The sequence below is a fragment of the Protopterus annectens genome, chromosome 10.part0 (genome assembly GCF_019279795.1).
Source record: "Protopterus annectens isolate FY-2018-M chromosome 10.part0, PAN1.0, whole genome shotgun sequence".
Lineage (NCBI taxonomy): Eukaryota > Metazoa > Chordata > Ceratodontiformes > Protopteridae > Protopterus > Protopterus annectens.
Genome location: NC_056744.1, coordinates 685399568 through 685471656, shown reverse-complemented (window position 1 = coordinate 685471656; position 72089 = coordinate 685399568).

Below are 72089 nucleotides of genomic sequence, written 5' to 3'. Positions count from 1 at the left end.
AGTTCGCAGTACTTATCATTTGCACCACTGAGTTTACATGACAACAGACTGTCAGCGAGTGCTCTTAAGGTGGATGACATCAGCAGGCCTTGTAGAGGAAGGCAATTTAAAGGTCAGCAGCTAGTCACAGGGCCATAAAATGCATACCATTGCACATGGATAGGGGGATATAGTTACACACACAGAGATGGAGAGTTGGCTGATGTAAGATTATTACCTCTATTTATTTACTATTACACATTATAGCTTATAGCACTTGTCGCATGCACCACAGAGTTTATCTGATATTAGACAGTCAGCCAGCACCATTAAGGTGGATGATAGCAGAAGACCTTGTAAAGGAGGCCAACGTAGAGGCCAGCAGCTAGTCACAGGGCCTTAAAATGCATGACCATTGCACAGAGATAGGATAGATGGGCATGCCCGCTAGGGGATATATTTACATACACATGCACACACACACACACACACACACACACACACACACACACACACACACACACACACACACACAGTTGGTTGATGTGAGATTAGAAACCCTACCTATCTGTTACACACTACAGTTCACAGTAACTATTGCACACACAAGAGGTTATGTCTGTTGTATATGTGGATGGAAGCACAGTATTTGTGGAGTACACAAAGTGGCCTTGTGTTAGACAGCATGTGTGGCCTGCAGAGTGATACTGCTTGGTACCATTATTGTATCTAGTGTCCTACAAGTGAAATACCTGGTAATATCCCTTCTATGTGTGTACACTTACCAGTCTGGCCATGTGTAGCTGTTTGCAGTTTAATAGGCAGACATGTGACCATGGACAATACGGCCTGCCCAAGGAATGCATTACAACCACTGTATATTATACCACCTGCTCACCTGTGTCTGTCTACAGGGTGACATTCCACAGGTACAGGTGTCTGTGGGAAAGTGAATTATGTACTGCTGTGGCCTTGGTCTGGCTCCATCGGACAACTGTTGTGATGTGTAAGTGCAGATAACCCCAGCATTCTGAGGTATGTGGGGACATTCATACATCCCACACATAGCTGTATAAATTTGTACAATAGGGATGTCTCCTTAACTGTTGTGTGTATTATGTAGATATATGTGGAGAGTCTATGTATCATTGTACTTTATATAGCTATATATATATATATATATATATATATATATATATATATATATATATACATATACATATGCCACATACTACTTGAGGAGCATAAGGAGAGACAGATATGTATACGTAGATGTATATTTATTTTTATTTATTATTATTTATTTTACATTTGTTTACCGGGCTAGTCTAACTGGATACATGTCCATTTTCAGTAGAGGCCCTCCTAGGTAAATACAGCTAAATTAACAAATTTCTGTGAGTCAAGCATATAAACAAAATCAATACAAAAAATAAAAGCAAAAACAGACTGATTTACAGGATAAATTTTAACAATTCAAAGTAAATTGTCAGTATAGAATTCAATCTTAACAGTAGATGCAGTTCATATGGCAGAACTAAGAAAACAAAAAACATTTTTATTTATTTATTTATTTATTTATTTTTTTTCCTGAAGGAAAAGAAGAGGAAGATCAGAGTTTAGGGTGACTATAGAGCTAGTCAGGTTTGGAACAGTAACATAGCCAGTGAGATTTGAGATATACTTTCAGATTGTTTTTGAAAATGGATAGTGAGGGAAGTGTAGAAATTTCATTTGGTAGAAGATTCCAGGCTTTCCCTACTGTATTAGAAAACCTTGTTGTTTGTTTTGGTAGAACTAGCTAAGAGTTTATGTGAAGACCTAAGGGAATCTAGGTTCTTGTAGGGAGTGATTAGTGTGGATAGAGCTGGTGTTTTGGATGGTGTGTAAAGGGTTTTTGAGCTATAGTTAGTTGATGGAATTTGATTAGGTTCTGTAGTTCAAGCCAGTCTAGCTGTTTTAAATTGAGGCAATGATGGGTTGAAATGGGTTTCCTGTGGCAAATCTGGCGATGTTATTATAGGACCTTTCCAGTTTGCTGAGGTTGTGTTTAGATAGTTTAGTAAAGATGGTTGAGGCATATAGAAGAGGAGCTATTAGATGTGTGTGTGCTATTATTATGCGAGCAGAGGGTAGGAGAAAAGATTTAATCTGATACAGGGAGCCCAATTTTTATTAACTGATTTTATAGTATTGTTTATATGTATATCAAAGTTTAGTTTATTGTCGATGGTGACTCCTAGTAGTTTAGTATATAATAGTTTTGTTGATAGAAGTGACTGTGAAATCCAATGGGGAAGGAGAATTTGCTGGTGGGAGAGAATAGAAGGAGTTTAGTCTTTTTGGGGTTTAAGAGAAGGCATCTGTGGGTAAACCATTTCTCTACTGTGTTGAACACTTGTTGGGTAAGGTATAGGAGGTCTGAAGAGGATGAGGCTGAGCATATAAGTGTAGAATCATCTGCATATTGTATACATGAGGCTTGAGGGATGGCTAGGTGGAGGTCATTGATGAAAATGGAAAAAAGAGGTCGGGGACACCGATGTTGACTGGTAAGTGGGTAGAGAGGACTTGTGCCATAGTACTGCCTGCTGTCTATTGTCAAGGTAGGACTGAAACCACTGTATGGAGGATGACTCAAGAGATAGGGATTTTATTATGGTAATGAGAATTTGGTGGTTCACCATGTCAAAAGCTTTAGATAAGTCAATGAATAGGGCAGAAGAGAGTTTGTTTAGACTACGGTGTTTGTTGATAGTATCTGTAAAGGAGAGAAGGGCAGTGGAGGTACTATGTGAAGGTCTAAAGCCATGCTGACAGTTAGCTAGAAGGTTATTTTGTGTTAGGTGTTGAAGCAGTTGTTTGTGGATGCATTTTTCCATAATCTTAGCTAGAGGTGAGAGGAGGGCAAAATGTCGATAAATGGAAAGCTCGGTAGATTGGCCACCTTTGTGGAGGGGGATAATATGGGAGATCTTCCATATAGAAGGGATATAGCTTTCAGTAATGGTTCTGTTGATCAGGATTGATATTGGGAGGGCAATGGCTTTAGCAGCTAGTTGCAGAAATTCTGCAGGTAGTTGGTCTGCTGAGGAGAGCATGGTTTCAATTCTGAAAGGAGGTAAGCACATATGATGTAGGGACGGGGTGAAGTTGAAAGGAGGGAGAAGAGTTTGTTTTTTTAGTAGGTAAAGTGAAGTTCTGAGGTGAGAGCTGGCTCGCTAGTGTTTGTATAGTGTTTGTGAAGAATGTATTAAAATCATTAGCTATATTTATTGAAGTTTTGTGTTCAGTATTTTGGGGGCTAGGAGTGGTTGATTGTCCTGGGTGGAGTAGTTGATTGATGCTGGACCAGAACTTTTGTGGTTTGGATTGATTCAGTTGTTGGGATAGTAGGTAGTAGTTTTTATCTAATATTACAGCTTTTTTGGTTTGGTTTCTTAGTTGTCTGAAGGTTTGTTGGTGGATGGGACTTTGAGTCTTTTTCCATATTATCCATTGTTTGTTTCTATCTTTGATTTTTTTGTTTGGTTTCTTTAGAGAGCCATGGTGCATGTTTGGTTTTGTTCTAATTTGTCCATGGTGGTTCAGGATGGTAAGGAAGTTGGTGTTAAAGTAATTGGTAACGGCTTCATCTAAGGATAAAGTTTGTAGTGGTGACCAGTTACATGCTTTTAGTTCCATCTGGAATAGTTCAGAGTTAAAGTTCTTTTTGGATCTGATGCTTATTGTGGATGTGGGAGAGGGACAGCTAGTTTTATGTCTGATTATATAGGTAAGGGAGTGGTCACTTAAATCATCTGGGAGAGTTCCTGATTCATAAGTATGGGGAATCCAGTCTAAGGCTAGATTTCTTATTGGATTTATTTGTCCTGGTAGGGGAGGTGATAGTTTGGGAATACCCATATAGGTTTATGTGGTTAGAAGGGAGGTTACTGCAGAAGGAGGTCCAGTCTATATTTGTATCACCTAGGATTATTATTTCTTGAGGTAGGTTTTGGGATAGCCAGGAGAGAATAGATTCCATAGTTGCTATGTTGTTACCAGGGGGTATGTACATACAGATGATATAGATAGATTTGGACTTGTTAATAAGGAGTTTAGAGATAAGAATCTCTGCACTGGAGTCTAGAGGTAGTTCGAGGTCATAGGTGGTTACATGTAGGTGAGGTTTATATAGGATAGCAACTCCTCCACCTCTTTTGGAAGTTCGGTCAAGTCTTAGGATATTATATCGTAGATTTCAGTCAGGGCTTGTAATTGGGTAATTTTAAGGAGTTAGATTGTTTGGAAAATATATGGGTAGGATACTTTTTGGAGTTGAGGGATGAAGAAGACCTTTTAAAGAGAGTAGTATGTTTAGATAGTAATGGTAGTGGATTCTACTGTAATGAAATAGATATTTCCTGGGAATGAGGTTGTTATACTTTGTGTGTTGTGTTCTATGAAATTTAGGAAGTATGTATTTAGAAGAGAATGTGATATTAGCATGTGTAAGTTGTGGGTGTGAGTTTAGTGCGATCGTTTCTGTTTTGGGATAATTTAGCAGTGGGTCAAGTGGGCTTTCAAAGAAGGTGAGTAGATGAGTGAGCATAAGCTTAGACTGTATTAGGAGGAGAAGGGAGAGGGTAGTATCAATAAAATGTAGGAGTGTGATAGTTTAGTGTGGGGATAGTTGAAGTAGTGTGTGTGTAGGCAGTATATAGAGAGGAGTGTTTGGTAGGACCCTGGGGGTGGGTGGGGGAGGGGGGGGAGGGGAGGGAGGGAGGAGCAGAGCAGAGCAGGCGAGCGAATAAAAAACAGTTAGGAACTAGTAGGTTAGGTAGTCTTAGGAAAGGATCTGTGAAATAAAGCCACGTGGCAGGGAGGTACCAAGAGATAAAGTGTAACTAGAAGGTGACTACTACAATAGGGAGTAGTACTGTGTGGGTTAGAGTTGTGTGGGTAATATATAAGTTAAGAAAAGGTTTACAGAAAATATAGGCAGGATATAGAGACCAACAACATACTTTCTAGTTAATGTGGAGACCGGGCAGGGGGAGAGGGCTTTGAGTTACCACTGCAAAATCAGAATGAGTTCATTCCCAAGGCAGCAGGATTTTCAAAGAAGAGCAGGAGAGAGCACAGGGTGGAGAGAGTATGTGAGAGAGGAGAGAAAAACAACAATGGAGCAATATACTGCAGTACTACACTGTTTTAAGCTCAGTAAGACTTAAACCACAATTCCACCTTCAGCTAAACAATTACTATCACAAACAAAACACAATCTTATTAAAAGAAGGACTAACCCAATTAACCAGTTAAACCAGTCAATATGTTGCAGAACTGGAGAGTAGGAGTATTAGAGTATTGCAGTTAGATGGTACACCAATTCAAGATCACGAGATTCTATGTTAAAACAGCTCAGAGCTGTCCCCAGCTAATGGAAGGTTAGGAGAGGGCTGGCTATTTGGGCTTCAAGTGGTGGTGTGTGTCGTGCATGCTTAGAAATGAATGGGGGGCGGTGGCCTTGAATACGCATTTCACATGTGTAACCCTAGGTGAGAGGCAGACAAGCTAACTCCGTTTGCTATCATAAAGGCATTCAGGTTGCTCAAGCTTCCACACCTCCTACTCTGAGTAAGCTGCGTACCCACATCTCTTGGAATGCTCTGATGCCTCGTCGCTTCTAGTAGTCAGCAGTGTCAGGCGACTGTGTGTCAGACAGACAGATTATAAAAGAAGCCGCTTATATGTGGTCTAAGTGGAAAGTCGTTGTGATAAAGGTGCCTAATTATAGGCCAGCCACGACAAACAGAGAGTCGCGTTTCAGCCTAGAGCTTTTACATCAGCACAATGCAAAGATATTGAGACAGGGGGAGGGAGCAGACAGCAGTCAGGGCTAATATCTGGATATTGAAAAGATGATACTGGCAGGTCCCAGGGTGTTTATGGGATTTCAGAGGCTAAAAAGGAGGGCTAGGGATAGTCCTTACTCTAAATAAAGTAGCCGGTGTAGGGTACCCAGAAGATAAGCTGGGTTGTGGGGTGGCACCTTTGTCGGGTTTGATATTACAGGAGATAAAAGACCGGTTGCAGGAGCAAGAGGCTAGTGCAGGAGATAGCACAGGAGAGTATGTTGTTTCTGGTTAATGCATTCAGAATGAGTCATTCCCCAAGGCAGGTTGATTTCAGAGTTACCACTGCAAACATTCAGAATGAGTTCATTCCCCAAGGCAGGTTGATTTCAAAGGCAGGTTGATTTCAAGAGGCTAGTGCAGGAGATAGCACAGGAGAGTATGTTGCTGTGAATTATCCCAACGATGGAGAAAACACACTTATTGCTAGTCCTTCACAAATGGAAAAGAGGAAGAGGCAACAGGAAAGAAGAGGCAACAGACTTGGGCTCAACTTAGCCAAGTGTAAGAGCATGCTCAGTGTGACTGGCAGTACTTACAGCATGACTCCAGGCCAGAGCTACCTGTACTCCAGTCTGGGATTATGTGTGCTGCAGGCCATTAGCTGCTACACCTGTTTCCACAGTACAGCACTTCCCTGATACTGTCTAAGGTGTTCCCTGGCTGTTTGCTGTAATTAATATGTGACTGATACCTCCCAACTGTACAGATATTCACAGACTGTCCTGATGTTTGCCTCGTATTTTTGGTCCATTTTTCATAACATTGTGGTTTTCAGGCATATTTGTGGCACATCATTAAAGATTTAAGTTAAAATATAACGAGAGACATTTGAGTTTCACACTCCATACACATCAGGAGATTCATGCTAATGCAAGACCTGTTATTCTATTAACTATCTACATTTGTAAGAGCAATATTTAAAATATGCCCCTATTTTTGGGCCTTTGTCCCACTTTTATTCATGGCTTTGCCCAGATATCTTGCTCTTAAGAGGTTGAGAGGTATGATGTGACTGGAAAGACTAGAATTAAAATGGCAGTTATGGACCCGGGCCTTTCAACATCCAGGCATGAATGAAATTTATTCAGTCATGTGTATTTTAAAATTAAAAAGCCTTTTGAGGTAATATTTCATGAGTTTAATCCATAATAGAATAAAATACGGAATACTTAGATAACACATATATATTATGTAAGAGGGGGTGGGTTCTTTGTTTCTTGTTTATTAATAGGTTTTTATGCATGTGGAATTTATATGAAGTGTCATAAGGGGTTGCTATTTTGAATTTGCCTGTCGTTTTTGTAATGATGCATTCAAATTCTTGAATTGATGAATACAGAGAGTATTAAATAACTTGGGCTAATGAATTGCGGTATCAGCAACATCAGCAATATCATAACAATGTTTTTAAACATTTTCAAGTATTTTTAAACATGTTTAATGTATATATATATATATGTTTTTATATATATTTTGTATATATTTACATACATACTTTTTATATATATATTTTTTATATATTTACATACATACTTAAGACTATTGTAGATATGGTGTGGATATATGCACTACTTTACGATGTATAGATCAGAGTTGGTAGATTGCAGCTTTTTGCAGTTGTTGGTGTTCTCCAGCTTATTGGACATATGCACTACTTTATGATGTATAGATCAGAGTTGGTAGATTGCAGCTTTTTGCAGTTGTTGGTGTTCTCCAGCTTATTTGTTTTTAGTCATGATAAGTCAGTGCATGCTAGGTGCTTCAAGTATTTTTATTAATTTTATTAGCTTTTTCCTTTAGTACTGGGAAGATAGATAAATGGTCATGCACTGATGAGTGAATAGTTGTACATATTTTAGTGCATTATAAATTACAAGGGTATTTTTTTAATGTATGTTTAAAACACAATTTATATCTTTATATATTTATACATTCAAAATTTAATGCAGAAGTAGTGTTACAGTATATACCTGTATACTTTGGGAATACAGCATGTGTTTGAAAGGTTATATTTGCTGTAGGCATGCATATAATTTGGTTATAAGAAGTGGGAATTTTGAGATTGTTTTTAAGAAATAGGATTTTACTTAATTGATTTATTGGTAATTAAATTTATTACATATTAAGTGCAGAGTATTTATTGGTTGGTTTGAAAATGTGTGGTTGTTCTGATGAAGTCAAAATTTTTGATGAAAGCGCTTAACACTGATGTACTGTGTACTATTTTATTATTTTATTATTAAAAAAAAGATCCAGCAGTCCTTTGGGTCCATTCTTTTTTTGTTTTAGATGTGTAACATATGCCAGCACAGCTAGCTGGACTTTTGTAAAGAATTATATGTCATTTGTATATCAAGCTGATTTGTACAGATTCTTATGTTGAAAAATGTATTTGTAAAGTTGCTTGTGTTAAAAAAATGTACAAACAGTGGGTTCTGACTGTATTGTAACTGATTAAATGTATATGCTTTTAACAGAGGATACTTGAAGAAAAGAGGTTAATCTCAGTCCAGATAACTTTGAAAACATAGTTTGAAATTAAATTACCTGGTAGGCCATAAAGATTGTATGTTACAGTTCTGATTGTAGACAGAGATGAAATGTCTGTGAGAACAAGTACTAGGAATTCTTGATGTATTGTCCTTAGCAGGGAGCTATTACCCTGGAAGGGTGGAAGTGTTGAAATGGTTTTGTAACTTCCAGAAGCTGCAACAAATCTTAGCAAAGCTTTAGGTGTGTAAGGGGGTCTATTTCATAACACTGAAGTGTCAAAACATTGAACAGTTCGAAGACTGACAATATCGAAGCAGCAGAACATCGGATTCTTTCCCAGGGAAAGAATTCAGTGGGCCATTTCTGCGGCTTCGCTATTTCCTCCACTGTGGTGCGATCGCGGAGTTGGTATATTTAAGTAGGGTGGTCTGGTGGGCAAAGCTCCCCACATTAGAAATAGTTTGTAGTGTTCATGTGTTTCGTGTTTTGTACTGGTACAACAATTTTTTTCCCAGGGAAAAAAAACAATCGCTATTCTCAGTCTTTGGGATTTTCAGCTTTCGTGGCTTTGGGTTCGATGTCATAACATTCAAAGCTTTGACACTTTAATGTTGTGATATAGACCCGTGTAAGGTAACACATCTGTGCTAAATCCTGGCAGTTTTTAGTAAAGGGGTAGTGTGGGAACCAGTAGTCAGATGACCAGATGTATGTGATGTCATTCTGTAATCTATAACTGAAATGATAGTTTAATACTAGATGAGAAAAGTCTCATGGCAGCCTGTTTTTGAAACCTGACATAGAAGGATAACTCACCTACTTCATCTTGCCTTGCCCTAGTAAGTGACCAGAGAATAGTAATTCTTTAGATCAGTCAGAGAAATATAGTCACATTAATTAAGTACTGCTTTTCTGTATCTGTGTGAATCTATACATCTGTCTTATTTTAATTGTAACACCACCAGTTGTCCAAGAAATGGCAGGTAGTTCCAGTATTGAAATTCTTTATTTAATTACAAATGTATAAGCGCTTTCACAGATAACTTCTGCTTCTGAAAGCGCTTATACGTTTGTAATTAAAGAATTTTAATACTGGAACTACCTGCCTTTTCTTGGACCACTGGTGTTGCTACAATTGTTTGCAGTTTCGTTTTTGGTGGACTAAGGCTCTTAGTAAGGATGGTTGTGTGGTTTTCCCTTGTTTTGTTTTAATATTTCCTGTTATTGAAAGTCTGGTGTTTATTGTAAATAGATATTCCATATTTTCATGTTCTGTTATTATTTATTATTAAATATATTTAAAAAAATTCATTGTGGCTGGTCCTTTAGACAATATTTTAACCTTTGACAGTAATTATATAAATTTGGTGACTCTGTGGCCACTTCTTAAAGCCTTACTGCATTGGTCAAACACAACATTATCATTTGTATTAATATTAATTTTACTCAGTATAATTGGGTACCCTTGTAAGAGCCTTAGAGTAGCTGGCTTTGGAGTGTCTGGTGGCAGTGTAACTACCTTACATTCTGAGCAGAAGGAGCTATAACTAGTAAATCCGTACCAGCCTTTCCCAGGTGTGTGTGTGTGTGCATGTGTGTCAGCTGCTTGGAGGAGGGACAGAAAGCACTGGTTTCACAGATAGGGTGCTGGAGGACTTGGCTGGCTTGGACACTTGGCAGAGTATTCAACTCTACAGCTGTACCAATGGGGAGTCTTATTGGGGGCCTGAAAAGAGAGAGAGAGAGAGAGAGAGAGAGAGAGTTGCATCTGGAAATACTGTGTGTATCTAACTTTTGTTCCACGTTAAAATCCCTCTCCAGTGTCAATGGTTAAGATTCTGGCTCCTTGGTTACTGGCCCCAAGTAGGTTCATCACATACTGGTGAGCAGTGGTGTGGATATTAATTGAACTTATGTAGCCTGTAGGCAGTTATCACTGAAGGTGGGGGTACTATCGGCAGCCACAAGGTAAACATACAGAGCTTCATTTTCACAACAGTTTTTTTATTGTTAATTTACTTTAGTTAGGGAAAGCAGGCAAAGATGTTAGCAGAGGATTATGGCAAGCTGACAAAGAACCATTTGGCTAAGGTGTGTGAAGCCAAAGGATTGGTGTATGCCAACCTGATTTCAGCCTTAGTCATAATTCAAACCAGCAACCAGGAGGATAACCAGTCTGTTGATGGGAATTGCAGCCCTCAGTAACCAGACAGTTCACCTTTTCCTCAGTGGATTTAAAAGTCAGTCTGGAGTTAAAGAGACTTGAACTGGAGGCCAAACATTTGGAATTAGAATCAGTAGAGAGATTGGGGTATTTGGGGGCTGAAGTAAATGAGAAGCAGCATCAACATGAGAGAAAGATACTGACTCTTCCAACAAGAACATGCAGGTAATGGGGGAAGGATATAACCAAACCCCAGGAACAATAAATGTCAGTAAATTTCTTCCACAGTTTACAGAGGGTGATAATTTTGATAGTTTTATTCATATATTTGAAAGAGTGTCTAAACAGTATAATGTTGACCAAGGGCTCTGGGTATGGTTCCTGATCCCATTACTCCGCGGCAAAGGTGTAACTGCTGTTTCTAAATTGTCTGATACTGATTGTTTAAACTATGATAAAATAAATAGTTGTTCACTAGAATGTTTTAACACCTGAAGCTTACAGAAAAAAAAGTTTCATGAGCAGAGATGCAAGGCAGATGAAAGTGTGTGTGATTATATTGCTGAGTTAAGCACTTATTTTCATAGGTGGGTGAGTAGGTGTCAGGTCACCATTTTTGAAAGGCTGGCAGATCTTTTGGTGAGGGAACAAGCGCTTAGCACTTTGCCTGAGGACATGAGACTCTGGTTGGCAAACTGGGAGTGTAACTCTGCAAATGAGCTGGGAGATCTCTTGTTAGCAAGCAGGGCATCACTGCACAAGAAGGGGACACCTAGTGATGCACATGGAATTAAGGGAACCCATGGTGGGCAGCCTAAACCATCCCAACAGAGTCCACCAGTAACAGGGAAAGCCAGTAGTTCAGGTACATGGCCATGATCCAGGATCAAGGGTTAGATGTTTTAAATGCAGCCAGCGGGGCCATGTAGGGAAACATGCATCTAACTAACTTGTCATTTTGCATATAATAACATTAATATTAAACTGAAGGGTAGATATTCCTGCAAGTCAAAAATTATAGTATATTTGATAGTATGTGTCTCTTGTAATGAGACTTGCAGAACCCTTTGTTGCAGAATATATGAACATTTGTATGCAATAAGGACCAAGGATGAGAAAAATGCCCTAAGCAAACATTACAATAATGGAAATTGCAGAATGGATTTTAAGGTTGTTTTAGATCAAATTGTAAATCCTGATGCAATTTGTTTCATGCAGAAGATGAATTGGACTGGAGGGAATATGTATGGCAAGTTAAGTTACATGCATGTTACCCTCCAGGCTTGAATGACAAAGAGAATTTTAAAGTCTTTATAAGAAGGAAGAGAATTAAGCATTAATTGATGTTAAGTTCATTGTATAAATGTGGTATTTGTTCCTTAGAGCATTCAGTCTGAAGAAGTCTCACAAAGAGATAAAAGCGCTTACTGAGTGTTGATTCAATAAACTATTTTGGATTATTTTCTAGCTGTTTTATTTTATTTAACCTTTGAGAGTACTTGTATCTATTTGGTGAATCCGTGGCCACTCCTAAAAGCCTTACTGCATTGATCAAATGCTATCATTTGTATAAATATTAATTTCACTAAGTATAATTGGATACCCTTGTAAGAGGCTTAGAGTAGCTGGTTTTGGAGTATCTGGTAGCAGTGTAACTACCTTATAGTCTGGGCAGAAGGAGGCATAACTAGTAAATTTTTGCCAGCCTTTCCCAGGTGGGTGTGTGTGTGCATGTGTGTGTGTGTGTGTGAGTGTATGTGTGTGTGTGTGTGTGTGTGTGTGTGTGTGTGTGTGTGTGTGTGTGTGTGTGTGTGTGTGTGTGTGTGTGTGTGTGTGTGTGTGTGTGTGTGTGTGTGTGTGTGTGTGCATGCATGTGATAATCAAATCTCAAACAGTGCGTGTGTAAGCACTGGTTTCACTGAGAAGGTGCTGGAGAACTTGGCTTGGGCACTTGGCTGAGGACTAAACTCTACAACTGTGCCAGTGGGGAGTTTTATTGGGTGTCTGCAGAGAGAGAGAGGACCCAGCTCCAGACTGTGTGAGCTCTCTGTGTGCTGTTAAGGGAAACTGTGCTTGATGCAGAGAGCTGTATCTGGAAATAGTGTGTGTATCTAACTTTTGTTCCAAGTGAACGTCCCTCTCCAGTGTCAGTAGTGATGATTCAGGCTCCTTGGTTACTGGCCCAGAGTGGGGATGTTACACCCACCACTACCACAAAATATTCGGGCTCCTTGGTTACTGGCCCAGAGTAGGGATGTTACACCCACCACTACCACAAAATATCAGAGGTATAGAGGTTATGAAGCCTAAATCCATGCCACTAGCACATACTATGTATGCAAGGGAGAATAGGCCTTAAGATCTTAAAGCAGATGTGCACTACTGTTTTGTACTGTCATACCAAAATAAGCTTTACATTGGCAACTCCACAGGATTTCATCCACCTTAGTCTGAGCCTTGTGCCTTGTAGTGCAAATTTACCAACAGTAATTGAGACTTAACTACTTTTGCACACACAAACCTACACAGACAGACAGACAGACACACACACACACACACACACACACACACACACACACACACACACACACACACACACATTGTTATTCAGCAGGAGAAGCTGCTACCATCCCAGCAACAGAACTTCTTTCCTGTACTCATGGTATTTGTTGCCACCAATAAGACATTAGCCACAACATTTTACAAATGAACAAATGGAAACATCATTTAAAAAATGATTTTACATACAAAATAGTATTTCAGTTACAGAGGGAACATAAAATAAAATGTTTCAAATGGATAGACTGGTGTCAGTAAAACTCTAACTGTATTTGTTGCTGTTTTTTTCTAATTATAACTGACTCAAGACTCAGGATGGTCGTAAAGTCCATGTCTGTTATCCAGAAACTTGATTTAACCTTGCCCAAAAGTTAGAATTTCTCAACTAAGTCCCAGGCAATTACAAGGAAAAGGATGACATTAGGTATGGTTCAGTTTGCTCCACAGAGTTTGATGGATTTAACATTTCAAATAATTGTTGTTGTTCTTCTTCTTTTGGCTTTTCCCGGTTAAGGGTCGCCACAGCGGAACTCCGGTCTGCTAATGATTGGCAGTAGATTTTTACGGTGCTGAGGTGCCAGCTCGATGCCCAGCCTTCAATGAAGGCATGCCCATTCACGCATGCCTTTTGAATGCCACTCGACCGCAGGGAGGACATGCAGACTCCACACAGAAGGTGCTCCATGCTGAGAATCGAATGGGAGAACCTCTTGCTGTGAGGCGACAACGATACCGCTGCACCACTGCGACTTCCATTTCAAATAACTGTTCAAAACTGTTCAGACTAATTAAAAAAAATGCAGCGGATCTGCAGACTCCAAGGAGGTAAAATACATTTTAAACAGAAATAGATTACGGGATTCAATAAACTCTGTATAGGCTTCGCACAAAGCTTACATGAAGTTTACATGTTTGTGCAACAGTGCTCGGTGCATTGCAGTGCACAATGTATATTAATACCTAAGCACATTTCATGGCTCTCAACAGTGTTGCTGGATGCAAAACCTCATAAGCAAACATGGATAGCAATTCCATGTAAAGGAGGGCATCTACAGTGCACAGATTTGAGCGGAATGCCACAATGGTCACCAGGGCTTTACACATAGTGAAACCTTGTCAGCAAATTCAATAGCAATTCTGTGTAAGAGCCCCTACTGTGAGAGGATATGAGCGCAATGCCACAATGATCACCAGGAGTTTTACAAATAGCTGTCATTGTGTTAGTACAACACATCTGCACAGAGGTCAGCTTAATGAGAGAACAAATAACCAGTAGTAGGGATATATTTAATATAGGTGTCACATAGAAATGTCTTAGAATGTTGCACTCACAGCCCCTTAGAGTGGCAAATGTGGACAAAACCATAATAATAGCAGGTAAATGGCCAAAAATTGAACAGATTTTTAATATTGCACAGACAAATTTAGGATGTTGATAGAATAGGTAGTATATTACCATGAACTTTCTGAAGAGCCTAAAGTTTGAAACTCAAATGTCAGTTATCAGTTTCTGACTGCACTCTGCAATGACATGTCAATGATTTGCCAGGAAAAAATATTATGAGGAAAAGATTACAAATATGAGACAAAAACTGGACATTCTGCACAGATCAGGACATTTGAGAGGAATGCACTCAAATGTATGTATCATGTCAGTCCAGAGATCATCCCAGTGATATGACAGGAATCCACACATTTAAGGATAACATCTGGACATCCTGGGCATATCTGGACAATTGAGAGGTATGAATGTGAAATATATGGTCCAAACACAGTACAGGACAGTGTCCCTACAGTGCACAGTACTGTGATATCCCATTCCTGGCATTCTATACTGAAGCTGTACTAATGATCTGTAATAGGACATGGGACTGGTATGTAAAATGATCACTCAAGAGAAGTGTGTGCATTGAATAAGGACACACAGATGAATAGTAGGAATTAACACAGAGAAAGAGTACAGGTGAAACTCCCACATGTACAACAGAAGAGGGCATGTCAATGGAAGATGGTTGCAGCAGCAACAGGAAGCACATATCTATATGGTACAGTACAGACTTACAGTAAAAATATGTTGTTTGTGACTGTCACACAAGGTGATATAACAATGGTAAGGATGTCTGTGTGAGATAAGGATCCTTACATGAGTAGTGCATAGGACATCTATCAGGGATCTGACAAACAATTGGGGTAGGGTATATGAAGTCTCTTCTCTGGGTCAGTGATCAAGGAGTCTCAACCCTCACCATGGACACCAGTGAGGAACATTCGCTTGGAACAAAAATAGAGACACAGTATTTCCAGATGCAGCTCTTTGCACCAAACACAATTTCCTTTAACAACACACAGGAAACACACTCAGTCCAGTAGCTGGGTTTCCCTCTCTCTTTCCAGGGCCCCCAATAAAACTCCCCACTGGCACACCTGCAGAGTTGAGTCATCAGCCGAGTGTTCCAAGCCAAGGCTTCTACCACCCTCTCTATGAAGCCAGTGCTCTGGGTCCCTGCTCCAAGCAGCTGACACACACACTCTTTGATATTTGATTTTCACACACAAACACACACACACACACACACACACACACACACACACACACACACACACACACACACACACACACACACACACTGGCACATATTTATCAGCTATGCTACCCTTTGCACACACTTTAAGGCAGTTACACTGCCACCAGCCAGCTACTCTAAGGGTATTACAAGGGTATCCAATTTTGCAGAGTAAAATTAATACCAATACAAATGGTAATGTTTGACCAATGCAGCAAGGCTCCCAGGAGTGGCCACAATGTCACCAAATAAATGTAAGTACTCTTAAAGGTTAAAACATTCTCTAAAAGACCAGCACAATGAAAAGTTGAATATATTTAATAATAAATAATACAAAAACATGAAAATACTAAATATCTATTTACAATAAACACCAGAGTTTTAGCCACAGGAAATATTAAAAATAACACAGATAGACTCATACAGATACAGAAAAACAGTACTTAAATAACCTCACTATATTTTACTGACCGATCTAAAAAAAATACTATTCCCTGATTACTTACTAAAGCAAGACTAGATGACATGTGTGAGTGATCCTCATTTGGCAGGTTTCAAAAAACATACTGCACTGAGACTTCTGTCTCATCTAGTATTAAAACATCATTTCAGCACTGGCTTACAGAATGATATCACACACATCTGGTCATCTGACTTATGGTTCCCACATTACCATCTTTACTAGAGACTTAATCAGAATTTAGCACACGCATATTACAATACACACAGATAGAGTTTGCTAAGATGGGTTATAGCATCTGGAAGCTATAAAACCATTTCAAAAGCCGCTATCCATTCAGGGTAGCAATTATAGCTCACCCCTAAGGCCAATACAGTAGGATTCCTATTCCTGGTGTTCGGACATGTTGTCTCTCACTGCAATCAGAACTGTAAAATACAATCATTATGACCTAAACCAAGTAATTTAATTGCAGATTATTTTTCAAAGTTTGCTGGACTGTGATTAACCTCTTTTCTTCCAATAACCTCTGTTACAATATATTAATTTCCACAGTTAATACAGTCTGACATACAAGTGCATTTATTTTCTGTCCAACAGGACCCACTGTTGATACATTTTTAGCACAAGCAGCTTTACAAATACAATTTCAACACAAGCATCTGTATAAATCAGTTTGATATACAAATGACATATATTTTTTTACAAAACTCCAGTTAGCTATGCTGGCATATGTTACACATCTACTGCTCTACTTCTCCTGGCATAGCTGGGCAATACCTCACATCATCACAGGGTGCATATTGGGAAGCTGTGCAAAATGATATACCTGAATATGAGTGTACTCTCAGCAGAGGACTCCACCAAGGTGGTCACAGGTAAAGGATCATGGCAAACATTACAAAAAACAACCACGATCATGGACAATATCAGATTAATATCACCACTAATCCCATGCCTCTGACATAACATATGTAATGTATGGCACAATCCACACTCTCACAAATGATATACATGCCATTAATGTTGTCAACCTATATATGGAGTGTGTGCATAAGCTGAACAGGCAGTGCACATGCATCTGGTGTAACAACTCTCTTAGGGCAAGAACACTGCATCAATGGGCCCAGAAAATATCCAAGGATGCCATCTAAATAGCATGAAGCATGACTTATCATGCTCTCTTGTTATTTAACTGTAGCCTCCAAACAAGTTTCATGTCTCATGAATTGCGAACAGCAACAGTCATCCCTCTGCAGAAACGTGACCCATCTACAGACCCTGGAAATTACAGACCTATAAATTTCCCTCATTTTTCATGTAAAGCCTTGTAAATGATCAATATTGATGTAGTAAACCTCCAGAGACTGGACACAACCCAGTTTTGTCAAAGGCAGGCCATGCCTACTCAACCTGGTGGATGTCTTTAAAAAGGTCACCAAAGCGATGGATGATGATAAAATGGTTCACACTGCCTACCTTCACCTGGCCAAAACATTTTGACACAATACCCCACTTGGGTATTGCTGACAAACTCAAGAGGGTAGGTACAAACCCATATATCACCCAGTAAATAGCCAACTGCCTCACAGACAGGACCCATGAACTTAGAATTGGGGAGTCCACCTCTACAAAGAGGTCACTCTCAAGTGGAGTCCCTCAGGGATTTGTCCTTGGACCACTCCTTTTTGGCACTTACATCTCTGAAGTCAAGACCAATGTCAGTGGTCTCTGAAGTCAAGACCAATGTCAGTGGTCTCTGGCTGATTACATTTGCAGATGATTGCAAATTAGGAGCTGTCATTGAATCCCATATCGACACAAATGTTCTCCAGGAATGGCTGACACAGACAAACAACTGGTGTCAGAGCCATGTACTAAACCTAAATGACAAGAAATGCATAATAGTATCCATCAGGAAATCATCCATCCCTGGTAACTATCATATTGACAAGACACCCTTTAGATTTGACCCAGTAGTTATAGACACACATAAACAGCAATCTAGACTTTGACCATCATGCATCTTCAGTAGTGAGGAAATCATTCTATGTTGTGCAACTTATAAACAAAGGTATGGCATCTAGCTCCAAGGACGTCATTTTTCTGCTGTATTCCACATTCAGACATATCATTGAGTACAATGCCTAATTTGGTAGGTACCTAACCAGGCATATCCAACAATTTGAACGTCCATAGAAGATCCTCACTAAAATAGTACATGACGTAAGTAAAATGTCCTATGCAGACTGACTCAAGGCCTATCCCTGTATTCTGTCTCCTAAAGGCATTTGAGGGGAGATCTATGCCTGGCATACAGGGCATTGTCAGACTCCACTCTGATGGACCTCTTGCATATCCACAAAACAAGCAGCACCAGAATAACCTATTCTAAAGACTTAAACCTTGCCTGTGATATAAATAGGACCTGCTGGAGGGACATGTATGTATCCCAAAGACTACCCTGTCTCTGGAACAGGCTCCCAATCCATGTGAAGAATTCCTCCTTAACCCAATTAAAGTGAAACTTGGACAATTGGATGGGGAACAGGAAATTCATCCCTGGTTTGGCACTTATGTCTCTAATGGACACAGGCAACCTGAAAGTAGTTCGTCTTCCAGGCCCCTGTTTATAAATGTTTAATCTCTCAAGCCCCTACTTACACTTATCAAGGGTATCAGAACTTGTCAGAGATTTAGGAAGCATGGCTAGGCTTAAAAAGTGCCTTGTGGTCATTAGCCTAGTCAACTCCTATCAGCCTATTGTTGTTCCTCACCATGACAGTCATGTACATTCCCCAGAATGAACAGCTAGGTATGGCCAATAAGCTGTGTGACAGTGCACTGTGACAATGGTGGTACATTTCAGTTACACATCACTGGAAGACGTGCAGGGAGGTACATGAAGAAGGGTGCATTGTACGCAGTTATTGGTGTGAGGAAATCTTGTAACCATGAGGTTATTATGGCCTCTGATGTGCATGTCTTCACATTCCCAGTACTTGTGTTACATTCAAGGGAGTAGACAGCACTATAAGCACATGCTGATGGATGTACCACTTACCCTCTACCCAGGACACAGGTCATATACCCATATGTATGGGAGACAGGTCACATACCCATAGGTGTGATTATAGGGTGTGATATCCACATTATACTTGGGTGGTGTGTTTGTTTCCTGATTCAACAAATCCCTCCATGTGTCTCATCAGTGCAGGTGTTGCCATGGCTGTGGCAGCAGTCTCTGGTAAATATTGATACTGTCTGCATTATACTAATATCACAGGTGGAGTCAATGATTGCACACAAGCTGTAGTCCTTCACTCAACTGATTGGACACAGCATGTGTATGCCATTTGTGATGTCCATCATTGAACTAATGGGCAAGAAAGGACCTAGGATATACCCCTGATGTACCAACCTGATCATTGGACCTGAGATATATTTCTCGTCATACATCTCAACATAGTGAGATGCCACACATGTCATACACTGGTCTGCTCATTTGGTGATATAGCTGTTTATGGCCACATATGACAGTGTTGATTGAATACCTCAATGTGGATTTTTGTCAAATGCCTTGACCTGTTCAAGTTCCACACGAATGATACTGTTGTTATCATACATGCCCTCAATGACCTCTTTGAGGACATCACATGTAAAGGACCTGATGTAGCAGTAACAACTCACACAGGTCTGCTATACACACACCTGGAATATTGGTAGTATGCATGTAGATGAGGTCCATGATGACATGTTTGTCTACTTCACAGTTGAGGAGAGTCTGGATGTCTTTATACATCCATGCATCAGGTACTGTTCTCTCAACTCAGGTGGATCCATGTTTATGCACATCCTTGTATGGGAACATAGGCCATGTGGAGGGTGTGTTGAACTGTGTATTCAACTATATCAGGAAGGTGTATGTGTTGGATCATGCCATAGCTGATCTGTGATATTGTCACCGCACACTGATTCCATGTGATAGGCCTGGATGAAGGTAAGACAGTGCATACTGCCTATTGTGATCTGACCTGGGGTTTTGACACAATCACACATGCATGTGCCATTGAGGAAAACCACCAAGCTGGGGATTAAACCTTACATTAGTTGATGGGTAAACAATTGGCTCAGTGACAGACCACATTATGTGAACTAGATGAATCAACCTGTACCAGTAGAGTTGTCACTATTGGTAAACCCCAGGGACCTGTGCTTACCCCTTCACTATCTGAATTGTATTCCCCGACAGTACAGGCTAAAGTATATGGCCTTTGACATACCAAGTTTTCTGATTCTTGCATATTGTGTGCAATTATTTAGTTCACCAATGGTGATAACATAGTACAGGAGCAGCTAACACACATAACTGAATGGTGACCAAAGTACATGATTTACAAATAAATGCAGAAATGTGTTTGTAATGTTGTCTATATGAAAAGTGGCATTCCATGTTAATTACAGCATTGGCAACTGTCCTGCTATGTAGAAACCCAGTGATGTAAGCACTGGGAGCATATTTAGATAGCAATCTGAACTTTGACCATCAACTGCCCACACTGCTATTGAAAGCCTACATTGTGCACATCCTAAGTCATGCCATCATATTGAAATATAAGGATTGTAGGACAGCACTGTAGTCAAACCTCATTACAGCACAAATGGAGTATAATGCTCTTTTTTACATATACCTCACCAGACATGTAGCAGCTGGAGAGACCACAAGGCTTTCTCAGTAAGATAACATAGGGCCTACACACCATGCCATGATGTATGTGGATAGATTGAAATTCACGTCACTGTGAACATTATCGCCTGACCCTGCTCTGATGGGAGTATTGTATATCCAAACATATGATATAGCTGATATCAGCAGTATCTGTTGAGGAGAAGATGACAGAGTCTCTCATGCTGGTGTAAAATAGTCTTTGTAATGTCAAGTAACAGCTCACACACACACACACACACACACACACACACACACACACACACACACACACACACGACTGCAGTGTAAATAGATCCCCCACCTATCTAAATACACAGACAACAGAACACACTATTTTACACAAGTTCCATCGCTCAAGTTGGACATGGAGTGTGTCAGACAACACTTTATAGCTGATGCCATTAGCAATGGCTGTTATGGAGAAGATAACAGTGCCCCATATGCTGGTGTAAAATGCTCTCTGTAATGTAGAGAAGTAACTGTAAGATACACACATCTGCTCTGCTGTCTAGACATGCACATACGCACACACACACACACACACACACACACACACACACACACACACACACACACACACACACAGTCAATTACAATAAAAACAGAACCCCTGTCTATCTAAGTACATAGACTACTGAACACACTGTTTGAAATGGATGTTTAGGCATGAGCAGTTATCAAAATACTAGCAATGCATGTAATTGGAGAAGTAACTGTAGGATACACATGTCTGGTCTGCTGTCAAGGCACACACAAACACACACACACACACACACACACACACACACACACACACACACACACACACACACACACACACACACACACTTGGTTACAATTAAAACAGAACCCTTATCTAAGTACACAAACTATAGAACACATTAATTAATGCAAGCACCACAGCTCAAGTCTAATTTATATAGGAGTGCAGATGAACATATAGTAGATGACATCAGCAGGTCATGTGGGAGAGAAGAGACTGAGAGGCCTGTATGAAATGAATATGTAGGCTTCAGCAAGTATGAAAACACTGGCATTCTATGTAATTGGAGAAGTAACTGTAGGATACACATGTCTGCTCTGCTGTCTAGACACACACACACACACACACACACACACACACACACACACACACACACACACACACACACACACACACACACAACTGCAGTGAAAATAGAACCCCTACCATACTAAGTACAGAAACTACAGAACACATTACTTAATGCAAGTGCCATAGCTCAAGTCTGATTTATACAGGAGTGCAGGTGAACTTATAATAGATGACATCAGCAAGCCATGTGGGAGACAAGAAGTTGGGTGGCCTGTATGAAATAGATGTGTAGCCTTGAAAAAGTATGAAAATACTGGCAATCTATGTAATTGGAGAAGTAACTCTAGGATACACATGTCTGCTCTGCTGTCTAAGCACACAGAGGTTGGGAGGCCTGTATAAAATGGATGTGTAGGCATCAGCAGGTATAAAAATGCTGGCAATCCATGTAATTGGTTGGAGACGTACATGTAGAATACACATGTCTGAGACACACACACACACACACACACACACACACACACACACACACACACACACACACACACACACACACACACACACACACACACACACTCTGCAGTGAGAACAGAACCCCTACCTAAGTACACAGACTACTCAGGCACCATGGTGCAAATCTGTTTTATACAAGAGTACAGATGAATTTATAGTAGATGGCATCAGCAGGCCATGTGGTTAACAACAGGTCATGAAGCCTGCATAGGCACATAGCTTCATAGGTTCCTATGATGTTACTAGCCTAATAGCACAAGGGTCTTAGAAGCCTAGCTGTGTAAAAACACCAGTACCATTACTGAGCATAGTTGGATGGTCATTTTTAGCACAGCATGTTTGCGAGCAGCACCAACTGGCCCTGTCCATGAGGGACATAGGTACCAGCCCAGAGGTAGTTTTACAATCATCTAACCAGAAGTCAAGGTTGTGTTTGATCAGGGTCATTGAGGAACATTGTTTCACATGCAGTTCCAGCCTATTACAAGAAGAGTGTGAATCATTGTGGGTTATACCTGTCTCCCCAGCATGCTCTGTTTATGTCACTGCCTAGGCTGAGAACCCTGGGGCAAATTATATTTGTCCCATTTGAATTGCAGATGTCCATCATTTACAGAAAGGCAGGGTCAGAGACTGCACTGCAGGGCAGTCATAGTATCATACAAGCTGTTGAGAGGTGACTTAAGTACAGTGACAGGTATGTCAGTCTTTCCATGTATATCATGTTTGGAGGACTAGGGGTGTCCGAGGCACAATCCTGTATTCTATCCAATTGCTGCAGGTGTCTGGTGAGGTACAGAGAGATGTGAGAATTGTACTCCATTATTGGTGTGATAAGGGTAGGGTACAGCAGAGGTATGACTACCCTGGTCTTGGATTTGATGTCTATATGTATGATGTGCGCAATGCAGATTGTATATGTCACCACTATGGGTGACGAAAGTGTAGATTTCTATCAAGATGTGTTCCCAAGTCTCACAACACTGTGTTTGTGCTTAGGGGGTGTTATGTATATCAAAATTAGCAGGGGTACTTCACTGACAAATGTGGCAAAGAGTCAACATATACCTAAAGTTCAATCTGCAAGTTTGTCACCAATCAGTCTGTGTTAGCCCATACTGTAATTGGTTACCATCATTGGGGAACTCTATAGGAGTACGTCCATTTAACAATCATCTGCAAACTTGGTAAACCACAGGCCATCTACTGTTACCTGTGCTTTAAGGAAGTATTTCCCAAAGAGTTAAGGGCCCAGCACATATCCTTGTGGTATTCCTCTGATGAGTGGGCTAGTGGTGGAGGTACAGTCCCTAACTTTGAGAGTGTGTGCTCTGTTGTTGAGCCAGTTGGCTCTCCATCTAGTACTGCATGGCCTAATTCCCAGATGGGAGATCTTCACTATGAAACATGAATGGGCAATAGTGTTATATGCCTTGGATTTATCAAGATGCATGGTATGTCATACAATAAAATAGAATAAAAAATCACCCAAAGATCCTTCTAAGCAGAAACAAGCAGCAGGAATATGCAAAAGGAACTTCGAAGGACCACCAAAAAGATATGTTCCATATAAATTTTATTTCCATAAACGGTAAGAACAGGATAAGTGCTTTCACGTACACCACTGGTACGCTTCATCAGATCTAATTCCTTTTCATTACAAGCATTCTTAAATAGTTCTATTAATTAAAATCAAACTAATAATTATTCAATTAACTAAACGAACATCAGGTGCATTAAATAGCATATGTATACGAATTTCCTGACCACAGATAACAAAATAATGCACCTGATCAACTTCAACAATTGGCTTAGCTACTGGTGTTAATCCAGGGGGATACAGTATATGCCAGCCTGGGATGATATGGTCAACAGACCATGCTGCTTTGCTAGGAATGGTCATCATCTGCCACCTCTTGCCTTTTGGTTACTAGCCAAATGACTTGCCTCCCCCATAGTGCCATTTTTAAGCAATGTCATAAGAACAAAATTCCTGATGTAAAAATATCCACAAAAGACAAACTGAAGGTTATGCTGATTAATGCTAGGAATGTAAATAAGAAACTACACTGAACAGAGGTTCTACTTATTTGGAAAGATGTCAATGTTTGTGGAGTCACATGGTTTCCAGCCACGGAGTACTCAGGCCACAAAATGAATGTGAAAGAAACAAAGGAGGAGGTGCATCTATCTTCATGAAAGACAAATACACCACAAGACTGGTTAAGCAGTATGACTCCCTAGAGTCACTCCAAGTCCATTTAACTGTGGGAAAGACCCCCACCACATCATTGTTAGCTACAGGTCCACCAACTTGGAACTTGGAACAACAGTTATTCACATCTAGAACATAAGAGGTTATTGTGCCACTCTACTTATCACTCATTAGACCCAACATAGAATACAACACCCCATACCCCATTTGGGATGTACCTTACAAGACACCTGCACCAGCTGGAAAGACCAAAAAAGTACCTCACCAAGAGGATTACTGGCCTCAAACAGATGCCCTATGCAGCCAGACTCAAGAAACTCCAGCTGCACTCGGTTGCATACCGCTTACTCAGAGGTGATCTCTGCCTGACATAAAAGGCCATGTCCAACCCAGAATTGATGGACATGCTCCATCTAAAAAAAACAAATCCTGGAGAGCCACATGCTCTAGAGATATAAACCTCACCACAACGATAAATAGGACATGCTGGAGGGATAGTTTCCTGTCCCAGAGACTCCCCATGCTTTGGAACAGGATTCTAATCTACATCAGGCAGAGCCCCTCACTAACATTCTTCAAGAGAAACCTTGACGGGTGGATGGGAAACAGAAAATGTACCCCGGGATTTGCAGTGGCTCTGCTGGACAGAGGCACAGGGAACTAATCTAAGGAGGTGGCGAAAGCCAACACATTCTGGCTAGGCTTATAAATGCCCTTGGGCAGATAGTCTAGTACTTACCTATGAACATGAACCATGAAAACCACACAGTACCTTCCTGGACCTACATGAGTCATTAATAATGCAGTCAAACTCCCTAGGCATGGGTGACCTCAACTATCCTTCCATCAACTGGGACACATATGAGCTCAAGCACACTCACTCTAAGTTTACTGCACTTTGTAAACACAAATGCTCTAGAACAGTTAGTCTGCACCTTTACATGGGGATGGAATATCCTTGACCTAGTACTCATCAATATGGGAGATCGCTGCACCACCCTATGTGTGAGACCCTCCCTGGTAAGGTCTAACCATGAATCAGTCACATTCAATGCAACAATCATACCTGGCAACCCCTCAAGGTCTAAAAGGTTGAACATTTTTGCAAAGCAAACTATAGTCTCCTAAGTGATGGCATACATAGTTTGAAACCTCCTGCCACCACTGACAGTAAAGATTCCTTTATAGAAGTGTACACAAAAGCCTTGTATAAACAGCTTTACAAGTGTATAGACTTAGCTGTACCAGAATGGATCAAAACTTGCTCATGAAAAAAAAACAAACCACCCTGGTGGAGATCTAGCATAAATAGATTATACAACATGAGAAAGAAACCAATGTCCAGGAATTAGAGGAAACAGTCTCAGCAGAAGAACACCCTCCATAGCTTGAACAAGCAAATGAGACCAAGTCCTCTAAATCTAATTATGAAACTAAATTTGCATCCATAGCTAAGGATGATCACAATGCATTCTTTAGCTACTCCTGTAATGTAAAAGGGAAGGCCCAGCTTTGCACTGAATTCATAGTGGACAGTACCAGTCATACTGAACTTGAGGACATCAACCTGTTAGGTTTGACAAAAATTCACACCCCTGTCTCCAGCAATCATACCCAAAAGCATACCTGTCACCAGTTCTCTACCTATTATCTCCAAAGAACAGGTCATAACCACACTCGCCAAGTCTAAAAAACACAGCCTCTATGGGACTGGATAACATCCCTGGCTGCTTACTAAATGGTGTAAAGCAAGAGTAAGCAGAGCCACTGGGTACTCTTTTCAACCACAAGCTAAGTACTGGCTTTGTCCTGGCAGAGTAAAAAGCAGCAACCATACTCTCTTTGCCCACAGGGGGTCATCAACTGATTCGGAGAACTATAGACTCATAAGCCTGACGAGCCTTACTGTAAGGCCATGGAGAGAATCATCTTGGACTTTATCAACAAGGTCATTGGTGACCATCAAACTCTTGACCCAACCCAGTTAAACCTAAAGGAATTCTTCAAGAGTATCACCAAAGTCCTTGATGAACTGCCTATCTCAATTTCGTCAAGAGCTTTGATACACTCCTCCACTCAGGCATCTGTGAGAAACTCACCTAGCTGGATATTAATTCATATGTCATTAGAGAGGTAGCCAACTGGCTCACCAACAGAATGCATACAGTCATACTTTGGGATTTCACATCTACCAGCAGACCTGTTACCAGTGGTGTTCCACAAGTGCCTGTGCTGGGCCTCCTACTGTTTGGAGTCTATTTCTCAGAAATTCAGGCAATAACAGATGACCTATGACTCACCAAGTTCGCTGATGACTGCAAACTGTGTGCAATCAATGAATCCCCAAATGATGTCAACATACTACAAAATGGGATTACATACATAAATGATTGTTGCCAAAGACACAGACTTAAGCTTAACCCCTAAACATGCACTATTAGCCCTTTCACTAAAGGAGAGGTACCTACAAATTACACTTTTAATAATACCCCCAAAGTTCCAACACAATGGTGAGAGATTTGCAAATGCAGGTTGATAGCAACATCATCTTTGATCATCATGGGTCCACAGTGGAGTCAAGGCCTTTTACATTGTACACCTCATAAGTAAGGCCATAGCATCCAAGACTAAGAATGTTATCAATCCACTGTACTTGTCCCTCCTCAGACCAATAATAGAGTACAATGGTCCCTTCTGCATGTACCTCACCAGACACCTGCAGCAGCTGGAGAGACCCAAGAGGTTTCTCACCAAGAAAATCTAGGGACTTCAACACATGACCTACGTGGACAGACTGAAGGCCCTGTCCCTGTACTCTGTATCATATAGACTGCTGAGAGGTGATGTGCCTGGCCTACAGAACACTCTCAAATCCTGCCTTAATGGAAATTTTGCACCTCCACAAATGAAATGGGACAAGACTCACTCACTGTAGGGAACCTAACTGTGCCTGCGACACAACAGGACATGTTGGAGAGACAGATTTGTCTCTCAGAGCTTGCCACTGCTATGGTACAAACTCCCAATTCATGTGAATTTAAGTTCTTCAATAACCCTGTTTAAGTAACTTGGACAATTGGATGGGACATTGTAAAATTATCCTGGGGGTTTCACTTATGTCACTCTTAGACAGGGGTAACCAGTGCTGATCATGGATTCGCAAATATGGACTACATATCTTGGTCTATAAGAGAACAATGGTGCAACTTCCCTAGGCTTGAAAAGGCCCTAGGGCCATTAGCCTAGTAACCTCCTATGAACCTAGGGCCATTATGGTAGTAGCCTCTTATCAACCTATAATGCTATGAACCTATGCAGGCCGCCAACATCTTGTTTCACACATGTCCTGCTGATGTCAAGTACTATAAGTTCAGCTGCAGTCTTGCAAAAGTCAGACTTCTGCTGGGCACTTGTGTTAAATATTGTGTTTTGTAGTCTGGGTACTTAGATAGGTAGGGGTTCTATTCTTACTGCAGTCAACTGTTTGTGTGTGTATGTGTGTGTGTGTGTGTGTGTGTGTGTGTCTGTGTGTGTGTGTGTGTGTGTGTGTGTGTGTGTGTGTGTGCTCTTGCTTGACATTACAGAGGCACTTTTATTGCAGCATGTGGGACACTGTTATTACCATATCCTTAACAGACAATGCTGATGTCATCAGCTATATCACATGTTTGGATATGCAGTAATCTCACCAAAGCATGTTCAGGCACTGGCCTGGAGGCCAGGCAAATGTCACCTCATCCCATACAAGAAATATTACAGTGATATGGCTTTTAATCTATTCACATACATTATGGCATGGTTTGTAGGCCCTGTGTTATCTTGCTGAGAAAGCCCTATGGTGTCTCCACCTGCTGCATGTGTCTGGTGAGATATATGCAAAACAGAGCATTATACTGGATTACTGTTCTGATGAGATTTGACTACAGTGCTGTCATACAATCCTAAGCTCTGAATATGATGGTGTAACGTATGATGTACACCATACATTTGTCCTGGAAATCATTAAAGAGAGAAGTCAGAAAGTAATGATACACATTGCAGTTTCTGACTTTCCAACCCTTACAACAGCATTCACTATGCAGTTGTGAAATTTTGATGCTATCAACTGTCTAACCTTCCAATGCCAATATAATTCAAAGGTACAATGAGCAGTTCAGCAGCACTAATGCAGATCTGCTAAGCAGTAAGCTAGCTGCACACCCTGAGCAACAGACACAGTTTTTGTATTCCCGAATCAAAAAAAAAAAAAATAGAAAACAGGGATATGGCACAGTTATCATCACTTGCACAGGGTGTTCTGTGTTGGGGCAGGAAGCCTAGGATGACAGAAAAGGTTGGTGGGTGTGTATGAGTAAGAAGGAGAAGAAGGCAGGCATTGGGATAAAACAACAAATGGCAAGTAATATAAAATGAGTAACTGTTGTGGGTGTGTCTGTAGGGGACTTCCAGGTGAAATTGGTGTGCCTGCATAAACACAGCCAAGCTCTATGCTAGCCATGTATGAGCCATGCTTGGTAAAGGTGACAGTTGACCATTGTCATCCCCAACCATGAAAACTGGCTCAGCCAGGAGTTGCACTGGCACCTCCATGTCCAAGGTCAGATGCAGTGCTGCTACCTGAACATGACCAATGTCTTCTGGATGAGCCCTCTCTTCATGGGGATACCCAGGAATGGAGCAGTGGAAGTACTGCCACTATGGGAGCATGATCAGGCATGGCCATGTTGGTTGACAGCAAATGATATGGCTGACCTATGCCCATGAGGATGCTGTTCCCCACCAAGCAGATTTTCCATCACAGACACTGCTCATTCCATAACAGACACACTTCAGTCTATCACAGCCCCTCGTTCCAATGTGTCATTCATCCAATCCAGTGAATCAGCAATATGGTGGAGGCAGTCACACATGTCAGACTGTGCCACATCCACGACCTTGATTATTTGTCTGGAGCACCTATGGGAATGTGCCTGTGCCTCCATGATGGCCCTAAACATACGTTGAGTGTCACAGGAACCGACACCTGCACCAGGTAGAGGAGGGACAGTGGGCCCCCTCTGAGCATCCCTAGCAATCCTCCTGTGTGTAACCTTGGCCACATTTTGGCTATGGCCAGACTCAATAGGTACTGAAGCCACAGTAGCCACACTTCCCTGATCAATGTCCTCATTCTCCACCTGTCCAATATCTGTGGGCTTAAAGGACTGAGTAGGCATAGGCTCACTGGCTGTGTCCATTGGCAATGCAGAGGATGGCTGTATATCAACCTCCATGTCAGATTCAACCTCTACACCCCCCCCCCGACTGTGCCTTAGTTTGGCCACCATCATCTTCAGAGTCTGGTGATACACTGACATCAGGTGGCATAGGGCCCACACTCCCACTGTCATGAAGAGCTGTGATAAAAAGCAAGAAACACAGGAATATATTAACACCTACATTACTATAGTGCAATATATGCTAACAAACTACCAATGCTGTCACTATTGCAGACAGTACAGCAATACACACAACAGGACTGAGATCAAAATGACACACTACAATATTTCTTTAAATTGCTAAGCAGTACTGAAATAAAAATATTTGGCTTCTCATCTGCAGAATATATACTGCGCTGTACTCCAGACATTCCTGGAAGAAGTTAAGCAAGTGGTAAGGGCAGCATCATCACAATTAACAGTAACACAAGGGGCTAATACATTTACCCCTTTATATGTGCATTAAGTCTAATGTCAACAAGAATGTGGCTGACAACTCCAACCTAAGCTTATAACTGTCACAATCTTCAATCCCCCCTCCTCAACAAAGACACCTAACACAGAATTAATGTATTAATTTAAATTGTTTTACTATACAACAGTATTCAACTGTTCAGATATCAAAGCCTACCTGGAAGCTCCTCCTTGGAGATGCTTGCTGTCTTGGAAGGTGTTGCACCCACATCCAATACATGCTGTCCTGTACTCTCCTGGGAGCTGTCTGGATCTCGGATATTGGACAAGAGCTGTTCATTGGTGGTTAGTGGGAGTTCCCGAGCGGGCTCACTCATGACCCACTGCAGCTGTTCACCTGAAGGCAGTAGTGATCATGTAAGTGGCCATTTGGCACACCTGTTTGTATGTTCTGCCATGGCACTCACAGTATTCTCATTTTGGACAATTTGTTGCCAGTGCTGCGGTAGCGTTGTCGCCTCACAGTAAGACGCTGTCTGGTTTGATTCTCAGCTAGAGCGTCTTCTGCGTGGAGACGTGTGAATGGGCGTACCTTCGTTGAAGATTGTGCATCAGGGATGATAACTCGGCACATAAAAATCAACTACCAATCATTAGCGGACGTAAAAATCAACTACCAATCATTAGCGGACAGGAGTTCCACTGTGGCAACCCCTAACCGGGAAAAGCTGAAAGACACAACAACATTTGCATCTGGCATGCTATATCTCCCCATCTACTTTCCAGGAGAAAAGCACAATTTTGGCAAACCCCATCCACGATGATTTGATTTTCTGCATTGGTGAAGGGGGGAGGGGCTACAAGTGCATTGACATGCCTGAGTGGCATACTTGTAGGTGTCATAATATACAACAGAAGTATAATTCACATAAGTATTGCATAACTACAAAATAACTGTTTCCAGATAAAACAGAAAAGGTAGCCAGTCAGCATTACCCACTGGAGAAACATAAAACAGTCTAGAGATGTGAAATAGTAACAGGCGGGATGCAAAACAAGGAGAGTAAGCAAGAGCAACATACCCTTGTTTCAGCCATAACAGTAACTCACCTTTGTTCCCCTCCAAAAGAACAGTCCATTCTTATTTGTTCCATAACAGAAATTCACTTTTGCTGAGCCCCCCCCCCCAAAAAGAACAGGCAAATGACCCATTTTGCTAACAAACCATCTCTGAAATGCTAAAATTGCTATCAAAGGACCTGTCCCTGAAACATTTGTACATATTTATCACACTATTCCATTTTCATGTGTTGTCAATCATGTGTACCTCTGAAATGACTTGACAAACATGACCATGCCATCAGTGCACTTCTAACTAATGCATACAGATAAAAGTGTAAAGGTTTTTGCTTCACATTATTCTTAAATACATTTCAGCAGATGCAGTATGTAGGTGACAAAATGGAAGCATACCTGCTGAAGTTCAATACTCCTCTGTACAGAAATATCCTGAAGAAAAAGCATTTTTGCAGTCTTTCAAACATATACAACTCTCCTCACCATCAGTTTGGCTAGGTACATGTTTGCCTTTTTATAATGGTGTAGATTATTAATGGATTGCATCTGCCTTTGCCTGTGTTTCATAGATGCTAATTACAGCATAAGCAGCTGAACTGCATACTAATCAATCAATCCAGCATGGTGGAGCTATTCAGTAAGATATAAAGCATCCAAACCTGCTGGTTTTCCTTGCAGATGTCAAAACATTTGGATTACAGACATGGAAAACCTGCATAGACAGAATGTTAGGGGATCCTGCTGCTTTAATCCATTTGTATGTGCTAGAGGCTGAAGCCAGTGCTGCTGCTGCTGCCAATATGCCTACACCAAGAAGGAGAAGAGTTTTCAGGCCAGGTTTAACTACATGACATGGAAATTGTACAGATTCCTTTCAGAAACCAACAGGGGACATGCTGAAGGTGTTACAGGCATCAGCATCCAGGATCCTCCACCAATTCCTGAATGCTATGCTCCATCATGCCAGTGAACACATATATTTTCCCTTTAGCTCTGAGGAGCTGTATTGTTTAAAATATTATGGCATATCTTTGTATTTTATCACTTGGTACAGTAAACAAGTAAAAAGAGGGAGATCTGTGCAGAAATTAACTTAACATGTGAAAGAAGAGGCTTATTCAACTTATATGTGTCCATTAGTAAGTAGTAGACCTCAGGCATCAGAGATTCATCAAAGATTCAAACAGCCGTACCTCTCAAAAGTACTGATGATCACTGCATGCCCTCAGTTTAGCACCATGAGTTTGTACTGAAAAATGTTTAAAGAGAGAAGTTAGAAAGTAATGATACACATTACAGTTTCTGACTTTACAACCATCACAAGATCAAACAACAGGCACGATGCAAAACAAGCAGAGTAACAAGAGCAACATATCCTTGTTTGTGCCATAGCAGTAACTTACCTTTGCCCCCCCCCCAAAAGAACATTTGGTTCTTGTTTGTGCCATAACAGTAACTCACCTTTTCTCACCCCAAAAGAGCAGTATGTGCTTATTTGTGCCATAGCAGTAACTCAGCTTTGCCCCCTTCAAAAGAACAGTGTACCCTTGTGCCTTCCTTGTTTGTGCCAACCAACCTGCCCTTCATTTGTTGCCAACTGCATATCATATTACTCCCAGTTAATATCCACACACATTTTAAGGCCAGTGATAAAGAATGGCTTATACACTGCATGTGTCAGAGCACTGGTCCAATAACTCATGAACGACAAAGAAACACAGAAAGGGACAGAGCTGTATATTTGCAAATAATAATCATAACAAGTGCACTAAATACACTATGACCAAATATAATAAATTTAATAAAATGTAAAAATAACAGTTTATGGTTTGATTATCAGTGTACATTCTGTTGCAGTTGGTTGTGTGAATAATGACTTCAGTTCTTTGCTGTAAAGCTGTTTGTGTAACGAAGAGGGATAAGGCACCCATCCTGTTTTTCTGAAGGTGCATTGGAGTGAGAGTTGAAAACCAGACCTATGTAAAAATATCTCATGTGTATTAACATTTTCTACTGTGTATGTCATAGATTGGTTTTCTTCATTTCAAGTATTTCTCTCCTGTTTTACTGGATAAGTAGATCACCCAGAAAGTAGGCAGCAGGAATAAGTATAGGGCTGAAGTACAGATGCTTCTGGGTTCTAGCACTGCGTGTGCAACCTTTGTTTTACTGTTGTGATATTGCAGTTTATAGCAATGAAATGAAACATGAACAGCTATTTCCACTCTATTATGGCAACAGATGTTAATGTAGGACTGTCATGCACATGGTCCTGCATTCAAATACAGCATCTTCCATACACTTTTACTGTTGTTCTGCTTTCCATTATAGCCACTCTCACTTATAACACTTGACATAGTGTACATGATAATAATTATATGTATGAAGGCTGAGACACTAATTTTATCAGTTATTTCTTCATTTATTTATCTATGTATTATAACATTTATTATCAAATGTATTCTGTGTACTATATTCCTGCAGGTATATTTCTGTTCTCTGGACTGCCATGACCACATTTGTCAAACATGCATACACAACTGCACCTACATCAAATAACCTTGAAATTGCATTGCTTGCCACTGTTACGCACCACTTACCATTGAACAAACACATTGCTCAGCAGTGCTCACTCCCGTACACTATCTTTGTGTGATGGTGTGCAGTGTGCAACATTTTCAAACAGTGGGCACACTCCCAGTATATGCTCTAGTTGGAATTGGTGGGAAACCTTCAGTTTCCATTGCTCTTGATCCATGATAGACATCCAGCCTAACTCTCAACTGTACAGATTTTAGAAAATTGCCCAGATTTTTTCCTCAAATATTTGGTCTGGTCTTCATACATTCTTTGGTTTTCTGGCAAATCACAGAGGATTGAAGTCACTAAATAATGACCAAATAATGACATTATTTGAGTTTCAGACTTCATATCCTTCAGAAAATGTATGCTAACAGAAATCCTGTTATTCTAGCATCTTTCTATGTTTATAATAGGAATATTTAAAAACTGTCCCTATTTTTGGGCATTTGTGCCCCCATTATTTTAGGCTTTGTCCAGATTTCTTTCTTTAAGAGGTTGAGAGGTGTGTAAGACATGGCGGTCAATCGTGGACAGTGTGTAAGATTTAGGGCTCAGAGTTGGGATTTCTAGGAGATCACATTTTTGTTGGGCTCCTAGTTAAACACCACAGTGCCAGGTTGCTTCAGGGGGACTATTCTGGGTCCCAGTATAAGTCAGAGGCTTGGGATAGTTTGGCCAGGGTTGTGACCAGTACCACCAGTATCCCCTGCACCGGTGACTGATGTAGGCACTACTTTAGTGACCTATATCTGAAAGAGAGGGGAATTCTCGATGCTTGGATCAAGGAAATTAGTATGGAGGACATCCAACAGATGTGTAAGTATCAACTATAGGGAGTACTTGTAAGGCTTAAAGGCTGAATATTGGCAATGCTGCTATTCTAATTGCATTCTGTTCTGTTTTTTCCACAGCTGCCATGAAGAGAGAATGCAATGTCAGGACTCATGCCACTAGATTGGCGAGGATGAGGGAAGCATATGGTATGTATGCAGCAGAAGAGTAGTGTTACTGTAGCATTAAAAGTTAAATATAGCCTTTTTGGTATTTTATAAAGTTGCATCAAACAGATCGTGCATAACTTCAACTATAAAAGCAAGTATGCATACATTAGTCTGTAGCACAAACCAAGAGTACAATATTGGACTTTAGTCAGAAGTGGTGTGTTCAAATACCACACTTCCCAACTATTCTCAAATATACAATAACTGTTAGTTCTGCAGTTATGTGTAATTTAAAGGTTTAAAGTAAAATATACACATGCCCTGTTGTAAACTGTAATCTGCATAAATGGACCACACATATGTGCAATATACTTTATGGACATGTAAAGGAGCACTTGCTGCAATCTGCAGTATAGTGTGCATCTGTTAGGAGCTGGTTGTCTTAAAAGTAATAATTTATCATTTGGGGGTGGTAGTCTTAAGAGTAAAGGTTAAGACAATAGAGTCAAATAATTGTATTAATGCATTGTATGTTACATATGAAGGTACTAATTGAATCTCGTTTTTTCTATCACCCCAACCCTTATCTCTCTCTTTTATTTGTTGTTGTTTTATTTTATTATGTGTTGTCAAAATGCGTCCATGTCATCCATGTGTCCCACATCATGAAATCCTCCATAGCACAGTGGGGTAGGCCTGCCCCACAGAATCCTCCTGCCTCCACTCAACTGGCCTCATCACCATTGTCTAGCACATCTGGGAGCCAACCTGGCAGTACCCCCTCTGCTGCCCCTGCATGACATGCCCCCTCGGGTAGTTATACCCAAGAGGATAGGCCAGTGGTTCCCTCTAGGAACAGTGGCAGGGGTGGCGAGTTTATTTCCCATGCTGAACTGCCGGGGATGGTGCATAGGATTGTGTGCTGTACTGTTGGTACATGCCTACACTGGATGGAAGGGCTGCCCTCCCTCATTTTACCTAATACCAGTAGGAGTAGAAGGAGATATCAAGTGCTCCAGCCAATGGTGGAGTGAGGTGACAGTGATGACAGTCCTGTGAGTGAGGACTCAATTCTCACTGTCAACCAGCTTGACATCCATGGGTCCTGGATGTCACCATCCACACCCTATCCATGGTGTTCACCAACCTCTTATGTCCATCACCATCCCTGTGTCTTGTCTTGTTTGTGTTGTCTGTCTGCAATTGCTTCCTCACCTATCCAACTTACCAGACCAAGACATACCTATGCCCCTTCCCCATCATTCCTGTCTCTTTTAAAAAAGAAAAAAAGGGTCACCTGTCCCACAAAAAAAAAAAAAAATCATCTCATACATAGCTCTTAATTTTGCACACGTCTTCTTGACATACTTGATTCAGTCCAAATGGCTATACAACATGATTATGTGGTTTACTATCAAAATGAAGAATCGAGGTTCAACGAACATGGGAATGCTGAATGTGTGTTGGGTGATTCCCATACTGCCAAGCTACAATTCTATGAGTGTCCCCTGCAGTGAATGCCACTGTGCATTCACTTATATGTGGTCGACGTTACCAGTACAGATCACAGTACAGTGTGGATCAGGAAATTAACCCTTTTTCTCACAGTAACACAATCTCAGATTTAGAATATATAATTTCAGGGGTGTGAGGAGGTGCAGGGGGGCTTGCATCCTTGCAAAAACATGAATTTCTGTGATGTGCAGTATTGAACTGCATACATTTGTACTGCTGGAAAGCAGCAGGTAAGTGGCAGCAGGTATAAAAACATCACTGATATCAAAAATGCTGAATTCAATATTCTCGGCATTTCCATTCAACATGTAAACTAATTAATATACAGTATGTCAACATTATGACTCAGTATTTCAACTACATTGCATTCTGAATTTCACGTTTTTGATAGTAAACTGATTGTGTTATGGTCACCCCTCTCTCTGGAGGTGACAGTTCAAATTCAGTTAATAGTCTGCATATATTATCAGTTTTTACTGTTGAAGAGATGGATAGCTATGGTTCTTTCCTACCTCCCTTCTGCACATTCCTGTATTGCTTTCCATTTGTTCTTTCCCCACTTGCTCCTCATTTCACCACTGTCCTATCTTCCCCATTTCTTTTCTTTAATGCATTATACACACCAATATGCAGCAATGGTAATACGAATGTACTTAAATGTGTTAGTCAGTTGTATTCAAGCCCAGTACCATCTGACCCCTAAAAGGAATGTATTATTGCATTAACATGTATCACCACAGAGTCAGTTACGTACCAGATGTATTCCAGAGACTCAGTAATAACTGTCAGACTTTCACATCCCCATTTCACTACTGTCCTATCTTCCCCATTTCTTTTCTTTAATGCATTATTGCACGATGGTGCACATCATGCACCAACAAGCACCAACGGTAAAGCAAAAGTAGTTAAAAGTATTAGGTACAGCTCTATTCCAATCTAGTACCATCTGAACCCAAAAAAGGAATGTATTACTGCATTAACACCTGCTGCCATAGAGTCAGTTAAGTTGCATCGCACAAACAATGGGCAAAAAATAGTAAAATAACAATAAAAAACTGACAGAGAACACAGACTGCACACAAATGAAGAGGAGGTTGGATGTTAATGAAACAGAACCTGTGAACTGTACACTGCTTACTTGCATTTCCAACCCTGATAGACGTACATGTAACATTTGTAAATCTAACCTGACACACCCACCTGATGTAAGCATTCACAGTTGCCAACCATACACTAAGGGAATGCCTGCATGATGTTTACATCTGATTCACGGAGCCAAGGATTTGGGATCCAGCAATTCTAATGAGTTCAGACCTCACCTGCATCCTCACCATGCTATCAGCCATGAATTTACACTAGAAGACAGCCATGTAGCTAGGAAAACTGAAGGGGAGCCAAATTGTTTATGTGTTGATCACAGAGAAATACCAATTTTTAGATGCTTTGCCTGCATTTTGTCAGCTACACATTGCATATGCTGACATATAACTATGAATAGTCTGATTAATGTTTTTTATAATTATTTTGATTAGCACACACTTTTACACTTTTATCTGTCTGCATTACTTACAAGTGTACTGTTCATTTGGGGGTGAGGGAGCAAAGCTGCATATCTGTTATTGCACAAAAAGGATTTATGTTGCTGTCATTATTCTCCTTTTGTTGCATCCAGCCTCCTGTCACATGTTAGGTCAGTTCTGTACAAATCTCATACATTTCACTTTTTATTCTGTCCATGTAGACTCCTTTCCATGGCTGTATTCCAAACATTTTGGCATTCACGGGGAATACCGGCATGGCTTCTACATGGTTGCTTTATAGCTTGTTGAATAGCTCCAACGTGTTGCCTTGGTTGATTAGCATGCAATTCAGCTGCTTATGCAGTAATTAGCATGCCACTTCAGATGCAGTGTGCTCATTAGCTGACACAGTTGCATTGGGAGCATTGTTGGTGTTCAGAGTCATGAGGAATCCCTCCCTCAATGGAAATATGAGCTCTCAGACTGTACATCCTTCCCCTTCATTTGTATGCAAGGCCTTACATTCACCCTGTACTGTGGGTGTGTGTCCAGTCAGGATAGACGCAGGGATTGCCACTGGTTCCTCAGACTGTGACCTGGGTATCTGTGTCTCATTATCATTAATGGCCTGAGCACAACTGGCACATTCAGCTTGTTGTGTTGCCAGAGTCTCTCTTGGTGCCACTGTAGCAGTCCTCTGGTCTGTGAATTAACAACAAAAAATACACTGGAATAAGCAAAATCTGGGGCTTTGTGGCATACAGACTGAAGGTGTCCATGCAGGATATAGTATACAGCCCAATCCCCCCCCCCCCCGCCTACATCTTAACATGGCTGAATACCTGATATTCACAAAACAAACCATATGCAACATATGCTGTGGTCAGGCTACAGCCTCCATTTGCAGTTTTGCTGTTGGGGGGGTAGGTTTATCCTTAAGTCAGCATCAGCTTCTCCAAGAATGATCTCAGAGCCTTTTGTTCTTCTGGCTGGTGGGGCACCAAAAAATCTTCTGGCTCTTATTATGGAAGTTGCTTTGTGTTGGTATTGTGTATCATATTGGTAATACACTTATGACACTGCTGTAATCTTTGATTGTGGCCCCACACAGCATGTATTTTCACAGGCCATAGGCCACTGTCTGCCATACCAGTTTCCTTAATAGCTGAACAGTATCCCCTCTCCCCAACAAGTGCTGGCCATTTGTGCTTGATACTTGTAGTAAAACATCTTTTTCAGCAAGGCTAATGCTATCTATCCTATGCAATCCATCTGATCCTCTGGACATGCACGATTCTGAGCAGAGAAAAGAGCAACCTAGTTATAACATACTTTATTCAATGGGAAAATATAGGTGTATGTCATATGATAGATATAGGGATACACATGGGAATGCATACTGCTGTGGACTTTCTACACACAGGTACATATGAACTTCACACAGAGTTCATTCAGTTTGCTAGGTCCGACAACTATGGCTAGGATAAGATAATAATGCTTGCTAGCAGCATTAAATGATACCTTGGTAATGAAGATGACATAGCCCTACACTAGTACAGTAGGGGATACATACTTATAAGTATAGGACTGCCACACACACCAACACGGTCCACCATATAGATTAGACAGACCATACCCTTGCTGCATGTACTGACAAGCCTATACAGCGACATGTTGTCCTGAAATCATGGGCTACCTTATTGCTAACAGTCTACATGCATTAGACACAGTGGCACACAGATATACCAAGTTATATTACTAGCCTTTTAGTAATGTGAATTCCAGCGCAACTGTGCACATCCTTAAGAAGACTGATAAAAACAGCTTACTGCACACTTTCAAAGCAGTATTCTCCTCCTCAGAGCTAATTGTAGGCTCCAATAGTGCCGCTGCTGCTCCTCCTAGTATAATTTTCAGGTAGCTACCATAGCTTCCCAAATATACAAACTCTTGCATACAGAATGGCAATGCACCTTTAAAATAATGTAGTTTTATACATGCTTAAATGATGTAAACAAATGTGTGGTCAAGCTGCATGAATCTCAGTGAATTGCTTTAGTTTGCAACTGTGCATCTGTGACTGAGTGCTTTTCTTCATACAAGAGTATACTCATCAGGAAAACAGAGTTCCTGTGTATCCTGTAAGACTTTACAGGAGCTTTCCCCGTATTCCTGAAATGAGTATTCTTGCCAATGTTTTCAAAGTCTAATATGTGAAATCCCTGTATTGATGCATACCCAAACCAAAGACAGCAATGTGACATCTAAAGCTGACATGATTTACCAAGCATGTATGGGATGTACAGAACTGGAGTTATTAAGGAGTGATTGCAAAAAGTTATGAACAGTGTGAGTTAGTTTACATTAATAACGCAAAAATGGAAATGTGATAGTGCCATATTAAGGTTGGTATAGCACACTTTATAACATGGTGGGTTATATGAGGACATTATAAGTTATAAATGCTTTTTTTGTAAAGCAGTTATGACTACTAGCAATATTTTTTGTAATTGCATTAATTTCATAATAGCCATGTAATCTATAGGTGAGCATACTAAACACTAAGGCACATAACTGACATCTAACACATATAATTTTGCAGAATAATATTGTCTTGAAATATTGTGCAACTATTATAATTTACACAGATTTTGCAATATCACAGAACAGCAATAAGCTACCCCCTCTCATCATACATCATTGTAAAGTTCTCAAACAACTGAACAGGTCTCCTATGACATCTTGGCTTTATCTTGTATATTTACAGAGATGTAAAAATTTGTCTGATCATAATAACTAGTAATTTTTGTCATTAAAATATTTTTCTTTCTTATTTCTGCAGTATAAAATCAGCATCTGCAGACAGATATATGATGCTAACACCACTGTACAGCTCACTGTGTACCAGAGGTGTCATATTTTGCCATTTTGTAACTCATACCATGTATTATATATTGCAAATCTTATGAGTGTGCTTTCATAGAAGGTTATGAGAAAAGCTTACAAGAAGCAAGTGGTTTCCTAGCTTTGAATACCTCAAGAAGAAAGGGTATTAATTAGCCATTTGTTGCTCAGGATTAAATAAATTAAAGTTAAGCTTGTTGCCTATCCTTGCCTCTGACAATCCATAGAAATAATCTTATACACGAGATTTGAATAAGTATGTGTGTTGTGTTATTTTGCAGCTACATGTGCAACCCACAATCTAGAAATCACATAGTAAGTATGATTTGTACTCTACTATTTTATTTATGAAAAGTAACACAATTTTCAGATGAGATTTGGGAGAATGGCAGCTTCTGCTAGTGCCTGCCTGCAGATATGGCTGGTCACTTTAAAACAAGGGGGCTACATGAAGCAACTGAATGGGTGAGGCTAATTGGAATGGAGAGGATTATATTAAGGCAGGCCAAAAACAATTACTTGTGAATAAACAACAGATGGGTTTTAGTCACTTTCATCCACAGACTGTATCAATAACCACTCATTCTAACAATTTTATTCACTATATACATCAAGATATCTGATTGCAATCAAAAGGGCCATTCTTGAATGAAATAAAACCCTAGACAAAGTACTCTATGGACCCCCAGTTGCACAGTGGACCTCTTTTCCCCTCCCCAGTACTCCTCTCCCAGTATCCCCCATCAAGGCACAATTACCATCCAGCTAGATTATTTCTTTCTTATTTTTTCACACTTTGTATTACTTTTCAGCTCTTTTTTCCTCTAGCATTTTAACACATTGTAACTGTCGAAGTCTCTACTGTAATAAGTGTGAAAGAAGTAACTGATTTAAGCTGAGCAGCATCTGGAGGCAACCACACTCATATATGTCATAAGATTCTAGATGTTTTGAGATGCATCCTACTGCTTTTCCAATCTTTTCATCTAATGGTGGCCCAAACAAAAATCATGACTATGAAAAGAAATTAATTCTTATTTTTTTTTTTCTTTCAAGGAAAAACAACATATAAAACATATCCAAGAATAGTGCATACCTCTCTATCCCTCAAAAAATGTTAGCTTTTGTGTATTCATCTGATGTTAGATTGGGATTAAAGTAACAGTACAAATGGACAGATGTATACATTATACAGATAAGGGTCAGGGAGTGAAAATCAGAGCCCTGGATAAAATCCACATAAAGACAGGGAATACATGCAGACCTTACACAGAAGCAATCACAGTCAAAAACTCAGCCAGAGAACCAAGCACTGTGAGATGGCAATGATACTCACTGCGGCACTGTGTCAGTGATCAGCTGCTATCACACACATCCCTCCCAGGCTGCAAGTTATTATGCTGATATTTGACAGTGATGGAAATTGAAAAAAATATGTCTAACTTGCTGTTTTAGATACACTGCAACCCCCAACATACACACACACACACACACACACACACACACACACACACACACACACACACACACACACACACACACACCCACAGTCATTTTCACTCAAACAGTCCACATAACCCATTAATTAAGGATACTGTATTGATGTACATACCTCCCATGTTTGATTTTATTAAATATAGTGACAGTAAAATATTCCAGCTGGCTTCATAGAAATTTAGATTATCTGTGCAAAGTTAGAACAGTGACAGAAGGGTCAGTTGCTTTTATTCACCAATGACCTCCATACCTTTGAATGAATTCTAAATTTGTTGACTGCATAGACCTCTGTAATCTAATTCTGATGAAAATGGTCACAGTAATAAATGTTGCTTTTGCTTTGTACAAACAGTAATTACAGTAAAAGATCATGTCTTGCTTCACATAAATGCACATTAGTTCTGAAAATACAGAATGATTACTGTTTTACTTGAGCAAATTACATCAGTCACTTTCACCTGTTCCAAACAATTAAAGCCAAACTGTAGTCTGCAGTAGTAACTTACTTATATATTATAAATGCATAGCTCTCAGTTGCTCTGCATTTGAGCATTCTGATGTTGTCAATGAATTAAAGCTGTGTTCTTCTGCTCCATTTTGTCTGTTGATGGATCCGGTTTGTGTGGTTTCATTGGCTCAGTTGCACAGACAATGAAAAGGAGCTCATAGCATGAATAAACTCACTAATGGTTACTAGCTACACTGTGCAGTGGTCTGCTGAATGGATCAATGGGGCAGTGCAGATAGAAAAATGGACCAGTCGACCAATGAGCTTCTATCTGCCTCTGCAATTGTTCCATTTTTTATCTGCGCTGTGCTGTTGGTACATTCAGCAGACCAATAGCATAATGCAGCTAGAAAATGGACTGACAGCACATTGAGCTTCTAGCTTCCTGCACTATTGGTCCATTTTTCTGACTGCACTATGTTACTGGCCTGTTTAGTAGACCAAAAGCACAGTGTAGACTTGTGGCTGCCCATTTTACTGGCCCATCTGTCTACTTGCACTGCTATTATTCCATTCAGTGGTCCAATAACACAGGGCAGCTAGAAAAATGGAAGAGTAGCACACTGCAGCTAGAAACTGGCCCATTCAGGATTCATTTAAGCAGTTGTGGGAGATATTGCAGCTGGTTAAATGAATGAGTTGGGTAGGTTTATGTGTGAAGTAACCATGACAGCAGTAGAAAGGAGCTTGTGTAAAGATGTTTGCTATATATTTTTTTCAAAAATCTTTTATTTTGCATTTTTTAATTTACAGAAGAAACAAGGAACAACAAAGTACTAATATACTGGGTACATATTTAAGGGTGAACAGTATCTAAACATCAACATGAAAAATCAATATTTACAAGTGTACAAAAGTGCCATCAATTATTTCATTACTTCCATTTATCGAGCTTATCCTGTTATGGAGAAATCTTGTCATTACCTATCAAAATGTGTTGAAGGTATATATTTACACATAATGCCTGTGTCTTTATGATAATGTGGGTGAATTAAGCTAGCAGTATGTTAAATATCTGTTCCCATATTTTTAGTTTTTTGACACTGTTATCTTTTGCATCAATTACCCATTTATGAGCTAGCATGTATTTAATTGCCATCTTTTTTGAATTCGGCTCAGTTGATATTCATTCTGTCCCCCCATTTGGATCCTATGTATAGTTTCATTAATAGAAATAATGTGATATTTATGGTTGCTTGTTTATGGGATATTCCTGGGGGAGAAATGTGAAGTAGTGTGTATTCCCATGTAAGTGTTGCTTTTCCATAGCCTTGCTTTTGTAGTTGGATTTTTAATGGGTTCCATAGTTTAAATACGCATTTGCAGCGTCAAAACTTATGAGTTAGTTCTGCTTCCTTTGATCAACAATATGGACAGTTTGGTGAATTGGAAGAGTTAAATTTGTGTAGTATTGTGTAGTAAGATATGCGTTGTTGATCATGAGTTGTGTGTAAGTTAACTTTTTCAATGGCAAAGCTTTATGTGTTACTGTCAAAGCTTGGTTTAATTGTTGTTCAGTTACTGATGAGTTGCTTTTAAACCAATAGTTAGAAATAAGTATATTATCTTGGAATTTGATCTCGGTTATTAATTTGTACGTGTTGGATATCATTTTTTTCCCAGATACCATTGTCTTTCATAGAGTTCCCAATTGTTTATATTCACCTTGCTTAATTTGGGGTTTTGAAGGTGTTTGGAACATACCTATCTAATTTGTCTCAAGATAATTGTGTACGATTTTAGTAAATTAAGTTGAGATCTCAGGTCTGTAATTGTAAAGTTGTAGTAAGGGTAGAGATCTTGAATTCTCAAGTCTTTTAATAAAGGGTAGTTGTTGAGATTTATCATTGAGTTATTAATTTTTAAGTTTGGGTTATTATGGATTGGTTGAAATATGTCCATTGCTGGCCCAAGATCAAGGGAAATGAACAACTTTTGAAGTATGATAATGAAGTGTTTTAGAGGGTCAGTGATCTTATAAGCTGTTATATCTTTTTTGGTTAGAAAAGGAAGAGCTCTAGAATTAATTTCTAGAGATTTGATATAGCTATGATATATTTTCAGCCAAATATGAGACCATTTTTGGTTGAAGGGGCAAATTCTGCTATCTTTAGTGTTCTACTACTATTGATAATGGTATAATATAGTTTAAAATCTGGTAAATTTAAACCCCCTTTTAGTTTTGGTAGAGACATTTTTGGTATGATATTCTTGTTCTTTTAGGCTCCCAAATGAACTTGGCCAGAAATATGTATATTTGTTTAAATAATTTATGTATTACCACTTGTGTGGTTATACATGTATAAATAACTCTGGGAAGAATATTCATTTTGATTATCAAAACCTTGGATAGGAATGGTATTTTGAGATGTATTTATTTATTTATTTCCAGTTTGATGACCAGGGAGGTCCACTGGGCTCAAAGAGCCCGTTTTCAGTGGAGGCCCGGGGAGAAAAGCTCCAATAATACATAATACAAGCTCCATAATAAGAAGTACAATACATAGTAGAAATAGAAACAAACTAAGCAAATTTTACAAACAAAATAGCAAAAACTAAACAAAAGTTAAACAGCAGCTTGGAGAAGGATGTAAAGCATACTTACATGTTCAGTGGTTGAGAACAGTAGTACAATGTTAAATTAATACACAGGTTTAAATCATCTGAGAATGATATAGAAGTAACATTAGCATGGATGGGTTCTTTATGCATGAATATTAGCAGTGAGTTAAATTAATACAGAGGTTTAAATCCTCTGAGAGTGGTATAGAGGTAACATTAGCATGAAGGCAGTACATAGGGTTAATCAATAGTGTATAAGGAAGAACAAACTTTGTGTGTTATAAAGTATTTATGTATTAAGCAGGTTAGGTAGGTGGAGTGCAATTGATTTCCATATTTGGGAGAGGTAAGAATGCAGCTGGGTTTTGAAGTGTTCAGAGTTCTCAGAAATTCTTAGAGATGGAAGGAGAGAATTCCATTTTTTGGTGATGGAAAAAGATAGGAGAAGATGACCAGCATGACGGTTTGGTTTATAAAAAGAGATTAGAATTTGGTGAGTAGATCTTAGAGTTCTGTTTGGGGTGTATAATGTTAAGATGTTTGTTAGTACTGGGCATATAGTTTGAAAATAAACTTGTGAGTCATGATGAGTTGGAGGTAGTCAAGGTAGTTTTGGAGTTCTAGCCATTGCAGCTGGTGGAGAGGTTTACAGTGGTGAGTGGAGTATTTGGAAGTGGTGGTGAACTTTGAGATTTTATTGTAACAAGATTCTAGTTTAGAAGAGATGGAGGAAGATAGGTTGGTTAGTCCTGTCCCAACCACATTTATTCTAAACCTTTTAAATAATCTGAAACCATGCTCTCCCTCAGCAGACCAACTGCCTTCTGAATACCTACATTTATCAGCCAGAGCTATTGCCTACCCCATTTCCATACTGATCAATAGAACCATTACTGAAGGTCACATCCCTACCTTATGGAAAGTCTCCCACATAATCCCCCTCCATAAAGGTGGACACTATAATGAGCTCTCAAACTACTGCCCCATTGCCCTACCTTCTCCTTTAGCTAAGATCATGGAGAAATGTATCCACAGGAAATTACTCAACCACTTAATTGACAATAACTTACTTTCCAACTGCCAACATGGCTTCAGACCATCACACAGCACTACCACTGCCCTCCTTTCCTTTACTGATTGCATTAACACTAACAGCAACTGTAATTATCTTTCCTCTTCTCTATTTTTCAACCTGTCTAAAGCATTTGACATGGTTAATCACCATATTCTCATAAACATACTACAATCTCTATCATTAGACCCTCTTTCCATTAAATAGTTCCAGTCCTACCTTGATAATCAACAGCAGGCAGTATTATGGCATAACACTCTATCCACCCATCTACTTGTTACCTTAGGTGTTCCTCAGGGATCAATACTAGGACCTCTCCTCTTCTCCATATTTATTAACGACCTTCATCTTGCCATCCCCCAAGTCACATGCATACAGTATGCTGATGACTCCACACTGATATGCTCAGTTACTTCCATCCAAGACCTTCACTCTTTTACTCAGAAGGTATTTAACAAAGTTGAGCAATGGTTCACACAGCACTGTCTTCTATTGATCCCCAAAAAAAAACAAACTCCTCCTCTTCAATCCTACTCAAAAGTCATCTCCTCTTAATTTCTCTGTGACATCCACCAATGGTACTATAATATCCCCTGATCCTACAACCAAATTACTTGGTATCACCATCGACAATAATCTCAAATTTGACATCCATATCAACAATGCTATAAAGGCTGTCAACAAAAAACTTGGCACTCTCTATAGAATTAAACCCATTCTTTCCCCTAGAGCTAAAACTACAATAGCTCACACTCATCTAATCTCTACACTCCTCTATGCCTCATCCATTTTCACCAATCTATCAAAGAATAACTTCAGTAAATTGGAAGTGTTCTGCAATAACATTGCCAGATTTGCCACAGGTAACCCATATAGAACCCACCATTGCATACACTTAAAGCATCTAGGATGGCTGGAACTACAAAACCTGATTAAATTCCACCAACTAACCATTGCCTATAACATTCTTTATAACGCTTCCAATACTCCAATTTTATCCATCCTCATCACCCCCTATAAAAATTTGAGGTCCTTAAGATCAGCAGACAAACTGCTTGTACATACCTCTAAACCTAACAACAGAGCTGGGGATTCTCTCTTCTCTAATGCTGTTGGAAAATCCTGGAATCTTCTTCCAAGTGACCTCTCCTCACTCTCCTCCTTACCACTCTTCAAAAATAGACTAAAACTTTACCTTAAAACATGCTGGCTATGCCCTTGTACCAAACCTGACTAGTCATCTATCACTTCAAACTGGCCTTTCCCTATCCATTACTTCTCACCTACTGTTATACCTTCCTATTACTATTTTTTATCATCTCTCTCTATATTACATTACTTCTATGCTCTGTGGATTCTGGTTTTTAAGTAAATACTTCATCAATGTCACTACAAAATTAACTTCTTTTTTACTATTGACTTTAACTGTGTAATGCATTGAACCTGTGAAATACAGTGTTATCATTCTTGCCCCATTGAATATTCTATGCTAACCTATATGCTGTACTACATATGTTACTGTTGTATAAATATGTTTGTCCTATTTGTTATTGTTATTATAGTTGTATCTCTTTGTTTATGTCTTGGAGCTTATCTCCCTGGGCCTCTACTGAAAATGGACATATATCCAGTTAGACTAGCCTGGTCAACAAATGTAAAATAAATAAATAAATTAGTAGGGGAGCACCATACATTAGTGAAGGTAGTAAGAAGGTAGTGGCAAGAGTCTTTCTTGTTGAGGGAAGAGGAAGTGGGAGTTTCTGTACAGCATGCCAAGTTTCTGATGGGTTTTCTTTATATTTAGCTGAATATGGGTATCGACTTTTAGGTGTTTGTCAATAGTAACTCCAAGAAGTTTAGCAAAAGGAACAACTTCTATAGTGGAGTTAGCAAGGCTTGTAATCTTGAAAGAGGTTTTGTCTAGGTGGATAGATTTTGAGGGAGAGAATAGAAGGATCTTTGATTTGTTGGCATTCAATGAGAGGTGATTTTGGGGCATCCAGTTCTCAGTAGTTGAGAAGACAGTTTGAGTTTTTGTTTGGAGCTCAGGGAGGTTTGATGCAGAGCAAACTAAAGTTGAGTCATCTGCATATTGTACTATCTTAGTGTTAGGAATGGCTGCATGGAAATCATTAATGAAGATATTGAAGAGCATAGGACCAAGAATGGATCCCTGGGGTACCCCTGTTGGGGTGGGAAGGAAGGCTGAGGTGCCAGTCTTCCATTTTACTGCCTGAGATCTGTCAGAGAGGTAGCTGCTGAACCAGGTAATGGTGTTTTGTGAGCAGTTAAGATTGGAAAGGTGGTGAAGAAGGTGGGTATGGGAGACTGTGTCAAAAGCCTTGGAGATGTCAAGGAGGACTGTGGATACAAGTTCTCTGGAGTCACATGCATGATTTACGATGTCTAGGAAAGAGAGAAGAGCTGTTATTGTGCTATGGCCAGGACGGAACCCATGTTGTGTTGGGATCAGGAGTTGGTTATGTGTAATGAATGGCATGAGCTGTAGGTGGATGCATTTCTCAAGAATTCTTGAAACAGGGGAAAGAAACGCTATGAGTCAGAAGTTGGAGATGTTATTATTTTTGCCTCCTTTATGGAGGGGTAGGATAAAGGCTGCATGCCACAGTTTGGGGACATAGGATTCTTGTATGGATCTGTTGATGAGTATGCTAATGGGGATGGCGATGGTGTCTGCTGCTATTCTTAAAAAGAGTGAGGGGATATTGCCAGGGGCATTGGAGCAAGGCTAACGCTTAGAGAGAAGTTTTTTTATATATGAGGTGGGGATGGGTTTGAGGTGGAATATGGGAGGTGAGTTTGGGGTGGAAGGTTGGGCAGACAGTTTGATTTGGGGGGAGGTGTTGTTGTTTGGGAATATTTTAGTGAGTTCTGCTATAGAGTTAGTAAAGAAGGAGTTGAACAGAGTAGCTATTTCTGGGTCAGATTTACTAGTGTCAATGCAAGGGTTATTTTTGGTGCCTGGGTTGAGAAGTGAGTTGATGGATTTCCAGAATAGTTTGGGGTTAGAGGAGTGGTTAGACTGGAATTTGCTATAGTATGCTTTTTTGTCTTGTATGATACGTTTTTTGGCTAAGTTGCGGAGTTGTTTATATTTAAGGAGGGTATCAGGGTGCCTATTATGATGGTAGAGTTTCCAGGTCTTGTCCCTTTGTTGCATGAGCGTTTTGGTATCTTTACTGCGGTGGTGTTGCTGCGGTAGCGGTGTCGCCTCATAGTAAGACGTTGTCCTGTTCGATTCTCAGCTAGAGCGTCTTCTGTGTAGAGACATGAGTGAATGGGCATACCTTCATTGAAGGTTGTGTGCCACAGCTGGCAACTCGGCACATAAAAATCTACTGCCAATCATTAGTGGACCAGAGTTCCACTGTGGCGACCCCTAACTGGGAAAAGCCGAAAGACACAACAACAACAACTAAGCCAAGGGGCAGAATTGTTTTTTATATGTTTTATTCTTGGAGGGGCTTGGGAGTTAAGAGTGCCTAGGAAGGCTGAGTTGAAGAATTCAACAGCACTGTCCAGAGGTAGAGTTTTTAGAGTGTTCCAATTTATCAGTTTGAGAGAAATGGAAAAAGTTGTAGGGTTAAAGTTGTTGAGATTCCGAGTATGGATATATTGGTATAGATGAGGAGAGGAGGGGGTTGCTCTATGGATGAAGGCTGGTAAGTGATCATTGATAGAGTCTGGTAAGGTGCCAGTGTGGGAGATTTTGTTTGGGTGGGAGACAAGGATCCAGTCCAGTATGGAGCCTGGGGGTTATTTTCATTAGGTCTGGTTATAGCATTTGTGAGTTGAGTGAAATTACATAGATTGATTGAAATGGTGGGGTTATTTGCAGTAACTTTGTTCCAGTCAATGTTCACATCTTCTAGAATGTATGTCCCAAGCTGGAAATTATATGAGGCCCATAGAAGAATTTCCTTAAGTGTGTTAATGTTGTTTCCAGGGGGGATATAGAGGGCTATGACACAAATGCTTTTCTGGTTATTTAGTTTGAGATTTCCTATGACTAGTTAAGCACTGTTGAACTGTGAAATAGGATTTTGTTAGGGAGTGATGGAGAGTAGGCTAGAGTAGATTAAGGCTACTCCTCCACCCTTCTTTTTTAGGCAGTTTTGTCTAAGTACTTGAAACCCAGGGAGTAGTATTTCAAAGTTTGAAATGTTGGGTTTTAGCCATGTCTCAGAGACAGCTGCTATGTCAGGTTGGGTATGGGATAGCCAAGCATGGAAGTGGACTAATTTGTTTCTTAGACTCTGGGTATTGATGGTTAAGAACCTGAGGTATTTAGGGTTGGTAGTATGGGTGGTAATGGGGGGGTGGATTGCTGCTGGTACTAGGTCCTGGGTTGGGGTGTATGTCTCCTGCTAGGTATAGGCAGTTAAATGGGAATGTCAGCAGGAGTTTGGATTTGCTCCAAGAGTTTGGTGGGAGGTACAATAGTGCTTTGGGAATATGATGTTTCATTGAGGAGGACAGGAGTTTTAGTTTAAAGCTGAGAAGTGGGTTTGGAAGCACTAGGGAGGAGGATATAATGTGGAAATGAGATGTGTCAGAGTTATGATATATGTTAGGGGTGATGGGGTGAAGAGGGGATAGGAAAGAAGGGGGTATGTTGCAGTCTAGCATTATCATATTCCATTTATTCAGAATATTATTTTGATAAAAATCTATTTGTTTTGGAAAAGCATAATCCCAAGATATTTGGTTGAGTCTTTTATTTTAATTGTGTCTAAAAATGGCATTAACAGTAATAGTTTTAGAGGATTTAAGGGGAAAATATTGTTTTTTTTAAGTTAAGTTTATAATTAGATATGCCTGAGAAATAATTGCTTTTAATAATTTGGGTATGTCAGTGCTGAGGTGGTGAAATAAATGTTTAAATCATCTGCAAAAGCTGTGTAAAAGACTTTAGAATTGAAGAGAGATGGTGGGTTATGATATACTTTCTGTTTAATGTATAGGAACAGCAGTTCGAGTTATAGATTGAATAAGAAAGGGGATAAAGGGCATCCTTTTTTCCTCCTGTTTTTAATCTTTACTCTGTTTGATAAGGTTCTGTTAATATATAGGTTGGTATAAGGATTTTCATACAGTATTTTAATTATTTGTATACATTTGCTAGGGAACCCATAATAAGGTAAGAGTTGCATAAAAAAGTGACATTGACTCTATCAAAAGCTTTATGGGCATCAACCCCCATTGTGTATATGGGAGTTTTCTTAATGTTTGCAAAGGCTTTCATGGCTTTGAGAGTTAAGGTGTTATCACAAGTCTGCCTGAATGGAGTAAAACCTGATTGTTCAGGAGAAATTATGTTGGTTATAGTGTTCTTTAGCCTATTTGCTAGAATTGAAGTGAGAATCTTAGCATCTATATTTAGTAATGACATTGGTCTGTAGCTACTAGGGTCTTTAGTATCTGATTCTTCTTTCAAAATAAGAATGTTTTTTAGGCATTAAAGTGTAAATCATTTATTTTGTTGCTTATTGTGTAATTTAGTACCTGCTGTAATATTTTAGCAATTAGTGGTGTGAAGGACTTGTAAAATTCTGGTGTGAGGCTATCCAGACCTGGAGCTTTATTTGTTTTTAGATTTTTAATTGTATTGATGATTTCTTTTATTGATATTGGGTTTGTTAGGTTATTGTGTTGGTTAACATCTAGTTGCAGGAAAATTATATCTTGAAGGAAAACTTCTCTGTCCATTTCTGAAGATGATAAAGATTGTTCTCCATAAATCTAAGTATAAAGTTGTTCAAAGAGGTTTATTATTGTCTGGTTAATTTATGTATGATTTGTTCTGGTGGTAAATTTCTATTATAATGGGTGTGGATTTGTTTAGAGTAGTTAGTCTCGCTAAGGCCCTGGATGGCATTTAAATAGTCTCTGCGTATTTGGCCAAGTTTCTCATTTTGTTAAATGATAAGTTTCTTACCTCTTTTAGATATAGCTCTTTTTGTGCTTTTCTTAAGAAGTCTTCGATGTTTCCCTTAGAACCTGACATTATTTCCAATTCTAATTGCTTTATTTTTTCCTTTAACATGGATTCTTTCTAAGAGAATAATTTTTATAGTATGTTGCTTTGTTAATCAAAAAGCCTCTAATTTAAGCTTTTGTTGAAGCCCATTCAATGTCTAGTGGTAGTTGTGAATTGACAGGTTTAAAGTTAGGGAATTTAGTAGCCTATTTATGCCTTCTACCACGTCTTGTTTAGTTAAGAGATTGGAATTCAATGTCCAATTGTAGCATCTGTTAGATTGTTGTTGTTTATTGTCCCATTCAATGAGAAGTGTGATTTTTAGAGTGGTCGGAAAATAATCTGGTATGTGTATGGGTTGTAACTTTCATATTAAGGAATATTTCAGAGATTAGAAAGAAATCAATCCTCAACCACATTTTGTGCCATTGTGAATAGAAGGTGAAGTTTTCTGTTTTATTATCTCTCCCAGTATATTTAAAGGGATCAAATAGTTTAAAGTCTTGTTTCAGTTCCCTAACTGCTAGCATGGCCTGTTTGTTATATATTTTATTTGGGTTAGATCTATCTTTATCTGGATTTTGATAGGAATTCCAGTCACCCCCAATAGTTATAAAGTTATCTTTAAATGTTGTCAATAAAGTGTATAATGACATAATAAAGTGCCGTTGATTGTTGCATGGAGCATAGATGTTTAGCACTAGTACTGGTTTTGGAATGGCGGGGTTGGTGTAAACTATATAACACCATCTTCCCTCTTTATCAGTATTAGTTTTAATTATGTTGCCTTGAAAATCTTGTTTGATTATTATTGCACCTCCTGCACTATTTATTTTCCCTCTGAAGCCGTGATTTGTCTTATCCATTTTTTATTTTCTATGTTTGTCCATTGTTCGTTTGTAAGATGAGATTCTTGAATTAATATTATTTTGGCTTTGATTTTAAATGTAAGATGCAAGATGCAAGAATAGACTTCTTTTCTTTTTTAATTGTATGCCTTTAAAATTCCATGATTCTAGTTCCCACATTTATCTCGGTAGTCTCCTTGATGTCATAAAACATTTATGGATAGTGTGTGTATGGATATTCAGGTAAGCTCATTTTTCGTGTATTTGATTATGGCACCTGCCTATTCCCATCCCAACCCAATGCTTAATCATTACTTCCCTGGACCAAGAATAGTGAGGGGAAAGAAAGATGTTTTTATTGTACAAATATCTTCCATTTGTATGTATAAGGGAGTATTCTTTATCCATTGTAATTTCCGTATGATTCCCCTTACAGACAATAATAACAACAATGTAGAGAAAGCCTAACATAACAGTTCTAAAAACAACACTTCTTAGTACTATTTCCTATTCTCTTCATCTGCAAGATACTTGTGACAACAATTTTACATAAACAGTCAACTAATATATTTATAAACAATACAACCTTTTAAACCTCTTTATACTTAGCTAGTATTTTTTGAGCATAAGCAGAAGATTAAGGGAATCAATCTTTAGTACTTTGGAATTTTAACATGTCATTAATACAATATTATATCCTAATAGACTTCTAACATACTTTTTGCCATAACTCCGTATCTGATTTCCTTTAGTTCGGCAGATGTTTCACAGTCTTGAACACAATCAACATATTTAGTACCCAGAGATACATTAGTTAGTAAATATTTCACACTCATAGTGTTAGGAACAGTCTACATTACTCCTGTTTACATTATTAGCACATATCTGAGACTAATATTTGAGCAGTACACGCTTGCTGCTATGTATGAAATTAAAATAAGACTACTGAGAGGTTAAATTAGTGCTCCTGCTGGTAATTTGCAACTTTATACTATAAGGCTTCTGCAGCAGCCTAACAGATAATGTTTGAGCAGTTTTTGCTTTTCTAAAGGTACCCATTATAAGCAGATTATTAATTAACCTCTCCCCCTGATTGTTACACTTCTATAATACAATCAGATTAAACAGAGCATCCGCCTGAGCAAGCTTTTTTTGTCATTGTAAGAAAGAGAAAAATAAAACTGCACTTATGTCATCTGAGAGGTTTCTCAACAATTAAACCTACAATATGAGATACCCTAATTAGCACTCTTTCTCTGATGTTTGTGAATTATTGCTAATTCAGGTACAGCAAAGCATGATAAAAAGGTATACATTAGTTTATATTTAGCAAATTACTTTTCAAGTTTTCAGGCTAGTGTCAAATGTTACTTTGCAGTCTTTCTTCTCAATCAGCAAAAGGCTGTTAGATTTAAAGTATTCTGCATGCAGAATAAACTTATTCACACTGATTTTTATAGGTAGGTAGGTTCATAGGTAGGTACTAGGCTATCGGCCCAAGGGCCTAGGTAAGCCTAGCCAACAAGGTTCCCTGGCTTACGGCACCCAAGAAAGTTATTTTCCTGTGCCCCTGTTGAGCAGAGCCATAGACGTGATCCCCGGGATGTATTTCCTATTTCCCATCCACTTATCAAGATATTTCATGAAGAGTGCTAATGAGGAACTTTGCTTGACATAGATGGGTAGCTTGTTCCTGAGTATGGGAAGTCTCTGGGACAAGAATCTCTCCCTCCAGCATGTCCTGTTATTGTGGTGACAAGGTTTATGTCCCTAGAGCATGTAGCTCGGAAGGATTGGGATTTCTTTAGGTGTAGCATGTCCAACAGCTCTGGGTTTGACATAGCTATATATGTAAGGCAGAGATCACCTCAGAGTAGGCGATATGCTATGGAGTAAAGCTGGAGTTTTTTGAGATGGTCAGTGTAGGGCATCTGTTTGAGGCCAGTAATCCTCTTTCTGAGGTACTTCTGTGGCCTTTCCAGCTGCTGCAGATGTCTTGTGAGGTACATTCCAAAAGGGGCATTGTAGTCTATAATGGGTCTAATGAGTGTCAAGTAGAGGGGAACAATGACCTTTTTTTCCTAGATGAGAACCCTTTTGTGATAAGGTGTGCCACATAGAAGGATTTCCTGACTACTGTGGCGATGTGATTATCAAAGGAGATACTACTGTCCACCTGGCTCCCTAGGTCTCTTATCACACATTTGGCGTTAAGTAGACTGCCACCTATGTGGTAGTTCATGGGTACATAGTTTTTACCAAAAGGGATGACAGTGCACTTTTTGGCATTGAGCTTGAGGCTATGGCTCTGACACCAGGCATCTGTCTCAGTGAGGCCCTTCTGTAGGATGTCCACATCATTTGCGGACTCAACTATGGCTCCTAATTTGCAGTCATCTGTGAACTTTGGTAGCCAAAGGCCTTCTGTGTTAGCCTGTACTTTAGAGAAGTAGATACCAAGCAGGAGAGGTCCCAGGACTGAACCCTGTGGTACTCCACTTGTTACTGGTTTGAAGTCAGATTTGGAGTCTGCAACTTTTACAGTGTGGGTTCTGAAAGTGAGCCAATTGGCAACTCATCTTGTGACGTAGGGATTTATACCTAGTTTAGTGAGTTTAGCTATAATTCCGGAATGGGGAATGGTGTTGAAAGCCTTGGTGACGTCAAGATAGGCTGTGTGAACCACCTTACCCACATCTACAGCTTTGGTGACTGCCTCAAAGAAGTCGATCAGGTTCAGGAGGCATGATCTGCCTTTCACAAACCCAAACTGGATGGGGTTTAGAGTTTGGAGGTTACCAATGTCTTTGTTTGTGAGTTCCATGATGATACATTCCATGGCCTTACAGACCAGGCTTGTCAGGCTAATAGGGCGATAGTTCCCAGGATCAGTGGTGGCTCCCCCTTTGTGGAGTGGGATAACGGTTGCTGTACACCATTCAGTGGGCAGAAAGCCTGATGTGAGACTATGATTGAACATGGTGCTTAGGTGGGGAGCCAGTTCGTTTTGAAGTTCATGTAAAATGCAGCCTGGGATGTTGTCCGGTCCCATAGATGCTGTGTTTTTGGCTTTAGAGAGTGCAGCTTTTACCTGTGTAGTTGTGATTACAGGGACTCTACATTCTTCCTGTATAGTTATGGGCCCTTTAGGGGGTGAGAGGGGGTAAAGTTAGCACTGAACCTATCTGCTAGAACATTGGCAATATCAGTTGGTTCTGTAATTTTCATGCTGTTGTGCTGTAACTCAGAGCAGATCTGAGTGTTGCCATTGAGATTCTTGACATAGCTATAGAATGCTTTGTGGTTGTCCCTAGAATCAGTGGCGAATTTTTTTTCATAGCTAGCTGTGGAGGATCTTATAAGGGATCTCAGCTTCTTACTGAGGCTGACCAGGGAACTCCTCCACTCATGGGATTTTACTCTCTTTTGCAACAGTTTCTTCCTTCTGTTGTAGAGTTTGTTTATGGCAGGGGACCACCAGATTGGCTTCCTTTTTTTAGAGGATAGCGTCTTGGTTCTGTTTGGGATAGCATGATCCATGCACTCGTGTAAAGGTTATAGAGTACATCTGTGTAGGATTCAGCAGTCGCAACTGTATTGTCCATCTGCATGGGTGTCATGAAGTTTGCCACTTCTGTCTTAAGAAGCATGAAGATGGCTTTGGAGACATTTTTTACCATGATTTCCTTAATGGGGGGTGGGATCAGGATGTAGATAGCTAGGGTGCTTAGCTTATGGTTGGATCTGACCAACAAGGAGTTGACTTCAGGTGTGGAACACCGGTCACTCATGTTGGTAATGACTAGGTCTAGGATATTGTTGCCCCTGGTGGGTATGTGGATAAGTTGATCCAGGGCATTGGAATTTATGAAGTCCAGAAAGTGTTAAGCAAAGGAGTTGGTACATGAGTAGTTTTCCCAGTTAATGGTGGGGTAGTTGAAATCGCCCATTATTAGGTTGTTTGCTTGAACCCTAATATTTTCCAGTATATCAAGAAAAGAGGAGTGGGAATCCTGGGGCATGGTAAGGGATCTGTAGCAAGCTACAATTTGGATTGCAGTTTTGTCCAGAGTTAGTTGCACTTGGATAACCTCGGATGCATTATGCTGAGCAACTAGCCTGGAGGTGTGGATATCCTTAATGCATATGGACACACCTCCATATTTGGTGTTCCAGTCCAGGTTAGGTGGCCGAAAAGTGTGGTAAGAGTTATAGCCTGGTAATGCAGGGGTGCTCTCTGGAGCCTTGAACCAGGTCTCAGTCACTGCACAGATATAGATGTTCTCCATTTTAAGGAGTGCCTCGAGGAAGTGCATTTTGAGATTTTGACTTCTAGCATTGAGTAACATTACCCTCAATTTTTGCTTGCCTGTTCCTGTTACAGTGGTAATTTTGTCATTTGAACCTTGCCTAAAAAAGGCACTATAGGGGCAGCAAGAGCTTTAGCCAATATCCGGAATCCCAGGGGTGACAGGTGCATGCCATCTCTGGCAAAGCATCATGGCCTGTCGACCATGTCGTCCCAGGCAGACAGATACTGGATCCCCTTAGAATGACACCAGAAGCTTTGCCAATTGTTGAAGCAATCATTTTGTCCTTGTACTGTGGTATCATTCTGTGTGATGGCAGGATGCTACTCAGGGCTAGGGTCATACCTGCCTGAGCTACAAGATCGGAGAGCTCTTCCATGTCTCTTTTCATGTAGTCCAGGGAGGTACATCTCTGGTCATTCACACCAACATGGACAATGACAGAGTCATATTTGTACTTGTTGTGGAGTGACCTGAGTATGTGGGTTATGTGGTGGATCCTGGCACCCGACAGGCAGCTGACAGTAACCTTCTCCTTGTTTAGCCTGGTGAGTGGGACATCAGTGTGCCTGACTATAGAGTCACCTATGACTAGTGTGTTGGGTATGTTATTTTGCCTTATGGGCTGTGGCTGAGTGGCACACTGAGTCTTTGGGCTATGTGTGTTTTGGGTTGTTTTGGGGGTGGAGGTTGCTTGCTTTTCTGCTGTGGAGGTCTCTGTTGCTTGAGCAGATTATTATTGAGAGCCTCTGTGAATTTTTTTTGTGTTTCTATGTGTGGATTTTGGTGGTATAGGTTTAGTGAGACTATGTGATGAGTGTGGTGTGGTGCAAGTGTGTACCTTCTCCTCTTGACCTGTCTCTTGACAGTCTTGGTTGGAGAGAGCTTTACCTCCAGTTTGGGTAAATAAGTGCATCTCTCACAGATTGTGGTGTTGGGTGGTCGGAGGAGAGGATTGTCTGTGTACATGAGGCAACTGCTACATTGCTCCAAGATGCCCAGATTCATCAGTTAGGCAGTAGAAAACACTGGGAGCTGACCCTTGGACATGCCTGAATAAAAAAATACTTTCCTCTAGACAAGTGAGGAAAGTGAGTATAAGAGCTGTTTTACTCTAAGCAAGCGAAGAAAGTAAGTACAAGAACTCTTTTCCTCTAGGTAAAGATGAAGGTTCAGTGCTGTAGTAATTTGTAGCTTATTTAGTGCTAACAACAAGTTTTGAACAAGTACTGAGCATGAATAAGCAAATTCAAGTGCTAAAACTAAGAATCTGTAGCTGGATCTTGTGGTAGATAGGCTACCTAGTGCTTATCACTCCCACTGATAAGCCAGAATGCTTCCCTCCAACACAGAAAGGCTTGGGGGGGGGGGCTCACATGTTTACAAATGATCCTGGATACAGCAAATCTGTATCTGGACTAGACTAGTTACAGGAAAGGTGGGAAACAAGCATAAATGCAGGCTTTTAAACCAGAAAGTTGAAAGAGATGGAAAAACTGCCCAAACAGCCAATAAACTACAATTTCTGGGCCAGAAACCACTCTTGTGGTAGATAGGCTACCTAGTGCTTACCACTCCCACTGATAAGCTAGAAGGCTTTCCTCCAACACAGAAAGGCTTGGGGGGCTCAGAAGCCTACAAACAGTCCTGGATATAGCAAATCTGTATCTGGACTAGACTAGTTACAGGAAAGATGGGAAACAAGCTCAAATGCGGGCTTTTAAACCAGTAAGTTGAAAGAGATGGAAAAACTGCCAAATGGCCAAAAAACTACAATTTCTGGGCCAGAAACCACTCTTGTGGTAGATAGGCTACCTAGTACTTACCACTCCCACTGATAAACTAGAAGGCTTCCCTCCAACACAGAAAGGCTTGGGGGGCTCAGAAGCCTACAAACAGTCCTGCATACAGCAAATCTGTATCTGGACTAGACTTGTTACAGGAAAGGTGGGAAACAAGCGCAAACACGGGCTTTTAAACCAGAAAGTTGAAAGGGATGGAGAAACTCCAAACGGCCAATAAACTACAATTTCTGGGCCAGAAACCACTCTTGTGGCAGATAGGTTACCTAGTACTTACCACTCCCACGGATAAGCTAGAAGGCTTCCCTCCAACACAGAAAGGCTTTGGGGGCTCAGAAGCTTACAAACAGTCCCGGATACAGCAAATCTGTATCTGGACTAGACTAGTTACAGGAAAGGTGGGAAACAAGCGCAAACATGGGCTTTTAAACCAGAAAGTTGAAAGGGATGGAGAAACTCCAAACGGCCAATAAACTACAATTTCTGGGCCAGAAACCACTCTTGTGGTAGATAGGCTACCTAGTGCTTACCACTCCCACTAATAAGCTAGAAGGCTTCCCTCCAACACAGAAAGGCTTTGGGGGCTCAGATGCTTACACACAGTCTTGGTTACAGCAAATCTGTATCTGGACTAGACTAGTTAAAGGAAAGGCAGCAAACAAGCTTAGAATTTTTTTTTGGACAGTAGAAAGGGAGAAAGGAGAAGCAGAAGATAATTCAAAATTAAGGACCTAAGTGGCAGAAGATAATTCAAAATTAAGGACCTAAGTGGCTTGCCCTTCACAAATGTTCTCTCTGTATTAGGTAGAGTGAGCTAGTGACACTAGACTGGAATAGAGCTGGGATAGAGCTGAACAGATGGGACTGGTAGGAGTGTCTGAAGTCAAAATATGATCTCACTGTACTCAGTTGAGTGAGCAAATGAGGAGTGTTCAAACACAAATTTACAGGGGGTCAGGCAATTCCAAAGCCACCAAAAAACAAGAACAGGTAGGGCAGGCGGGAAACTAATTGCAGAAACAAAGAGAGACCACAGTATTCTATGAAACAATTAAATAGAAAAATAAATAACTACAGAGAGACACAGACATAAAATTCAATGAAACAAATAGACAGAAAAGTGAAATGCAGTACAATCTTTAACACTGCAAGTCTGTACTTAACTCAGCCAGTAATGCAGTTGATTGTAGGTATGTAGCAGAAGCCAAACAACACAGGTATTGAGCAGTAATAAATTCAAAGATATGTGACTCACTTATAAATACAGAGAAACCCTCTAGGCTAAGAGTTTAACACTGAATATCAATGAAGTGAAACACAACAGCCCCACTATTGCAGAAACAGAGGGAGACCACAGTATCTATGAAACAATTAAATAGAAAAATAAATAACTACAGAGAGACACAGACACAATATTCAATGAAACAATTAAATAGATAGAAAAATAAATGCAGTACAATCTTTAACACTGCAAGTTTGTACTTAACTCAGCTAGTAATGCAGTTGATTGTAGGTATGTAGCAGAAGCCAAACAACAGTGGTATTGAGCAGTCAGTACCTTATTGTGTTCAAAAAAGCTGGGAATCATGTCCAAAACATTCTAACTATTATAATCCTGCTGAAATCCTGCTTCCCTGGACCTCCAAAGCTTCATTTCTTCATATTGAAGTTTTTGTTGCCAGACCTTACTTTTTCCCGATGTTTATTGCCTCGGGTTACTTCACAGGGGGAAGGCAATTCATTGTAGAGTCCTAGAAGGTTGTAATCTTTAAATTGGTCCCCCCAGCAAACAAAAACTGCAATTTCAGTTCCTACTGCAGTATTTTTAGTTCCCTACTCACCTCATGGTCGGCCGCAGCGTTTTATAGGCCTAACAGCTTAAATTAGAAGGTCCCAGACTAAAGTGACTCCCAGGTGGTTGGAAAACTATCCAGAGCTAGTTTTACCAAGAATTTTTCTTCATTTTGATTCCAAAGAGGGAATTTCTTTGAAAACTGTTTGGAAGGTTGCTTTAGCCTCCTTTGGATTATCCACCTTGTATTTTCCATCCTGAACTTGGAAAAGGAGTGAGTTTGGATATTTAATTTGGAATTTTATATTTTTCTCTATTAGATATTTGCAGAATGGTGAGAGCTACTGCCTTGCTTGTCTTATTTGGATGGGAAGGTTCTGTGGAAAGAAGATTTTGTTTTTATTCCAGGTAACAGAACCTTTCTTTTTTGCAGTAAAAAAAATCTTTGAAACATCCTGGTAATTTAAAAGCTTAATGTATACGGGTCTGGATTTGTTTGTTGTTTGAGATTCTCTTAAGGCATGGTGAGCTCTTTCTATAACTATTTGTTGTGTCTCCAGATTCCTCCAGCAACAGTTGTAGTATTTGTTTGATGGTCATTATCAGGTTATTGTGTGTAATAGTTTCAGGTATTCCTCTGATAATTAGATTATTTCTTATAGAACGTGTTGCAAGGTCTATTAGTTCAGCTTGCATGGCTTGAATTTCTTTTTTATTAGAATCAGTTTTTTTGTTGTACAGTGTCTATTTTTATTTCATTTTCTATGATTTTAGATTCTGTTTTTTCCATTCTTGTCAAGATTTGTTTGAAAGATTCTCAGAATGTTTTAAACTGTAAGGAAATATCTTGAATTGCTTGCTGTATAGGCAGTAATGCATCTTTTATGCCATCTAAGTTGCTGGCTGAACAGATTTATTTTTATTCTGAGCTTTTGAAGTATCTGATGGTTTTGTAGTATTCTGTCTTTTAAGTGTTGTATCCTTTTCAGGTGAAGCCAGTACTGAGTATTTAGTTTTTGTTGTAGAGGTTTCCATGGTATTTTCTTCCTTTGGCATTTTGTATTTAGGTAGAATGCAGTAGTTCAGTGACTCAGCAGGGCCTCAGTACCAGATATCATCAGCTTTATTTTTAAATCTTTGTTAATTCTTCTGATTTTTGTATTTCCCTCTTCTTCTTTTTGGCTTGTATTATTGTTGTAATGTCTCTTAAGTGAATTTCTCATCTTCTTTTGTTGATTTAGTTTCTCTGGGTTAGCTGAAAAGAGGCTTTTTTTCAGGTAATATCAGAGAGCTAGGAATATCAGTGCTTACAGAACCACCACCATCTTTGATCTGTTTGCTATAGTTTTCAAAGTTGTCTATTAGTGTTTATTTCTGTTTGAGATAGAAAGATTGGTTTCTTTTCTTTCTTTCTTTTTTTGTGCTCAACTTTATGTTGAGGGGATCTTCATTTTTGGCTACCTGCTCCAATTTTTAAAGAGCGGCACTATGATTTTTAATGTACAGAGGTTGAAAGGTATGTTGAAACGTGAAATAGGAACTGTAATATGTGAAAAAAATCCTTCTCAGAAATAAATCCTGGGCAAAATGACACGCGACTAAAACACCCTCAGATCACCAAACCTTTAAACAACACAGAAATAATACCAAAAAAGCCATCCAATTAGACAAAAAAAAACTTTTACCTTCAAACACAGCAAACCTACCACAATGCACCACAAAAATTCTGGTCTAGCATTAACAAACTTCTTTACCCAGGCCAATCTATCACACCCAACCCACTAGGCTCTAACCCTGACAATCCCTCACATACTGCTAATGCCTTCAATTCTTTTTTCACTGATGCTATCCAAAATCTTGCTAGCCATCTTTCTCCTGACACCTCAAATCTGCCAACTTCTACCACTATCCTACCTCCACCTTTCCATTTACAACCAGTGTCTACTTCCTTCATCTGTTCCCTTCTCCTAAAATTAAAGCCTACTGCACCATCAGCTGACCAACTCCCAGCAGAATTCCTGCAAAAAGGAGATAAAGCCATAGCTTACCCCATCTCTATTCTGATCAACAGAACCATAAATGAAGGAATTATCCCATCCATCTGGAAAATTTCCCATATCATTCCACTACATAAAGGGGGACACTCTGAGTACTCTAACTTCCGTCCAATAGCTTTGCTATCTCCCCTTGCAAAAATAATGGAAAAATGCATCCATATGCAATTACTTTCACACCTTCTCTATCACAACTTGCTTGCCAACTGTCAACATGGTTTCAGACCTTTCCACAGTACCACCACTGCCCTGCTATCCTTCACAGACACCATTAACAAAAACCGCAACAACAATAATCTTTCCTCTGCAGTCTTCATTGATTTATCTAAAGCCTTTGACATGGTTAATCACCAACTCCTCCTACACATACTGAAATCCCTCTCATTTGATCCCCGAGCCATGAATTGGTTTAAATCTTACCTTGACAACCGTCAACAGGTGGTACTTTGGCAAAATAAACTATCTAATAACCTTTCTATCTCCCTCTGTGTTCCTCAGGGCTCCATTTTAGGTCCACTCCTTTTTTCCATTTATATTAATGACCTTCAAACAGCTATACCACACGCCACCTGCATTCAATATGCAGATGACTCTACTATTATTTGTACAGCCACCTCTGAAACTGAACTTAAATCTCTTACCCAAAAAGCTTTCAATACTGTAGAACAATGGTTTTCAAACCGCTGTCTCCTCCTTAACCCCAAGAAAACTAAGTTGTTACTTTTCACTCCAACCCGAAAAACAACTCCCATCCACCTCACACTTTTATCAAATGATGGCACTATCATTTCTTCCAACCCAACCACTAAACTTTTAGGAATAACAATTGACAACCACCTCAACTTTGATACCCACATTAACAATACAATAAAATTAGTGAAAAAAAAACTGGGATCCCTTTACAGGATTAAGCCCTTTCTAACTCCAATAGCTAGTGCTGTTACAGCCAGAAACCACTTAATCTCAACCCTATTCTATGCCTCCCCTATATATACAAATTTACTTAAAAACAACCTCAACAAACTGGCCACATCCTATAATAATATTGCTAGGTTTGCCACAGGCTCTCCATTCAGAACCCATCACTGTCTGAATCTAAAACAACTAGACTGGCTAGAATTTCATAACCAGCTTCAATTTCTACAGCTTCCCATTGTCCACAAGGCCCTGTATAAGCCCACCAACACCCCTATACTCTCTACCATCATTACACCTTATAATAACAATAAGAACCTACGTTCCTCCAATAAACTGCTGATTAATACTTCAAGATCCAATCACTCAGCAGGTGACTCCCTGTACTCTAACTCTGTAGGAAAACTATGGAATTTACTACCCACTGATCTCACTACACAAATGTCACTGCCACTCTTTAAAAATAATCTAAAGCTCTTTCTTAAGACACACTGGCTCTGCTCCTGTACTAACCCTGACTAACTTTTCTCCTTTCAAATTACAACTACTCTAATACCTAATAATTTCTGACTTAAGAATCTAAATACCAAGTTATTATAAATATAATGCATGTATACATAGATATTGTATCTCAAATACAATACCCATTGATTATTACTGCAAGTTCTATTCCTTGCTTAGACTAATGTATCTTTTATATATTAAAAAAAAACATTTTTTTTGTAACAAGTGCTTTTTTAGTTCTTGATAAGTTTTAACTGCTATTACTTTTTTAAATGTATGTATAGATTTTCTATTCTTTTTGTTTTTTTTTTTGGAGCTTTTCTCCCAGGGCCTCTACTGAAAATGGACATGTATCCAGCTAGACTAGCCCGGTCAACAAATGTAAAATAAAATAAAATAAAAAAAAATAAAATAAAATATATTTGTATCAGACATTTTATTAAACGAAAACAGTTTAAATGAAGAAAGGAGACACACTGCCTGTTAGGTGTCTTGTGTATATAAATCACATCTCCACTTTGTGGTGTATGTTCTAATAAGAAGACATTTAACTTTACTTAGTTAGTGCTTTTTTTTCTTAAATGGTTTCATATTCTTATAACTGTAGGGGCATTGGCATCCAAAAGCACTGTAGTAAGTGTCACATGCTTCCAGACAATGAACTGCAACTAGACATAACTCAGTCTATGAGAGGTGCACCTATCTTTATACTGTGGAATCATCCCTCTCATAAAGTAGTATGACTTGGGGGCATCACACACTACCATCACCACAAAAAGCAGCTTTACAGCAAAAATAACTAAAAGAAATGTACACTGAGGTTGTTCAAAAGTCACTACCAATGCCACCCTAAATTAAGAAGATTAAGACTTAGTGGCTATCCATCACACCTGCACTTTACTCATAAGCAATGAGGGGTCACCAGGCATCAGTACATCACCCACTTCATACCTCTAACTCCATATAATCAAACAGAAATGTTTTGGTAATGCGTGACTATTGTTAGACACACAGATGCCACATTCATAAGACTGGTTAAGGAAAGGGTCATAGTTGTGTTTCTGGTACTAGTAGCCATGCTAACACTGATGCTCTCAAGGTTTATCATGACCAAATATGAATATGACCTTTTCATAGTCCATGTTGGGTGTAAATGACTTGAGGTGCATAACCCTAAGGGATACATGGATAGACATGATGGATCTCACCATGCACGTGTTCAGTGCAGACATGTCACTAGTCCTGAGTGGAACTCTTTATTTACCTAGAATTAAACCTAGATACAGTGAAAGGCTGATTGAATTTAACAATTGGCTAAACAGTTGTGTCATTTTTTGGGAGAGGGCAGTATGTGTCACCATGGAACAGGATGATCAAAAGTCCTACTTGCTTCACTGATGATGGCCCATATCTCTTATTCCAATGTTTCTGCATACTGTCTAAAGTCTGTTCTGATCCTATTGTACTCTTTTAGGCAGAGACCAGTTATTGGACGTTTCAAGATAGGAGAAAATCCCAGTAATAAATATCAAGGAGTCTCTTCTTAAGACAAAAAGTCTTAATAATAAGTATTGAGGCTCTTCTACAACTTGTAGCTACAAAGACCTAGTTTAAGCATAAAGACAGCATTTCCAGCATACCTGGGCTTTTAGCCTATTATGCCTTGTGGTCTGATGGAAACTGCATTGATGTCTCCATATTTGTGAATGACTGCATCACCTCCAGGCACATTCACAGAGACCTTCAAATTGAATTTACAGAACTACATCTTACACTGAATAAAACTATCAACATATAGCATGCTACAGGGCATCCACTAGGTCTTCTGATGACCTTATAAGATTCATTAATGTACTCAAGGAACTATCTATAGACAAAAAAACGCATGCTATTGGAGACTTCAACAACTCTTCAAAAAATTAGAGAACCTATACTTCTAAAATTGTGAATACCCAGAGGTTTTTGGGCATCATAAATAAGAATTCCCAGGAAGAAAAATAGTTAAAAATCTACCAGAGGACAAAATATTCTAGACTTGCACCTGACATACATAGTCACTACATATAAATGTCTTCAGTGTTCTCCTTCCCTGAATAAGTTATGCCATAACTTCATAATGTTCACATCCAAAATCTCTAAAACTTCTATAGTCAATACTCCTGAATATAAGGATTTTTAACAGACCAATCCCCATCAAACTCTATGATAAACTATAAAAATATATTTATAGGCCCTGAAACAGACACTATGGCTGTACACACAGAAGAGTTCTACTCCCATGTGGCTAATTTAGCCATCCTTACAAGAACAAAACATAATGCGAAGTTTAAGAATAAGCCACTCTAGTAGTTCTCAAATATAAATAAATTCAGCAACAAGAGGAAGAATGTCAACTCTGCTTTGTGGTTCAGAGGGATAATGTCCTGGCTGTGCTCCAAAAGACCCATATACAACTAACGGCATGTGTGCTGGAGGAACCAGGTAAGAGAGAGAATATGAATGAGTGGCCAATACCTGCTCACCTGACCTGAGGGGAGGGAAGCAGCCTATTTTACTACAGTTGCAGCAGTAAGAGCCAGATGAGCTCCATACTGCAAGTGGTGTGTCACTAAGATGAGAGGCTCTGCTTGAGTAGAAATGTGCATATACCTCACAAAGGCAGCCATGACAGAGCTCACAAGACTGGTTTGGGGTGGGGGAATGAGTTAGGGCATACCCAATCCATAGCAATAATATTATTCTACACAAGTCTCCTCCCTTGCCCCAGATATGAGTCAGGTAGAGCCTGAGGAAGGCTAAGATGGGTCCAATAGACCTAGAGAATGAGGTGACGAGTTGGTGATAACTAATGGTCAGCAGCAGGGAGTGAGATAGGGACAAAAAAACAACACACGTACACACACGTGCACACACACACACACACACACACACACACACACACACACACACACACACACACACACAATAAACTCCTTAAATCATGCAGCAGATCTAAACTCCTCATATTAAGGACTGCATTAAAAGTATCAATAAGGAACTGAAAGCTACCATCAGGGCTAATAAGGCAACTCATGAACTGATGTTAGCTTCTCAGGCCAAGGAGAACTTCAAGTCCTTCATTATTTATTTATTTATTTATTTACTTACTTATTATTTATTTACATTTGTTTACTGGGAAATTCCAACCGGACACAGGTCCTTTTTCAGTGGAGGCCCGGGGAGAAAAGCTCCACAGAACAATAAACGAGCAGCAGAGTACATGAAGAACAATTGAATATACATACAATAGCAAATAATACATACTGCAGTAAACATTAGATATACATACATTATGAAACATAGTAATGAGCAGATATATCAATATCTGGCTAAAGGCTAGGAATAAAGGTAGGATGTATATACAGATAGTAGTAAGCTCAAATGTAAAGGTAGGATGTATATACAGATAGTAGTAAGCTCAAACGGATACTCTTCTAAACTCATATACCTAAATCGTATATACAAATGTTGCACTAAACTAAAGCAGATATAAAGCAGAAGCTCCACACAAAGGTGGAACAACCTAGAAGGGCTAATGGGATGGAATGGGAAGATAGAGGAGTAAGAGAGTAGACTGAGTGAGTAGTATACATGGTAGTGAGAGGAAGTTAGGTGTAAGTCAGTTGGATATGTATTTGGAGTTCAGATGAAGTCAGGTAGTTAAGCATGTTATAACAGGTCTGAGAGATTGTGGGAGGAGGGAAGGGGTGGGTAAAGGGTGAGCCAGAGCCTCCAGATGAAGGAATACAATGATCAGATGGTGTGAGGTAGAGTGGCTAAGGGAGGGGAGAGGAAGGGGAGGTAAAAGGAGGGTTACTAGTCGGATTTGGTGCATGAACTTAACCAGAGACTTTTTAAGTGAGTTTTTAGTGCACTCTTGAAGTAATTGCAAGATGGTAATGTGGTTATAGAGGGGGGAGATTGTTCCATAATCTGGATATGATGCAGGAGAATGGTGCTTCTCCTGCTGAGTTCTTGGGTTTGGTCACTAGCAGTAGATTTTTGCTGCTGGAGCATAGTGGTCTAGTGGAGCAGTAGGGCTGGAGAAGGTTTTGAAGGGGTGGGAATTTAAGAGGATGGTTTACTAACTTATGGACAAGAGAGAGTTCATTCAGGTGAAGAAGTTGAGGGAGTTCAAGCCAGTCAAGTTCTCTAAGTGAGATACAGTGGTGGCTGCGATAAGATGCACCAGTGGCAAACTTAGCAATTTTATTGTACCAAGCCTTGAGCTTGTTTAAGTCTGTTTGTCTAAGGTAGGTAAGTATAGGAGAGGCATAGAGTAAAGTGGAGATTAGGTGGGAATTGGCAACAGAAATTCTGGCTGTCTTGGTGAGGAATTATTTGTTTCTGTATAATGCACCTACTTTTTTGTGAACCTTTTTTATGGTAAGAGAAATGTGAATATCAAATCTGAAATTGTTATTAATCTCAACACAAAGTAGTTTGGTGTGTTCTGTTGGGGACATGACAGTATTGTCTTTGGCTAGAATATTAAATATTAAACATAATTGGGTTAGATTTAGTGGGTTGGAAGATAAGGAGTTGGGCATTAGATAGCCAGTTTTCTACAGATGAAAAGGCTTCCTGTGTGATCTTGTGACGCTCAGGTATAGTTGAGGCTGAGCAGATGAGGGTGGAGTTATCTGCATACTGTATAAGAGAAGCAGCCAGCCACCTAAGTATGGGTGAGGGTCTTTATTGACTAATTTCCAGTCAAGAGTAGTATGTTTGTTTGAGTTTTTATTTATACAGGTTGGAGACTGTATTAGTTGGGAGAAATCATGAAGGTTCTTTAATTATGTCATCAAATTAAGTTATATTGAAGAGCAGTGTTTGGAACTTATCCATGATGGCACCATTCACTCTGACCCAGTAGACATAACAAACATACTGGTTAAGAAATTCAGTGCTAACTTTTCCCATGAAACAATTAACTCAGTCCCTCATATTCCCAAATTTCTTACATCCATCACTGTTACAAAGAAACCCTTGCTGATGGTTCTGCAAAGATAGCAAAAATAGTATAGCTATGAGGCTGGACAGTTTACTCAGTTGTTTAATAAGAAGTCTCAAACACTGAAGCAACTTATCTCCTCCCAACATTCCTGTATTTTACCCATTCTTGTTAACCTACAATAAATACACCCAAAGAAATAAACTGGAGAGATGTCATCAAATTTGCAGCAAATCGACCTCACAGAACACACTAATGAATAGCCTTGAAACTAATCAACTGGTTAGATATACCCCGGCACCTAACTTTCAGTTATTAACCAGTCATAAACTTGTTCATAAACCAGAAAATTGCCCACCTCTGATATAATCTCACCCTACTACCCAAATAGAACTCTAGTAGACAAACACAAAGTTATTATAGCCAAATAATGCAGCAGGAGACTGTAGCCAACTATTTCTCAAAATTTTGGAATTCTCTCAACCTTCCTCTAAAGTAAACAGAATACCAAAGATCCTTCAAAACACAGATTAAATTGTATCTACTGGAGTCTTGCTTCTGTTCCTGTACCTTCCCTGGTTAACTTTTGTTTCACACCTTTTAATAAATTAATCCTTATACACTGCTTTACATACATTACTTCTAATAGTACATAAGGAACTTTAGTTTCTTCATCATCTCACCTCATTCCTACCATTCCTCTCCACCTTACCAACCTTACTTTTCTGTCCAACAGCTCAGTCTTATATACTCCCTTTCTCTATTGCTGGATAATCTAGTCTGTACTGCAAACAAGTACACTCTACATAGAAAGGAAAGTTGTAAAACATTGTGCTGTTATATCTATGTACCATTGTTTAATTTTGTACTAAATTGCCATTATGCTTAATATATTACTCTGCTTTGCTGGAGTTTATCTGTTTTCTGTATCAACTACTGCTATATTTACTGTACAACATGTGTAGTTCTGGAGTCTCTTTTTGTATTATAAATCCTTTGTATATAGAATTACTGTAACTGCTGGAGTTTTTCTTCCTGGGCCTCTGCAGAAAAGGGAGTTTGTCCCAGTTGGACTATCCTGGTACCAAAATGAAATTAATCAATCAGTCAATTAATAAATAAATAAATAAATAAATAAATATGCCATAATGGAACCCTTTCTCAAACTGTTTAACCAGAGCTGAGACAAAGAATTTGTTCCTGATGAATAAAGGAATGCAGTGGTGATACCCATGTAAAGGCAGCCCTACCATAAACCCGGGGAATTGCTGACCCATTAGTCTGACTAGTGTAATCTACAAAATCATCTAATACATCACAACTGACCTCATAAATTATGATATCAAAAATGTCATCAGTTTAGACCCAGAGCAGTTTGGCTTTGTCAAATGGAGATCCTGCTTATTAAATTTAGTCAACTTTTTCAAGGAGGTCACATAAGCTGTTTGACAGTTACCATTCAGTTCACACAGTATATATGGACCTGGCAAAGGCATTCAACACTATAGTGCATGATACCATTATTAGTAAATTAAGTGTCATAAAAAAGATCCATACATGGTGAGGTGGATAGCTAACTGGCTGAAAAACAGAACCCATATATTTAAAGTAGCTTGTACCTCCTTGGAAGGAAAGAAGACAACTAAATCTGTATCCCAGGTCCCAGCACAGGAATCCCTACTTTTCAACATTTACTTCTCCAGTCTTCATACAGAAACTAGGACATTTAGTTAACTAAGTTCACTGATGACTGTAAACTGGATCCCATTATTAAATTTTCCTTCAATACCCAAGCACAACAGCATGAACTAACCCTAGTAGATAGGTGACACAGTAAAAAGAGCTAAAACAAAACGCAAAAAAAGTTACATTGTTTCATTTGACAAACTACTCTATCCACCAACATAGTATTGCCAATACCCCCCAACCTAAAATGACAGTGTAGTTAGGGATCTTGGAACCTGGATTGATAATTCCCTGTGCTTTATCACCACGTAGCAATAGAAATTATAAAATCATTTTATACAGCATAACTATATCACTCAGGTCAAAATAAGTCCTCGTACTACTGTATATGTCCATAATCAGAACAATCAAAGTGTGTGTCGATGCACTCTTTGAGATGTCTCATGCTGACTATGTTAAATACCTGGAAAGGGCCCTGAGGTTCTTGCTCAAGAAAATTACTTGTTTAAAGACAATGAGCTATCAGAATAGGCTGGAGACACTATCCCTGCGGTTGGAATCATACAGGCTCTAGAGGGCTGACCAATACTTAGCATTCAATGCCCTTATGAACTCTGTTTTTCTCGATCTGCTGCATCTCAGGAAGTTAAATAGCTCCACTATAATTCAAAGGACCAAAACCTCCAGAAGCAAAGAAATATAA